The sequence below is a fragment of the Dipteris shenzhenensis genome, chromosome 3, assembly GCF_047967505.1.
Source record: "Dipteris shenzhenensis isolate YYH24624 ecotype China chromosome 3, Dip_SZ_1.0, whole genome shotgun sequence".
Taxonomy (NCBI): domain Eukaryota; kingdom Viridiplantae; phylum Streptophyta; class Polypodiopsida; order Gleicheniales; family Dipteridaceae; genus Dipteris; species Dipteris shenzhenensis.
In genome coordinates this window covers 49054136-49126224 of record NC_141598.1, presented here as the reverse complement: position 1 = coordinate 49126224, position 72089 = coordinate 49054136, and the positions used below count along the sequence as shown (strand labels likewise).

Below are 72089 nucleotides of genomic sequence, written 5' to 3'. Positions count from 1 at the left end.
TGGCAGACAATGTTCATGACCATCTGACAAAAGTTAAGGTGGTAAGGGACGAGCTCACAGCAGTTGGTCAGAAGGTAGACTCAAGTCATCTAGCATTGCTGACATTACACAAGCTGCCTCATAGTTTCAAGAGTTTGTGACTACGGTCACTGCAAGACCTCTCACCTTCGAGGAGCTTGGCCCTTTACTATTGTAGGAAGAGGCTCGGGAAAAGCTATTTACTCAATCGGACGAGAAGGCTCTCGTACCTAGGGACGAGCCCGACAAGGGTAAGTTCAAAGACTCCAAGAACAACAACAAGATTGAGGATGTAGAGAAAAAGAGGTAGATGAAGTGCTTCTACTGTGAGAAGCTTGGCCATTTTGCTAAAGAGTGTTGCAAGAAGAAGGACCTCAAGCGAAAGAAGGAGTCCAAGTTGAAGGAGGAGCCAAAGACTAAATTGGCAAACATCACAACCGGTGCTCTCTTCATCTTCACTGAGTACTGCTCTGCTTATGTAGTCAGTGAAGGAAAGGAAGGGTGGTACGTGGACAATGGAGCTCCAAAGCACATGTCCAACAAGGAGTGGTTCAAATCCATGGAAGGTATGCATCCTGATTCCAAGGTCACTGTGGTAGATACTTGGACATGCCTTGTGAAGGGTGTTGGTAGTATTCCATTCATCACGATTGTAGGAAATGAGGAATTGATTTTCAGTGTACTATTTGTACCGAACTTGTGCAAGAACCTTTTGTCAGTCAGTCAGATGGACAAGCACTATGTTGGACTTATTTGACAATGGCAAAGTCACTGTCACATCCAAGGCAAATGTAAAGGTGGTGGCTCAAGGAGTCAAGGAGCATGGATTATATCAACTCAACGCTCTGTTTTGCTGCACAGGGACCATGGCAGATCCAAATTGTGGCATGAGCGATTCAATAACGTCAATTATGGCACTCTCACCAACATGCAGAAGTCAAAGATGGTGGATGGAATTCCACTGATTGCAGGCAATGATCGTGTTTGCAGGGCTTGCTTGGACGGCAAGCAACATAGGGACACGTTCCCATAGGAGGCCTCATCACGGGCCAAGGAGCTGCTCGAGTTGGTTCATGCCGACATTTGTGGCCCAATGTCGACAAATTCATTCGCAGGTTTGCGGTATTCTCTTTTATCTGTGGATGATTTCAGTCGCATGACGTGGGTATTCTGCTTGGCCAAGAAGTCTCAGGCTTATGAGAAATTCAAAGACTAGAAGGCCCAAGTAGAGAAGGAGAGAGGGGAGGTAATCAAAGCCTTCCACACCAACAGAGGGGGAGAGTTCACTTCTACCGAGTTCAATGGATTTTGCAAGAAGCATGGGATCAAGAGACAGCTCACTATAGCTCACACATCTCAGTAGAAGGGAGTTGCCTGAGAGGAAGCACGGGACCATCACAGAGACAGGTTTGACCATGTTGTAAGGGAGGAATCTCTCGAAAGCTTACTAAAGTGAAGCCGTGAACATTGCCGTTCACATCCTCAATAGAACCAAAACTAAGGCTGTTGATGACAAGACTCCATATGAAGCTTACTATGGTAAGAAGCCCACGATATCTCATTTATGGGTTTTCGGTTCTAATGCATTTGTTCATGTGGATGAAGATGAGCAGATGAAGCTTGATTCCCATAGCTGAAGATGTATCTTTGTGGGATACAGTGAAGAATCCAAGGCCTATCTTCTTTTGATGCGGAAAAGAAAAAGATCCTTATCCGCAGGGACATGATCTTTGAGGAGTCAGAGCCACAGCCTACAAAAGAGGTTCTTGAACTTCCGTCATTACCCCCACCCAAGGTCACCATCCAAGAGGTGGAGACGAAAAGAATCCTGTTCCATATCTGGCTTCCAAGGTGACTCTAGCAAAGGCACCTCCATCAGAAAAGAAGCTAACTCAGTGGTATTTGAAGACTTTAGTAGACTCACGGGTCACGAACATTCCTGAGGCAGTTTCGGAGTGCGGCGGTCTCAATGCAACATCAAGGCTCCCTCTTTGAACTACGATATGGTGGCTCAACTTGAGAAGCTCCGTTCCTTTGAGGAATCAAAGGATATTCCAGAATGGAAGAAACCCATGTAGGGAGAGATAAAAGCCATTTTGAAAAATGACACTTGGGATTTAGGGCCCAAACCAACTAAGCGGAAGGTCATTGGAAGTAAATCGGTGTACAAGCTTAAGTTCAAGTCAGATGGGAGCTTGGACAAGTACAAAGCGAGATTGGTGGTGAAAGGCTATGCATAGAAGGACTTGACTTCAACGAGACCTTCACCCCCACAGGTAGGATGGTGACCATTCGGACAGTCATTGCCTTGGATGCTCATCACAGTTGACCTATTTTTTAGATGGACGTCAAGTCTGCATTTTTTATTGGAGCCTTCGAGGAGGAGGCATATGTGGCACAACCACCAGGATTTCAGATTCCAAGATCCCCATCAAAGTTTGCAAATTGAAGAAGGCCTTATATAGGTTGAAACAGGCCCCCAGAGCTTGGTACTAGCGGCGGATAGATATTTTCTTTCAAAAGATCGAGGGCTTCAACGGAGTCCATCAGAGGCAAATATTTATACCGACATAGAGGGGGATTCACGACTGGTATTGATTCTATATGTGGATGACCTCATTACAGGGGATCATACAAAGAAGATTGCTCCCGTTAAGAGACTTCTCATGGAGGAGTTCGAGATGACTGACTTAGGCATACTTCACTACTTTCTTGGGATTGAGGTGAAGTAGGGAAAGAGATGGTGTTTCTTTCACAAGAGAAATATTACATGGAACTTCTCAAATGCTTTTACATGGAAAATTACAGGGAATTTCTCAAACGCTTTTACATGGAAAATTGCAGCACAGCAGTGACTCCCATGGAAATTGGTATGAAGCTAAGTGTGCATGTACCATCTCAGCCGATTGATTCATCACTGTATCAACACATGGTGGGGAGTTTGCTTTACCTCACCAATACAAGACCAGATATCTCGTATGGATTGCTATGTTAGTTCTCTGCCACACCCAAGAAGGCCCATTGGGAGAGAGGTATGAGGGTGCTAAGGTACTTGAAGGGTACCTGCACCTACGACATCACTTATACAAGAGGCATTGAGTTGGGAGGATTCTACGATAGTGATTGGGCAGGTGATATTGATACCCAGATATCAACTTCTGGATACTGTTTCTTACTCTCATCAGGAGCTATGTCATGGCTGAGTAAGAAACAACCTACTGTCACCCTTTCATCTAGAGAGATGGAGTACAGGGCTGTTTGTACAGCGGCATGCGAAGCATTGTGGCTCAAGTGGATCTTGGAGGACATGAATGTGGCCCAAGAAGATGCGACGGTGGTTATGTGCGACAACCAGAGTTGCATAGCAATCACCAACAACCTGGTGCTTCATGTACGTATGAAGCACATCGAGGTTCACTACCACTTTGTTCGTGAACTCATCAACGAAGAAGTCATAGAGTTGATGTACTCCCCGACCAACGACAACATCTCAGATGTCTTCATGAAGGCACTTCCCAGGGAGCAGATGGAACACCTCATTCGACGCACGGGGATCGGTACATAGTTGTGTCATTGAGAGGCGGTGTTAGAAAGTCACTGCCCCACTTGTGAGCCCCCGATTTGAGAGGACAAGGGGGTAGAAGACTATGGGGGGTAGGGGAAGAAAAGGGCAGAGAACCTACCTGTCTTGGAACTTGCACAGTAGGAGTTGATGGGGTAGCATCCTAGGCATCTCTTCGAGCAATAAAAGGCGGGGCGTGTAGACTACATCAACAGCCCATGTGCTGGGCACATGGGCCTTTATATAGTCCTGGGCTAAGCTAGACAGAACAACCTACAAGAGGCCGACCAGCCTTGTCGGTGGTGGAGCCCAGCAAATCGGTGCTGCAATAGGGGGCCGGACCCCCTGCTGGTCGATTTTCAGAGCCTAGAAATGGGCCTATATCCCGCCCTCATTCCTCATCACTTGAATAGGCAAGCCGCAGGGACATGATTAGATTCAGATATTGGGGACAACATCTCTTGGCTATTTTGTACGTTCATCTCTTGAGCTTTTGGGCTACGATCAGGAGTGTGAGGTGTGTATCCTCCTCTATTTCCAACATGGACCATGTGGGGACAAGGACACATGTTATCCTTCCATGTTTTTGAATCCCTAAAAAAGGCAAACCATTCTGATTACTAGGGTCTAGAGGCCATGGACCAAGATGCGAGAAAAAGTGGATACTCCCATTCTAAATCCATCCTAGACCACATGGTCTAGGATGGGAGTAATGATGACAAAAAGATTCCCATCCTAAACCCATGCTAGCCCCATCCATGTGCTAAGGCCCTTAGTTATGGTTCCTCTTTTTTCAAAGAGAAAATCCACATCTTTTATTCATGAAATTAGTGCTGGTGGCTCTGTGTTGTTTGAAGGGTCTTCCATATTATTTACCACCTACTTGCTATTTTTTTGGGAGGATCTTGCATGAAATTAGTGCGATTCATGGCTATCAATAGCACCGCCTCATTTGCTTCTTGCACATCCACTTTTCTACCACACATCCTCGCTCTTCACAACTATGGATTCAACACAAATAGGAATTCAACATGAGGTGAACCTTGTTTCCAAAGTTATGAAATGATTGGTTTCATAGAAATGTTTATCCAAACAAAATGAAACTGCAAGAAACTAACAACGCAACCGATTGGGTCAGTTCTCCTTCTTCCTCACTTATATAAGGTCGACTTATATGTTTTTGGCCATTCATCTTTAGCGTAATTTGTTCATGCTTCTTGGCCAAGCGTCATCAAGGGCCAAGCATCATCAATGACTTCTTGACATGTAGTTCCAAGCTTGCCACTAGTCTTGCTCTTGCTACCATAATCACCTCCCACCCCCCTTGCCTGCCCAAATCTGATGTCGCTGGTCACCCACTGCAAGGCCTTCGGTAATCACATTGTGGGCGGGGGTGGTGATCAAGATCCATATTGCAGGATGGATAGGATGAGTTGAAGGGAGCATCTCAAGGCCACCTCTAAAAAGCCACTAGAGAAGAAGATCTCATAGAGGTTTACCTGGCCCTTGGTTGCTATCAGCAAATTAAAAAATGCAAGCTTTTGGAGGTTGCTCTCCATAGGAGTGGTAGTAGAAGCTTGAGTGGTAGTGCTACAAGTGGATGATGCACTCGTGCTAGATCCAGTAGGTCTAGCATCATCACCATTCACAATGTCCCATAAGCCCTTTCCAACCAAGATATTCTTGAGTGTAAATGACCACGAAGAATAGTTGGGTCCATCCAACTTATTTGCTTCAATTATGGTACGAAAATTCTCATTGAGAGACATGATTTCAAGCTCAAGAATAAAGGCAAGTGTCTTGCATAGGAAAAGACAACAAATGGACAATTAAAAGACCAATGGTTGGTATGAAATCACTACAATGGCATTCATTGATAGTGTGGATGCTCTGAAATAGCATTAAATTTGCCCCGAAAATTCCACTCAAACCTCAATTCCTTCCAGGATATAATATGCAATCAAACACTATGTTTCTGCCCCCAAAAAAGTTATCCTCAAGCACAATCAAACACTGGCTCAAATGCAATGTGATTCTGCCCCAAAAAATCAGCCTGTATCTCAGCCAAACAATGGCTCACAATGCAATAGGAAAACTCTTGCTCAATAGGCATCCAAAAGTGCATCAACTTATAGCCAACACTTGGCTTCAAATATGAACAACACTTGAGCAATGATTTGCACTCAATGTGTAGCCAAAAAACTATCCCAAATGCATTGATACTTGTGCAATGCAATCTACAAGGCACATGCGCAATGCTATCTGCAAGAACCAACTGGAAGAGGCTAAAAATGAGCTTAAGCAAGGGTCTCGAGCTAGAGCAAGAGCATAAGTCAAATCCTCAAGTCAAACCTAGAGCTAGAGATGCAAGTGGCGATCAAGAAAGGCAACGGGCAAGTGGGCAAGTCAAATGGACAGGGGGAGAGGTGAGGTGGAGAGGAGAATTGTACACAAATTAGTAAAAATCAGCAAAACGTAAATGATATTACTGGTATCTTTTGATCTGTTGCTCAAAACAAAATTTTGATAAATCAAATCTTTATTTACAATATTGACATTATTTAAGTACTTTTAAATACCTAGGGGGGTGCTCCAGTAGCCTAGATATATACACAAAGGTGGAGGCTGAAAACACTTTTCCTCTTCTTAGTTGTGAAAGCTAAAAGAAATCTCTCTTCATACAAAAAAATAGGTGAACCCTATATGTGGCTATCAAGGACTGCAGCACTCCCAAAAGAGAACACATATCCACTCGTAGATTGTCTATCAGAAATACTACCAGCCCAATCAGCATCAGTGTATCCATGCAATTGTATCTGAACCCTAGTCTCATAAAATAGTCCATACTACAATGTGGACTTCACATACCTCAGTATGCGTCTAGTAGCATCCAAATGCGGTTTCCTTGGAGCTTGCATAAACTGACTTACCAACCCAACTGTTGAGATATCGAGCTCCACTCATGATATGCCAAGGAGACCGTTGTGCATTTATGTCACCGACTTGTTAGCTACAGATGCAGTTGGTACCCCATAAATAATAGCTGGATGACAGCTATCCTTATGTACTCTAGAGTTCGTGGCTCAGTTAGTATGCCTCCTTAGTTATTTGAGTTTGGTTTGAGACCCACATATAGGGTTCTTTTATTTCTTTGTACTAGAGTTCTTTTGGCTTTCACAACTAAGAAGAGAAAAATAGTTTTCAGCCTCCACCTTTGTGTGTATTCCCCCATTGTGTATGTGAGAAAGCCACAAGTGAGACTCCTTCCTTCTCTCCCACTATCTTTATATGGTATTAGAGCTTGGTTCGTGGTAAGCAGCTCAAGAAAGCAAACCAAGTTCGTGGTGTCCTGGTAAGAGGACCAGTGTTGCTTTCCTTTTTCGAGTTTGGGAGCAAATCTCTGCAGGTAGCACACCCGGAAAGTGCAAGAGTGCATTGTCTCAGATTGAGATGCCCTTCGCGGTGTGGCGAGAGGGTAGTATATGCTAGGGGAGGCCATTTCGGGGCCCGTTTTGGAGGCAAAAGTTCCCTGCAATCACTGAGAAAAAGGCCCTATTTTTGCTGTACGACCACTACTCTACAGGTCGGTGAAAAGTCACCGTAGAAATTGCATCTTATGCCTATGCGAAGAGATATTGGGAGTTACAAATCATCCTTATTGATGATGAGTTGGGTATTCCTTCTGTTGTTACACTTGGAGTAAGGAAGACCAGAGATGTTTTGAGAGCTCCTGGAAGTGAGCCTATTTTGCGCAGGTCTACCAGAGCTAGGTATCCTATGGATAGGTTGAAATATGATGGCTTTACAGCCATTCACTATGCCTATATGGTCAAAGTGATACAGGAACCAGAACCCACTTCTTTTGAGCAAGCCATGGGAAAAGAAAAATGGGAGAAAGCCATGGATGAAGAAATGGATGCCTTGGAAGTAAATGCTACATGGGAATTGGTGCCTTTGCCTAAAGACAAGAATGCAATTCGCTGCAAGTGGGTTTATAAGGTGAAGCACAATGCAGATGGTTTTGTGAATAGATACAAGGCAAGATTAGTTGTCAAGGGGTATGCACAGACATATGGCATTGATTATGAATAAACATTCAGTCTAGTTGCAAGGATGGCAACTGTAAGAGTAGTCATTACTATGGCTGCATCAAAGGGATGGTCTTTACATTAGATGGATGTAAAGAATGCCTTCTTGCATGGTGATTTGCAAGAAGAGGTCTTTATGGAGCAGCCACCAGGTTATGTTCATGCTGGTCATCTTGAGTTTGTTTGCAGGTTGAAGAAAGCCTTGTATGGCTTGAAGCAAGCACCTAGAGCATGGTCTGACAAGATAGGACAGTATCTTGCCACTATTGGCTTTCAGATTTCCAAGGCAGATTTCTCACTTTATGTGAGAAAAATAGAGAAAGGTATTATGCTGCTTGTCATTTATGTTGATGATTTGATCATCACAGGCGATAGTGATGAAGATATCCTTCATGTGAAAATGCTATTGAAGTAGAAGTTTGAGATGAAGGATTTGGGAGAGCTGCGTTATTTCTTGGGCATTGAGGTGATTCGATCACCAAGTGGGATACGACTCTTACAGAGGTAGTATGGATTGGACATGCTGTCCAAATATGGGATGACAGGCTGTAAGCCTATTTCAGTTTCTTTGGAGCAGAATGTGAAGCTGAGCGTAGATGCAGGTGAGCTTCTGGAAGACCCTACTATGTATAGACGCATAGTAGGAAGTCTGATTTATATGACTATTACCAGGCCATATTTGAGCTATGCTGTTGGATTGGTAAGTCAGTTTATGCAGGCTCCAAGGAAACTACATTTGGATGCGGCTAGATGCATACTCAAGTATGTGAAGTCCACATTGTAGTATGGACTATTTTATGAGACTGGGGTTCAGATACAGTTGCATGGATACACTGATGCTGATTGGGCTGGTAGTATTTTTGATAGACGATTTACCAGTGGATATGTCTTCTCTTTTGGGAGTGCTGCAATCACTTGGAGCAGCAAGAAACAGCCTACAGTTGCCCTGTCGAGCACAGAGGCTAAGTACAGGGTTGTAGCAATGGCTGCATGTGAGGTAGCTTGGTTGCATAAGCTACTTTATGATATGCATCAGTCTATAGATGGGCCAGTTGTCATTTATTGTGACAACATGAGCAGTATACACTTGGCAAATAACCCAGTCTATCATGCTAGAACAAAACACATTGAGGTGCATTATCACTATGTGTGGGAGAAGGTTTTACTAGGTCTTATTGATCTAGTTTATGTCAGCACAGAGGATCAGGTAGCTGACATATTCACGAAGGCATTGGGTGTAGAGAAGCTGCACAAGTTTAGAAACCTGCTTCGTGTGCAGGAATTGGGATTGAGCTCGAGGGGGAGTGTTGAGATATCGAGCTCCACTCATGATATGCTAGGGTGACCGTTGTGCATTTATGTCACTGACTTGTTAGCTGCAGATGCGGTTGGTACACCGCCCATGAATAATAGTTGGATGATAGCTATCCTTATGTACTCTAGTTCGTGGCTCAGCTAGTATGCCACCTTAGTTAGCCGAGTGTGGTTTGAGACCCACATATAGGGTTCTTCTATTTCTTTGTACTAGAGTTCTTTTGGCTTTCATAACTAAGAAGAGAAAAACTATTTTCAGCCTCTACCTTTGTGTGTATTCGCCCATTGTGTATGTGAGAAAGCCATAAGTGAGACTCCTTCCTTCTCTCCCACTATCTTTACACCAACATCATAGCTCAAATCTGGCCTGGTAATAGTCATATAAATCAAACTTCCTACTATGCGTCTATACATAGTAGGGTCTTCTAGAAGCTCACCTGCATTTGCACTCAATATCACATTCTGCTCCAAAGGAACCGAAATAGGCTTACAGCCTATCATTCCATATTTGGATAGCATGTCCAATCCATACTACCTCTGCAAGAGCCATATCCCACTTGTGGATCTAATCACCTCAATGCCCAAGAAGTAACGCAGCTCTTCCAATTCCTTCATCTCAAACTTCTGCTTCAGTAACATTTTCACATAAAGGATATCTTCATCACTATCACCTGTGATGATCAAATCATCAACATAAATGACAAGCAGCATAATGCCTTTCTCTGTTTTTCTCACATAAAGTGAGAAATCTGCATTGGAAATTTGAAAGCCAATAGTGACAAGACACTATCCTATCTTGTCAGACCATGCTTTGGGTGCTTGCTTCAAGTCATACAAGGCTTTCTTCAACCTACAAACAAACTCAGGATGAGTAGCATGAACATAACCTGGTGGCTGCTCCATATAGACCTCTTCTTGTAAAGAAAGCATTCTTTACATCGATCTGATGTAAAGACCATCCGTTTGATGCAGCCATAGCAATGACTGCTCTTACGATTGCCATCCTTGCAACTGGACTGACTATTTCTTCATAATCAGTGCCATAGGTCTGTGCATACCCCTTGACAACTAACCTTGCCTTGTATCTATTCACAGAACCATCTGCATTGTGCTTCACCTTATAAACCCACTTGCAGTGAATTGCATTCTTGTCTTTAGGCAAAGGCACCAATTCCCATGTAGCATTTGCTTCCAAGGCATCCATTTCTTCATCCATGGCTTTCTCCCATTTTTCTTTTCCCATGGCTTGCTCAAAAGAAGTGGGTTCTGGTTCATGTATCACTTTGACCATATAGGCATAGTGAATGGCTATAAATCCATCATATTTTAGCCTATCCATAGGATATCTAACTCTGGTAGACCTGTGCAAAATAGGTTCATTACCAGGTGCTCTCAAAACATCCCTTGGCTTCCTTACTCCAGGTGTAACAATAGAAGGAATACCCAACTCATCATTACGGCTCTGTTCTGAGCCACTGGATTCACCATCCACATAAGAGTGACCTGCATTCACATCAACCATGGGCTAATCTACTTTCTCTTTTCCTTTTTGTGATACTTGCATACCACTATCTGAATTGCTTTGAGGAGATCCTCTTGATCTCAATCTGCTTGTCCATGGCGAAGTATGTGAACCACTACTAGAGGACACTATAGGTCCACTAATATTTTGTGATTGCTGCTGTGAATTCTGTGCAGCATTACCATTTTGTGCATCTACATCATCAATCACATGTACTGGTTTATACCAGCTACTCATCTCATTAAAAACACCATCTGTGCTCACTGTAAACTTATGAGTAGAAGGATTATAGCATCTATACCCTTTCTGCTGTAGAGAATAACCAATAAAGATGCACTTCTCAGCTTTTGGATCCAACTTGGATCTCAACTCATTTGGCACATGAGCATAGGCAATGCAACCAAAGACTTTCAAATGAGAAATATCTAGTTTCCTACCAGTATACCTCTCCTCTGGTGTCATGCCCTGTATTGCTGCAATGGGAGTCCTATTCATTATGTAGACTACTGTAGCAACTGCTGCAGCCCAATAATAATCTAGCAGGTCTTTTTCGTTGAGCCTGGCATGAGATACCTCTCCAATATGACTGTTTTTCCTTTCTGCAAGTCCATTTTGCTGTGGGGTATGACTGCATGAATATTGCTGCTTTATGCCATGCTCCTGTAGGAAACTTGCAAACTCATTTGATAGGTACTCTCCCCCTCCATCTGACCTTAAACATTTTATTTGCAGGCCTGTTTCTTTTTCAATCATAGCTTTAAACACTTCACTTTTCTTTTTCATAAAACACACCCAAAATTTTCTGCTGTAGTCATCAATAAAAGTGAGAAAATAATGACAGCCTCCAATAGATGCAACTTTAGTAGTCCACACATAAGATTGGATTAATTCCAATGGCCTCTTACTCTCTTGAACATGTCTAAGAAATGGTTTCCTTGCCTGTTTTCCAAATTGATAGGCTTCACATACCTTGTGCATTTCTGGAACCTTGAACTTAGGCAATCCTACAATAATATTTTGGGCCTGCATTAATTTAAGTCGCTGTACATTAACATGACCAATGTAATTATGCCAAATATCAATATTTGCAACTACACCGGTCCCATGTGCAAACATTGCTGCACTCAATTTAGGCATGTCCGCATCCAACATAAACATCCTGCCCTTCTTCTTCCCTTTTGCTATCAAGCGACCTTTATTTTTCATATCCTCAACAAAGCATCCATGAGGATTAAATCTGACGTGCAAGCCCTGCTGCACCATTTGACCGACAGAAACTATGTTCTTGGTGATATTCGAGACATGAAATACATTAGACATGTATTTGTTTTTCCCATCCTGCATAGACAAAGGAATTTTACCAATTTGCACAATAGGATGTGGAGTATCATCACCAGTCTCCACAAATCCTGGTCTTTCCATTTTCCTTGCATCCTGCATCCATTTTGCATGACCTGTCATGTGGTTTATTGCACCTGAGTCAACATATCAAACATCATTGCTTTCTTCTGCACTTGTCACAGAAGTGGTCATGTGCTGTAGCATAAATAGATGCTCATTTTTGTCATCACCCTGTGTATTAGAGGATGCATAATTGCCTTGTTGCAATTTTCCAGTGATGAGGGCAAATCTGCAAAACTGACAAAAGTGGTATTTGACCACACAGTCACTTCCTAGTGACGATTTTGCATCAATAGGCAATAAGAATGATTCTGTCAGTCCCAATATCTCTGTGCACAGGCATACGATGCAATTTTTGCGGCAACTTTTCACCGACCTGCAAAACAGTGGTCACCCAGCAAAAACAATGCACTTTTTTGAGTGCCTGTGGAAAACTTATGCCACCAAAAGGGGCCACACCGCGAAGGGCATCCCAATCTAAGACAATGCACTCTTGCACTTTTCGGCTGTACTACCTGCAGAGATTTGCTCCCAAACTCAAAAAAGGAAAGCAACAATGATCCTCTTACCAAGGCACTGCGAACTTGGTTTGCTTTCTTGAGCTCCTTACCACGAACTGAGCTTTGATACCATGTGAAGAGAGTGGGAGAGAAGTAAGGAGTCTCACTTGTAGGTTTCTCACATACACAATGGGGGAATATACACAAAGGTGGAGGCTGAAAACATTTTTCCTCTTCTTAGTTGTTAAAGCCAAAAGAACTCTCTTTTCGTACAAAAATAAAGGTGAACCCTATATGTGGGCCTCAAACCAAACACAGCTAACTAAGGTGGCATACTAACTGAGCCACTAAGTAGAGTACATAAAGATAGCTGTCATCCAGCTATTATTCATGGGCGGTGTACCAACCGCATCTGCAACTAACAAGTCGGTGACATAAATGCACAACGGTCACCCTGGCATATCATGAGTGGAGCTCAATATCTCAACAACATGTAGGAACAAGAGTGGAGAAGAGTTGTGAACACAAGACAACAAGAAGTGAACACATGTGAACTCCAAGTGAAATGTTCAAATGAAACAATACAAGTACTTGGTATATATAGTACCCAAGTATTGGTGAACCATATAGTTGACTTATAGCCTATAACACCATGCCAATGCCTTTTTATACACTAATAGGCATTAAGAGTTTGAGAAAGTTTACAGCACCCTAGATAGAAGCGACTACATGTGTAAAGATAAGTGTGAGGTCAAAATGTGAAATACTTTGGTAATATCAATACAACAAGGTGAGATCGAGAAAGATCACACTAACACGATTGAGTCTGAGAGAGCTTGCAGTCCGATCAAAAAATCAACATCAGAACCAGCTTATCTAAGAGATATTGTGATGTTGGATGCCCAAGCATTGTCTGTGAAGACACACATTAACTCCACTATCAAGTCTTGCAAGATTTCAAAGGCAGCTTGGGATAGAGTGAAAAGTATTTGGAATGTGAAGGATGAAACAAGATGCATTGCTTTGAATAATAATCTCAATAACTTGTCCATGCAAGAAGGTCAAACTATTTCAGCTCATATTGCAAAGATTATTGACATTCGGGATGAGCTCGCAGCTATTGATGAGGATATAGATGACTAGAAATTGGTCTCTATCACCCTCAATAGTCTGGCACCCTTGTATGATACATTTGTTACTTCCTTGACGATTATGCTCAAGGCTGCTCCACTTAGTTTTGAGGAGTTAGTTGGCTTGCTTTTATAGGAAGAAATGCGGACTTCCAATTCAGCTCATTCGAGTGAGCAAGCACTTGCCACTCATGGAAGGGTAAATTTTAGAGAAAGACCAGCCATGCTTATCAGCCTAAGAAGGAGGGGAATGCAAACACAAATGCAGGGAATGCATATAAAGGTGCAAAGGTGACGAAAGGCAAGTGCAATTATTGCAAGAAGCCTGGTCATCACATTATAGAGTGCCAGAAAAGGATTGCCAATGAGAAAAAGAGGCAATGCACAAGTAGTAATTATGTGACACCAGTTGAAAATGCCAATGCTTCACCATCTCATGCAAACTTTGCACAAGAGGGAAAGGATTATGTGTTTACTACGTTTTAGGACAGCTTTGGTGCCAAGGAGGATTTAGTTGCACATGATGCTTCTCTTGCTTCATCTAGGGATTCTTCATTTGCTGCCATAAATACTTGATATCTAGATAGTGGTGCATCAAAGCACATTACTCACAGGAAAGAGTGGTTTGAAGAAATCAAACTTGTTCATGGTAGATAGGTTACTTGTGCTAATGATTCAACTCAAAACATTACAAGAGTGGGTGATGTTCCCATCCTTCTGGATTTAGGAAATAAAACATATATCTGTGATTTCTGGTATGTTCCTAACTTAAGGAAAAATCTTGTTTCAGTTCTATCCATGGCTCATGATCAACACATGCTTGTGAAATTCCAGGATGATCAATGCAGGATCAAGGATCCAAAGAAAGGGTATGAGATTGTGGCTATAGGTTCTTATAAGACCAGCATGGGTCTTCACAAGGTGGATGCTCAGCCCTATAATCAGCATGCTATGGCTGTCTCTTCTACTACTCAAGGTGATTTATGGTATGCCAGGTTTGGTCATGCACATCATAGAGCTTTGGCATATTTGCATAATCATAATGTGGTTGAAGGATTGCCGAAATTACAGCAGCCTGCTCAAGAGGTGTGTGAAGCCTACCATTCCAAAAGGATGCTCAAGGTTTAGTAGAGCACAAAGGGTGTCACAAATTGTGCATAGTGATGTTTGTGGACCAATGACTGTCGCAACCCATAGAGGGTATCGGTATTTTCTCACATTCATTGATGATTAATCAAGGTTCACTTGGCTCTTTCTCATGAAAAGCAAATCTGAAGTGTTCAATAACTAGTGGACATGAGATGCGACATAGGGTCCGTTAGGACTCAATACTCACTACAAATGTCAAGGGTAGTGATTTATTATTGATTTCATGATGTTTATATTTTGAAATTTGAAGTCCAACAAATAAATAAGGCGATAGAATAACTTATCCTCATTGAAGTCTATACAATATTATCACATGGGTTACAATCATATGAATAAAGATGTTATTATCCTTCGCTCTTGCATCCATCTTGGATTCCTTACTCCATCGCATCAATAACATGCATTAAAAGAGAGAAATACTCTAAGAATTTAGATTAAAAAAAAGCAATTTTGAAGGAACGAGCAATTAAAAATGTTTATATGATAATATATAATATATAATTATCGTAATGAGCAGGGACGTGGTGCACTTCCTTACTCAAAGAGTTATAATCCGAAGGAATGGGCCCTTTCCTTGGTGCTGAGATAACGCCAAGAATATAAATGCAAAGAATATTAGCGCCTAGATAAATCTCGTACGAATAGATAAGATACTGGCATTTTACTTGAATGTCAATAGTTATAATCATAGTCAACCATTGGTAAAATCACTACGAGTAGTGCACTAGGTGAAATTCAAATTCTTGTCATCTTTTGGCAATTTCATGGTCACTCTATTTCTCTTATAGATCATAATTGCAATTTCATAGACTACCACACATGCCACCAACCGGTCGTAATGCTTGCAAACCACTAATCCAGTAGTCTGATTAGACAATAGGATACCATAAAATACAACTCAAGTTGTAGAATTTATTCATCCAACTCAGGTTGTTTGATTTCAAAGAGCAATTTGTAGTGGCTTTGTTCCAATATAGGATGTTGTAAAATACAGCTCAAGTGGTAGGATTTGTTCATCCAACTCAGGTTGTTTGATTGTTGCAAAGAGCAATTTCTAGTGGCTTTGATCCAACACTAATAGCAGGTGTTGCTCAGACTTCTTCTTCAACCTTTGGAGAGAACTCCTTCACGTCGTCAATTTAGAACATTCCTAATTTTAAACCATTTTTCTCCAAGACATTCTTTAATAACCCACTGCCCCACTTAGAAATCTTTAGAAATTAAGCACGTAGTTGTTTTAATAGTTGTATCAACCAGCTATACAAAACTCTTGAAAAAAGAGGAAGGAGTTGTTTGAAGAGAAAGAAATAGACATGTAGCACTGTAGCACCTTGGCAATGATAGCAAGTGATTATCCCAACTTTGTATCCCTCTTTTGTCCATTCTAGACCTTCCTAGAGGGTCATTGTTTGCTTGGGTGTAGCCATTTTTAGTGAGGTTTAGGGAATTTTCTATATATAAGTATCTTGCATCACCCATAACTTATGCATTGCTCAACAGAATTAGGCAAACTTTGTCTTCAAGTTGTTAATCACATTCCAAACTTGAACATGAGACCAAAAAGTTATGGAATAAGGATTTGAAATGAGATCGTTAAAGCATTACAAGTGCTATGTTGCATGTGAAGCATGCATCTTGAAGACTATAGCATATAACAATTTACTCAAAAACATCAAAATTTTGTTATGTACATACATGCCACCAAGTAATCATTCAAAAGTACACTACGTGACTTCTCCTCAACCAAGTAATCACCTTACAAGTACACTCCGTGAGCTTCTGTACATACATGCAACCAAGTAATCATTCAAAAGTACACTATGTGAGCTTCTCCTCAACCCAAGGACACACCTAAATGAGAACATTGGGTATGGATTAACAGGCCTCCAATGTTGTGCTGAAGTGATGCACACCTATTTGGGGACATACTCTTTAACTTTTTTTTGATTTGTTGAAAACCAAAACGGTTTTTTAACGATGCAAGAACATGAGAGACTAAAGATAGCAAAACTACAACTAAGACTCAGATAATTGGAAGATGGGGACAAGCCAACACCATTCATCTTTAACGAAGTCAAGGATAAAAGACAAAAGGAATGCCTGACAGTAATTTAGGACAAAGAAGGCAATTTGATTTCGAGGGAGAAAGAGACAACAAGTGCATTGGCCAAGCACTTAGCTTGCATAGTAGGATCAAAACCAATTCCCCCGAATAACTTCGAACAAAGAATGCACGCTTTCTTAGAGAATATGCCGCTGAAAGTGGAGCCACATGAGGAGATCCTTTTTCAAAGACCCTTTTCAGAAGATGAAGTCAAATTCATAGTAATGCAATTGCCCAAGATCAAAACCCCAGGCCCAGATGGGATTCTAGTAGAGTTTTATCAGTACCATTGGGAGCTTTGTAGGATGGAATTGGTTCAGTTGCTTCACTGGGTCTGTAGAAAGGAGGAGATGCCTTAGACTCTGAACACCGGGGTGATCAAGATGATCCCCAAGAGTCACAATAGACTGAGTTTAAATAAATGGAGACCGTTGACAATGCTCAATACTACATACAAAATAGTGGCCAACAAGCTCAAGGCTAACCGGATAAAAATCCTATTGGGAAGAATCATCTACATGAATCAGTATATGGATTCATAACTGGTAGAAACATCAAAGACATAGTGCTCAATGCTATGATAGCAATTGATTATGCCATAGTTCTAAACAAGAGCTTTGCAATGCTAAACATGGACTTAGAAAAGGCTTATGATTACATCTTGGGACTTCATCCTGCTCACTCTATGGGCAATGGGTTTCGGTGATAGATTCTGTCGGTTGACAAAAATGTTGCTTTCCAATGTGAGGGCAAAAATCTTGGTCAATGGGTACTACTATAAAAGCTTTGCCTTACAAAGATCCGTAAGGCAAGGATGCCCATTAGCACCTCTACTTTTTGCAGTGGTCACTCAACCGCTACTGAACCAAATCGACTACCATTTAAGCATAGGACAACTAAAGGGGTTCCATCTACCCGACATCACAAATTATTGCACACAGTTATTTGCAGACGACAATACAAGCTTCCTCAAAGGTACACAAGAAAATGTAAATAATTATATGTAAATTTTTAGTGAGTTTGTTGAATTATCAAGATCTAAGGTAAATAACTGAAGCCCTGTGGCTAGCATAGGCTGAGAAGCCAGAGTGGAATGAGAACTTGAATTTTAAGTGGATTCATAAAGGTCAGGTCATTAGATATTTAGGTTGCCCTGTTGGTGACACAATGAGCTTGAAGAGTAAGTTCGAGTGGGCCTTCCTAGAATAATTAGAGCTAAAATTTGGTAGTTGGATGGGGAAACCGATTTCCTTAACATGAAAGGTAACAATTGCTAAACATGTTGTTAACATCCACAGAATACAGTCGCCGAATGCAAGGTAATTAGTGATTAGAGGTGATTAGGCTTCATGATTTACTTTAACAAAAATAGCCATGGAAGGAGTACAGCACAAACTCAGGGAGTTTGAGCCTTAAATACCCCAAGGCCAAAGATTGCAGGCAACATGCACAGATGGAATGTTCCAGCTACTGAGCTATAGGTTCTAGCTGCCACATTGTATGTTCCAGCTGCAAGCTATGGACGATTAACTATCTCACAGAAGTTAAACCTCGCCACTCCAGGTTTTGAGCCTCATGCATGGGGTTTGAACCATAAATGGCTTAAGGCTTGAGGTGCTCAGGGAGTTCGACCCCCAAAATAGCCTGAGCCTTGGAGGCACAAGGCTAACACAAGTGCTATTTGGGAGCCGACTAGGAACACCTCCTAATGCCAGGCTTATGCAAGCGCTCTTATATGGTTAACACAAGTGCTATTTTTGCTAGTAGAGAGAGATGGAAAGAATAGCAATATGGCTTGGTACCCTACGGGCCCAAGAGCCTTTTATTGTAAAAGGGAGGGAGAGTGCTAAAAGGAAAAGGGTTGGCCCTCCCTTCAAAAGGTGACTTGTATAAAAGGCCAAAGGGTTGACTTTGGTCTCATTGTTGTTTGCAGAAGTTTGAATACAAGCTCCCTCTTCTCTTCCAAGAGAGTGTTTTGGGTGTTCCCTTGTTTCCATTGTAGTGCCCTTGTGTTTGCCACTCCATCCCCCTTCACTCTCCTCTTCCCTTATCCTTCTCTTCTCCCCTCTCCCCCTTCCCTCTTTCTCTTGTGGAAACATATTGCAACAATCGGGAGGTCGCTTGAGTGACACTTGTGGATGGCTCATGCCTTGCATTGCTCTCACAAGGAGTAGGTTGGAGTGGAGGCTCCATCGGAATCTCTTCAATATCCCCATGACACGTGAGTCACCGCCGAGACCCACACATTTTTGGCACTGCTGCTGGGGAATGAAGATTTGCTTTTGCATTGCACTTGTCTTCCTTCGTTATCTACCCATTGCACAAGGCTTCAATCTTAACTTGGAGCTTTGTTAGTGGAGTTGTAGGAGAGGAAAGGGTGAAGAAGTGAGAGATTTGGGCGGAAAAGTTAGGAAAGTTGACATTTTCTATTGGAAAGTCTTTTTTCCCCCAAAAGTGAGGGTTATATTATATTATCAGAAAAGTTATATACAACTATGCGTTATCACTAGAAAAGCTTTCTGTGATAGGCAGTAAGCATACTATCAATGCACAGAGGCGTGAGTACAAACAAGTAGTCCTCAGGGATATAACAGATCATGATCTGGTGTAGCAAGATGGAATCCTCATAAGATAAGCAACTATTTGAGTTCTTCTTTGACTTTGGCAGGAATTGACAGAGAGGAATTAGGAGCAATAAGAGTAGCCATAGGAGCTAGTAGAGGGGCAACAGGATTGTGCATTCTTTCCCTAAATTCTTCAGCAGCAGTGAGTGCTTCTCAGCGAACCTTGTTTGAAACACTAGAAGTATTTGCGTGCGAGGTTGGTCTCTTGAAGGGACGCACAGGAGGAGACATGATCTGATCCACTGACGCAGCAGTGATGTTTGTTCCAGTAGCAGAAGGGAGAGGTGACGTAGGAGGAGCTAAGGAGGAAGGGGGAGGAGTCGGCAAGATAGTGGGGGCTAGGGTGCCACTATTCTGCAGGAACTCTTCTTTTTTGGCTTCCACTAATTCAGCCAGTGCCTTGGCTTGGTCTAGCATCGTGAAGTCTTCATTTGCAAGTTTTTCTTCAACCTTGAGGCAGTCTTGGGCTTGAGTGTGCAGAAGCCCGAGTTTCTTGACATTAGGTCTTCGTTCATGTGGGAATACATAATCATTCAAAAACACTTTTAGTATCTAATAGAACATTATTAAATGGTTTATTGCATCTCTAAAACCAAATTGTTGAGGCTCTGATGACATTCCAAATTTTTGGAGCCCTGTTAGGAGAGTATCTGAGCAAAATGACCGAGTAGCTAAAAGGGAAGGGAGCTATGCGTCAGTGTATCGAATTCCATAGTTCCCTAGAATAGGAATAGTTGAGGAACAAGTGTGGGATGTCCTTTCTTGCTTTGTTGCATCATTTACACCAAACATTCCCATGACCGATCCTTTGGGCTCGAACTGCAGTCTAGATACCTTGGTGTAGGATGAGCCAGAGAAGACACGATTGCTTTTCAGAGATCTCATGGTCCCAGACTTTAGAGAATCTATGAGACCAAATGTTCTCATCATCTCTCTGGTACCATTTTTGTTAAGTTTGGGTATCATCTCCTCTTGTCCATCATTGATGATTGGTACCAGAGAAAGATTCCGTTTACCTGCCCATCTGAATTCTCTCATCATGAGAGGTAGTCAGACCACCTAGCCAGGGGAGGTTTTCTCTGGCCCAAAGAGCCTGCTGTTCCTTTATCAAGGGAAGGTCAAATCTAGTTCATTTGTGTGATCCTAGTAGGAAATTATCGTTGTGCTACTTACATTGAGCGCGGTCCCACAAATCTCCCCAGACATTGACCTCTATGTTGCTTAGTTTAAGGGGTGCTTTAAGTTGGTCATCTCGTAGTGGATGGGCGAAAAGTCATTTTGGATCATTTGAAGCTTGTTTTTTATGCTTTTTAGCATTTTGAGTTGATAGGAACTTAGTTTGTGAGATTGCTAAGGAGTGTGTGATGTCAAATACACAAAAAAACAACAAAAATGATGATTCTTGCTGAATTTTAAAGTTGTTTTGTCTGCTAGAACCCACCTCTCAAGAAATCTTGCATTTTGGCTTGCACAAATTGTTTTTCCTTCCAGTTTTTTTAATTGTATAGGTAGACTAAGTAGTGTAGCACCCCCCTAGCATAAAAAAACCAAAAAAGAAACTCAAAATCCCCGAAAAATTCCCAAAAACCAGTCGGTGACATAGTGTTCCACTATCCCCATGAGTTGGCACCATAGAGCTATTCCATTGAGACCGATGCGTTAGCAGTATCTCACTAGTCAAACAACATTGACCCAATGCATTAATCGTATCCTACTGACCTAACCTCTGACCATGGACTAACCCGTCACCTAGATTAAATGCGTGTTAGAGTTAATTATCTCGCCGACTTGACAGCCATTGACCCTTGGCCTTAGAGCTATCCCACCATCCATTGCTATCTCGTTATTTTGCCGACCGGCACAATAAATCACCCCCATGTTTGTGGTCATATTCGCATCCCACTGCCCATCGTGTTATGCCTATCATGCCACCATTTCTATAATTAATTATCCCACCGACCGTCGCTATTTTCTATCTCCATGCTCGTCGCCATAAATATACTACCGACATGCATGTTGATCACTATTCTACGGACCTCTTTATCCCACCGCCCGTTGTCTTAGCCTTATCCCTATGCCCATAGGGATACCACTTGCATCTTATCTCGCCAAACACATGGCAATATTTATTCCACTGATCAGCGTGATACGCCTATTCCATCGTGCATCGCTATAATTATTTTGCTGACCGTTGCTCTACTGGTATCATGCCATTTGGTGTGATACCCTATCCCTACGACCATCACCATAGAGCTATCCCTACGACCATTGGGATAACTCTAGGGTAGTGAAGGAAAGAAAAACCCCACAACTTGAAAGTGCGTAAGAATTCCTCCCTTAGGTCTATCCAATCTAAGTGTGCCTAGTTAGAGGTCTCCTACATGCACTTGAGGTCCGAGAGAATTTTGTCCAAGGATCCTGTGTAGGAAGATAGTGCTTTGAGCTATGCCCAACCCACCCTTTGCCCTAGCTGGGGATCTAGAAGCTCGATTCATAGCCCCCACTCGTTAATAGGCCCCCGACAGGAAGATCTATCTAGCTTTGATGAGACAGAGTTCTTGGATGAAGTAATTTGAGTGCGACAATGTTTGCACATGGGATCGGTGTAGTTGCAGATATTGATATCTGGCATAAACGCATTGGTCATGTTAATGTACAACGACTTAAATTAATGTAGGCCCAAAATATTGTTGCAGGATTGCCTAAGTTCAAGGTTGCAGAAATGCATAAGGTATGTGAAGCCAGTCAATTTGGAAAACAGGCAAGTAAACCATTTCCTAGACATGTTCAAGAGAGTAAGAGGCCATTGGAATTAATCCACTCTGATGTGTGGACTACTAAAGCTGCATCTATTGGAGGCTATCATTATTTTGTCACTTTTATTGATGACTATAGTAGAAAAGTTTGGGTGTATTTATGAAAAAGAAAAGTGAAGTGTTTGGGCATTTGAGAGCTTTTAAAGCTATGGTTGAGAAAGAAACAGTCCTGCAAATAAAATGCCTAAGGTCAAATAGAGGGGGAGAGTACCTCTCAAATGAGTTTGCAAGGTTCCTACAGGAGCATGGCATAAAGCAGCAATATTCATGCAGTCATACCCCACAGCAAAATGGACTTGCAGAAAGGAAAAACAGGCATATTGGAGAGGTATCTCGTGCCATGCTCAACAAAAAAGACATACCAGATTATTATTGGGCTGAAGCAATTGCTACAGCAGTCTACATAATGAACAGGACTCCCACTACAGCAATACATGGCATGATGCCAGAGGAGAGGTATACTGGTAGGAAACCATATATTTCTCATTTGAAACTTTTTGGTTGCATTGCCCATGTTCATGTGCCAGATGAGTTGAAATCCAAGTTGGATCCAAAGGCTGATAAGTGCATCTTTATTGGTTATCCTCTATAGCAAAAAGGGTATAGATGCTATAACCCTTCTACTCGTAAGTTTACAGTGAGTAGAAATGTTGTTTTTGATGAGATGAGTAGTTGGTATAAACCAATAAATGTGATTGATGATGTAGATGCACAAAATGGTAATGCTACAGAGAATTCACAGCAGCAATCACAAAATATTAGTGGACCTGTAGTGTCCTCTAGCAGTGGTTCACATACTTTGTGTTAAGGGCAAAAGCAGCAACAGCAAAGAGGAACTAGGGGGGGAGTCCTTAGATCATTATTCCTTAGATCATTATTATTAATACGTTGTATCTAGTTTATAGTGAGATATGAAAAGACGGAAGTTCTAGGACTAGGCGGAGAACTGAATAGGCACGGCAACCGTCACGGCAACCGTCACGGCAACCGTGAAGGAGTTATGTGTGCCGGTTAGATAAAAGAGAAGAGAGCGATCATTCAGGGGGCTCATTGATGAGGATCGGAGCAAGGATCAGTGCTATGTATCAGAGAGTACGGTGTTGTACTGCTCGGAGAAATGTAATACAGAGATTCTATTGCATCTACCTTAGGGATGGTCTTTACATCAGATGGATGTAAAGAATGCCTTCTTGCATGGTGATTTGCAAGAAGAGGTCTTTATGGAGCAACCAGTAGTTTATGTTCATGCTACTCATCCTGAGTTTGTTTGCAGGTTGAAGAAAGCCTTGTATGGCTTGAACCAAGCACCTAGAGCATGGTCTGACAAGATAGGACAGTATCTTGTCACTATTGGCTTTCAGATTTCCAAGGCAGATTTCTCACTCTATGTGAGAAAAACAGAGAAAGGGATTATGCTGCTGGTCATTTATGTTGATGATTTGATCATGACAGGTGATAGTGATGAAGATATCCTTCATGTGAAAATGCTATTGAGGCAGAAGTTTGAGATGAAGGATTTGGGAGAGCTGCGTTATTTCTTGGGCATTGAGGTGATTAGATCACCAAGTGGGATACAGCTCTTGCAGAGGCAGTATTGCAAAGGCAGTATGGATTGGACATGCTATCCAAATATGGGATGACAGGCTGTAAGCCTATTTCAGTTCCTTTGGAGCAGAATGTGAAGCTGAGCACAGATGCAGGTGAGCTTCTGGAAGACCCTACTATGTACAGACGCATAGTAGGAAGTTTAATTTACATGACTATTACCAAGCCAGATTTGAGCTATGCTGTTGGGTTGGTAAGTCAGTTTATGCAGGCTCCAAGGAAACTGCATTTGGATGCGGCTAGACGCATACTCAGGTATGTGAAGTCCACATTGTAGTATGGACTATTTTATGAGGCTGGGGTTCAGATAGAGTTGCATGGATACACTGATGCTGATTGGGCTGGTAGTATTTCTGATAGACGATCTACTAAACGATCTACCAGTGGATATATGTTCTCTTTTGGGAGTGTTGCAGTCACTTGGAGCAGCAAGAAACAGCCTACAGTTGCCTTGTCGAGCACAGAGACTGAGTACAGGGGTGCAGCAATGGCTGCATGTGAGGTAGCTTGGTTGCATAAGCTACTTTATGATATGCATCAGTCTACAGATGGGCCGATTGTCATTTATTGTGACAACATGAGCAGTATACATTTGGCAAAGAACCCAGTCTTTCATGCTAGAACAAAGCACATTGAGGTGCATTATCACTATGTGTGGGAGAAGGTTTTACTAGGGCTTATTGATCTAGTTTATGTCAGCACAAAGGATCAGGTAGCTGACATATTCACGAAAGCATTGGACGCAGAGAAGCTGCGCAAGTTCAGAGACCTGCTTGGTGTACGGCTCACTGCCAGGTGCTCTCAAAACATCCCTTGTCTTCCTTACTCCATGTGTAACAACAGAAGGATTATCCAACTCATCATCAAGGCTCTGTTCTAAGCCATTAGATTCAACATCCACGTAAGAGTGACCTGCATTCACATCAACCATGGGCTGATTTACTTTCTCTTTTCCCTTTCGTGATACTTGCATACCACTATCTGCATTGCTTTGAGGAGATTCTCCATATCTCAATCTGCCTTTCCATGGCAAAGTGTTAGCCCTCTCTACTCTGAAGACTAACTCGAAACGCACTACTGCGACAGATTTACATGCGTAATCGTACTTCAGAACTACGTATGAAAATTCATAGAGTAGAACAGTGATCGACAGAATCATTCATGATAAAACAATAAGGTAGATGCAATAGAATCTCTGTATTACATTTCTCCGAGCAGTACAACACCGTACTCTCTGATACATAGCACTGATCCTTGCTCCGATCCTCATCAATGAGCCCCCTGAATGATCGCTCTCTTCTCTTTTATCTAACCGGCACACATAACTGCTTCACGGTTGCCGTGACGGTTGCCGTGCCTATTCAGTTCTCCGCCTAGTCCTAGAACTTCTGTCTTTTCATATCTCACTATAAACTAGATACAACGTATTAATAATAATGATCTAAGGACTAATGATCTAAGGACTCCCCCCCTAGTTCCTCTTTGCTATTGCTGCTTTTGCCCTTAACACTTGGCACTCCCGGTGAATCGGATTCCGGATCCGCATCCGAACCCACCAGTTCTCCGCTACGGTTCATCCTCGACGTCGCCACCGTCATCGTTCGCCGCCGCCGCTGCTGTCGCTGCCGCCGCCGGAACTGCTGGAGCCGCCGGCGCCGGTACTTGTACTGCCGGAGCCGCTTTAGCCCAAATGCCATCACCAGGAAAACAAATGCTCCCCACTCCGTGATGAAGGCTGTTTTCTCTCGATCTTCTGGTGCCATCTGCACCTGGTTATACCCACTGAAGCCATCCAGAAAAGAATACATCTCGTGACCTGCCACTGTATCCAGCATAGTATCATTAAACAGCAAGGGAAACGGATCCGTGATTGTCGCCGCGTTAAGCTTTCTGTAGTCAACACAGACCCGCAACTTCAAATTTTTTTTCGGAACAATCACTATTGGCGAAAGCCACGTTGCACGGTCAACCGGATAGATAAACCCGACCTTTAGCAGCCTGTCCAGCTCCTCCTTCACCCTCTGGGCATAGTTTGGGTTCATTCTATACCGTTGTTGCCGAACCGGTATCGCATCCTTCTGCAGATTGATCCTGTGCTGATAAAATTTGGGATCGATGCCGAGCAAATCTGTGTAGTCCCAGGCGAACACGTCTTTGAAGGATTTCAGCAATGTCTCCAATTTTCCCCGAAATCCTTTATCGAGCTTCGCACTGACACGGACGTTCTTTGGCTCCTCCTCCGTCCCGAGGTTAAGATCCAGCAGCTCGTCTTCTTTGACCCTCCGCGAGCGACGGAGTTCCTGCTCGAAAACTCTTTCCGCCTCCGCCACTCCCGCTTCGTCTGGCATGTCTCCTGTGCCTTCCGGTAGACTCCCTTCGACTGGTTCTTTCGTGGAACTGGATGACTCCTGCGTAGCCGAGGGAATCTGATGCTGATATTGCTTTAAAACGGCAACCACATCGACCTCGAACAAGCTTACCAGCTCCGTATTCCTACTGAAGTAGTCATCCTCCTCTTCGACCCCCATTCCGTCCATCATATGGATACCTTCCGCCATCGTCGGTCGGAATGGTGTCCTCAGCCCTTGTTTGGTATGTACCGAGAGCTTCAGCTTCTTTTTTCCTTTCCGAATGGTGATGCGGTCGGATTGCCAGTCTTGTTTCACACGGGCCTGCCGCAACCACGGTCTTCCGAGCAATAACGGGTATGACCCGCTAATATCCTCCATCCGGAGAATCACCGCAGCGATTTCGAACTTCACGCCGCAAACCTCCATTTTCAATCCACGGAGCAATCCTAACGGCTGCACTCTCCGTTGGTCTGCCATCCGAACGGCGAAGGGTGCTGATTCCCATTTTGTGATACCCAATGGCACCAGCATTTGTTCGGACAGGATGTTGACCCCAGACCCTCCGTCCAGCAACACCCCTCCCACACGGCTGTTCTCCAGTGTTACGGAAATTACCGGGACCGCTTCGTCAAAAACAGGAGGCTGTACTTCCGCTTCAAGCTTTGCAGATCCGTCTGACGACACTTCCATTGTTACCGCTTCCATCTCCGACTCCATCGCCCTGACTGGTTCCGTCAATTGTTTGATGAGAGAACTCCGGAAATTGGGTACCAATGCTAACAATTGCTCCATTGTCATGTGTATTTGCTGTTTCCGCAAATCCTGCCATAAATCATATGGTTCAACACCCTCCTCGCCGGTCATCAGGGTGTCCTTCTGACTGGTAGGTAGACAAGTCGCTTCTGGCTGCTCTCCTTGCAGGCGCCTTGCCACCATCGTACCATTCTCCGTCACCGAGACTGCCTTTTCCGCGCTCGGCCTAGGTAACACCGTTGGGGTTTTCTGGACCCATTCACCGACCGTCGACCGCACCTTTTGTTGTGCCTGTCAGTCCACCACCGTAGGTCTCCCCTTCTCTTGCTGGGCCTTGTATTCCCGCACCTTTTCCTGGGATCGTGTGACCATGAGCACATCTCCGCTCGCACTTCCTCCCACTTTGCCTTCAACAGGGACACCCGCCGGTACTTCCGGTACTTCTTCGGACTTCGGACTAGGCTCCTTGCTATCCTGTTGCGGACTGGCATCATCGCATTCGATAATCAGAACCGCATTCACTGCTGGTGCGGACTTGCCTTCTCCGGATCCCCGGGTTGCTTCCCTTTCCGCCTTGTGGCGCTTAAATAATTCGCAATCTACCTTTCGATGTCCGGGTTGATTGCAATAAAAACATAGGAACGTCCGTTCCCCTGCTGGTTCATCTGCACCTATTCCAGCCGTTCTCGGCCGCCAAGGTCTTTTCGCGGGTGCGGCTGGTACCGCGGCTGGTGCTGCGGCTGGTGCCGCAACTACCGCCGCCACCGCTAGTGTCGGGGCTATTCGTGCGTTATAGCGGCAAATCTCCGTGGTATGCGTCGCTGTTTGGCAAATCGCACACCACCGCTCATTCAAACCGCATTCCTCTGCTAAGTGTCCTGCATTCCGGCACCGATTACACCAAGTATCCTTGCGAACTTTTGAAGAGGACCCTATTCCACTATCCCGGCTTTTGGCTCCGGCAGCAGATCCTTCCGGAAATGACTTCCCTGCCGTTTTTCCAGCCTTCCGCCTCATGGAACGTTTGTCCTCCTCCTCATCCGACTGATCCGACTCCTCCTCATTATCGGTATCGGAGTCTCCCTCAGCCTCCTCATACTTCACTTTTCCTTTCCTTCCCTTGGAAGTAAACAGAACTTGTTCCGCCCTCACCGCTGCTTGGACGACTTCTTCCAATGAAAGAGCTTCCAGATCCAACGATGCCAGGGACCTTTTCAATCCTTTATTCAGCCCCTCCATGAAGTAAGCATTTTGGATGGGGACTGCCGGGGTAGTTGCTGCATCGAGGCGGCGGATCAACGACCGAAACCTGGCCGCATATGCCTCCACTTCTTGGTTCTTCTGTTCCAGTTTCCCCAGTTTGGCCAGGACATGAACACGGGTCTTGTCCTCCCGAAACCGGAGCAAAAAGGCATCCCGCAGTAGATCAAACGTGGCGAAATGGGTAGCTCCATATTGCGCGATCCATACTGCCGCCTGCTTCTGCAGTGTCGGGATGAAAGTCGCCATCTTCATAAGATCTGTCGCCTGCACTGGTGGAGCCGTATTCACCATCCATGCCATCTCAAATGACAGTATATGTGCATCCGCATCCTCCTTATCCCGTCCCGAAAACTTGGGGTACTTCACCGTCATCCTGGGTACCAGTGGTGGAATAGCCGCGCTACTTACCGCCGGAACTCCACCCCCGCCTCCGCCTCCACCGCCTCCACCTCCCCTACCGGGATCTGGTGACGGACCTGGGGCTCCGCTTCCTGTAGGCACACCACCCCTCCGTCTCCTGGGACTCGGTGGTGGGGAATTCCGCAACGGTGACGCTTCGTCTTCCGGAGGAGTACTTGTTAAATCGAACGGGCTACTGCGTCCGGAGGATTCGCCTTCCTCCTGAATACCGGAAACGACTGGACCTTCCTCTCCTGGGATCAGCGGAGGTGTCTCAGAGCGGCTACTACTCTCACTATCCGTGAAGAAGCAGAAGAGAAGATCACGTTGAGCCACATATCTGTCATGCCGTTCCTCGCGGGTTGTACGTGCCGATACTGGAGTTGCAGGCTCCCGAGGCCGTGCCGGAGAGCGCGATGTTCCCCCTGGCTCACTCCCAGCATCATTCATGCGCTAGTCCACGCACCGAGGAATCAGAGTATTACAGATGGGGAGCATCCAACCTCTCCGGGGTATCCACCGCGACGAACATGGAAATCTTCCGTGGTCGCCAAAGTGTTAGCCCTCTCTACTCTGAAGACTAACTCGAAACGCACTACTGCGACAGATTTACATGCGTAATCGTACTTCAGAACTGCGTATGAAAATTCATAGAGTAGAACAGTGATCGACAGAATCATTCATGATAAAACAATTTGATGCAGCCATAGCAATGGCTGCTCTTACGGTTGCCATCCTTGCAACCGGGCTGAAAGTTTCTTCATAATCAATGCCATATGTCTGTGCATATCCCTTGACAACTAATCTTGCCTTGTATCTATTCATAGAACCATCTGCATTGTGCTTGATCTTATAAACCCACTTACAGCCAATTGCATTCTTGCCTTTAGGCAAAGGCACCAATTCCCATGTAGCATTAGCATCCAAGGCATCCATTTCTTCATCCATGGCTTTCTCCCATTTTTCTTTTCCCATGGCTTGCTCAAAAGAAGTGGGTTCTGGTTCCTGTATCACTTTGACCATATAGGCATAGTGAATGGCTATAAATCCATCATATTTCAGCCTATCCATAGGATACCTAACCCTGGTAGACCTACGCAAAATAGGCTTACTTCTAGGTGCTCTCAAAACATCCCTGGTCTTCCTTACTCCAGGTGTAACAATAGAGGGAATACCCAACTCATCATCAATGCTCTGTTCCGAGCCACTAGATTCACCATCCACACAAGAGTGACCTGCATTCACATCAAACATGGGCTGATCTACCTTCTCTTTTCCTTTTCGTGATACCTGCGTACCACTCTCTGCATTGCTTTGAGGAGATTCTCCTGATCTCAATCTGCCTGTCCATGGCGAAGTATGTGAACCACTGCTAGAGGACACTCCAGGTCCACTGATATTTTGTGATTGCTGCTGTGAATTCTGTGCAGCATTACCATTTTGTGCATTACATCAATCATCACATTTACTGGTTTATACCAGCTGCTCATCTCATAAAAAACAACATCTCTGCTCACTGTGAACTTTCTGTAGAAGGGTTATAGCATCTATACCCTTTTTGCTACAGAGAATAACCAATAAAGACGCACTTCTCAGCTTTTGGATCCAACTTGGACCTCAACTCATCTGGCACATGGACATAGGCAATGCAACCAAAAATTTTCAAATGAGAAATATCTGGTTTCCTACCAGTATACATCTCCTCTGGCGTCATGCCATGTATTGCTGCAGTGGGAGTCCTGTTCATTATATACACTGCTGTAGCAACTGCTTCAGCCCAATAATAATATGGTAGATCTTTTTCATTTAGCATAGCCTGAGATACCTCTCCAATATGCCTGTTTTTCCTTTCTGCAATTCCATTTTGCTGTGGGGTATGACTGCATGAATATTACTGCTTTATACCATGCTCCTGCAAGAACCTTGCAAACTCATTTGAGAGGTACTCTCCCCCTCCATCTGACCTTAGGCATTTTATTTGCAGGCCTGTTTCTTTTTCAACCATAGCTTTAAAAGCTTTGAAGTGTCCAAACACTTCACTTTTCTTTTTCATAAAATACATACACAATTTTCTGCTGAAGTCATCAATAAATGTGACAAAATAGTGATAGCCTCCAATAGATGCAGCTTTTGTAGTCCACACATCAGAGTGGATTAATTCCAATGGCTTTTTACTCTCTTGAACATGCCTAGGAAAAGGTTTCCTTGCCTGTTTCCCAAATTGACAGGCTTCACAAAGCTTGTGCATTTCTGCAACCTTGAATTTAGGCAATCCTGCAACAATATTTTGGGCTTGCATTGATTTAAGTCGCTGTATATTAACATGACCAATGCGTTTGTGCCAGATATCAATATCTGCAACTACACCAGCCCCATGTGCAAATATTGCTGCACTCAATTCAGGCATGTCTGCATCCAACGTAAACATCCTGCCCTTCTTCTTTCCTTTTGCTATCAAGCGACCGTTATTTTTCATATCCTCAACAAAGCATCCATGAGGATTAAATCTAACCTGCAAGCCCTGCTCAACCATTTGACCAACAGGAACCAGGTTCTTGGTGATGTTCGGGACATGAAATACATCAGATAAGTATTTCTTTTTTCCATCCTGCATAGACAAAGGCATTTTGCCAATCTGCACAATAGGATCATCACCAGTCTCCACAAATCCTGGTTTTTCTATTTTTCTTGCATCCTACATCCATTCAGCGTGACCTGTCATGTGGTTTGATGCACTCGAGTCAACATACCACACATCATTGCTTTCTTCTGCACTTGTTACAGAATTTGTCATATGCTGCACCATAAACAAATGCTCATTTCTATCATCACCCTGTCTACTAGAGGATGCATAATTGCCTTGCTGCAATTTTCCATTCATAATGTCATTCTGCTTTTTATAGCAGTCCTTAGCCATATGACCCATTTTGCCACAATAGTAGCATTCAATATTGCTGTTTGCATTTTGGCCTCTTTGCCATCCACCACGGCCTCTTTGGCTCCCCTTGCTTCTAGAGTTACCACGTCCTCCTGCATAGGACTGGTTTTCTTGCATTTGCTGCATATTCTGATTTCTACCACGGCCTGCAGAGCGGCCTCCTCTACCTCTGCCTCTACCTCTGCCAGCATTTGAGTAGAAGAAAGTTTCTTTTGAAGTTCCTGCTGAAGAAGATGCCCCCCCATTTCTTTGATCTTCGGAAATTAGAAGAGCAATCAACTCCTCAAAATCAGGAAATTTTTCACGAATGGCAATGGATGTCCAGAACTGTGCATAATCCTTTCCTAGACCATTCAAGGTCACAGAGACCAAATCGTCATCATCCACTGGCGACCCAATGGAAGCAAGTGCATCTGCAATTTTCTTCACTTTCATGTGGTAGTCATTTATGCTCAAATTTTCTCTCTGCACATTGTGCAACTCCTGTTTGAGTTGCATTTTCCTGGCTTGCGTATTTGTGCTGTACATTTTTGCCAAAGTATCCCATGCCTCCTTTGGCATATTTGCATCCTGAATATGCACAATCATGGAGTCCGAAATACTGATAGACAGCCAGTACATAACTTTCCTGGCTCTCTCATGCCATCCTTTAAATGCCTGCATTTCGTGTCGATTGGGAACATTAGGAAGAACAGGTTCTTCTTCATTTCCTGTAATGAATTCCCAATAGCCTTTTCCCATCAAGAAATTTGTCATTCTAAACTTCCATGCCTGGAAGTTGTTCTTGTCAAGCTTTTCAGTGACATTCTGTGAAAAAGAATCAGATGCCATTACAGAACATTGCAAAATATTCTGTCACTACAAAGAACACAGCTTTTGCCTCACACGGGCAGATCTGCAAAACTGACGAAAGTGGTATTTCACCACACAGTCACTTCCTAGTGACGATTTTGCATCAGCAGGCAACAGGCATGAATGTGCAACCCCCAATATCTCTGCACACAGGCATACGATGCAATTTCTGTGGCAACTTTCCACCGACTAGCCGCGCACAGCGAAAATAGGGCCTTTTTCTGAGTGCCTGCAAAGAACTTCCGCCTTCAAAACGGGCCCCGAAACGGCATCAATTCAGAAAAATAAACTCTTGCACACCGCGAAGGGCGTCTCAATCTGAGACAGTGCACTCTTGCACTTCTGGCTGTGCTACCTACAGAGATTTGCTCCCAACCTCGAAATAGGAAAGCAACACTGGTCCTGTTACTAGGACACCACGAACTTAGCTTGCTTTCTTGAGCTCCTTACCACGAACAAGGCTCTGATACCATGTGAAGATAGTGGGAGAGAGGGAAGGAGTCTCACTTGCGACTTTCTCACATGCACAATAGGGGGAATACACACAAAGGTGGAGGCTGAAAACAGTTTTCCTCTTCTTAGTTGTGAAAGCCAAAAGAACTCTAGTACAAAGAAATAGAAGAACTCTATATGTGGGTCTCAAACCAAACTCAACTAACTAAGGTGGCATACTAACTGAGCCACAAACTAGAGTAGATAAGGATAGCTATCATCTAGCTATTATTCGTGGGCGGTGTACCAACCGCATCTCCAGCTAACAAGTCGGTGACATAAATCCACAACAGTCACCCTGGCATATCGCGACTAGAGCTCGATATCCCAACAAGCAACACCCCAAGCAGAGCCACAACAGCTCAGATGGTCTACTAGGGAAAACAGACCTCCATCCAGATTGACATATGGTTAGAAAGGCAAAGCAATTCAGGTGGAAACCACCAATTATGCTCTTATGACTACCATCATGGCTACAGAAGAGCCAGTGTATTTTGAAGATGTAGTAGACAAACGGGAATGGCAAACTACTATGAATGAAGAAATGGATGCTTTGTATAAGAATAATACTTGGGAATTATGCGACCTTCCACCAAGAAAGAAGGCTATAGTAAACAAATGGGTATACAAAGTGAAGTGCAATCCAGATGGCAGTATTCAGAGATACAAAGCCAGACTAGTTGCAAAAGGTTTTGCACAACAATATGGTTAGGATTATGATGAGACTTATGCTCCAGTAGCAAAGATGGATTGCATACGGTTCTTGATATCACTAGTAGCAACACTCAGAAGATGGAATGTGTATCAGCTCGATGTTAAGAATGCATTTCTCAATAAAGATATATTATAATGTGAAAGATTGATCACATATAACTGCATACCTACTAAGGAATATTTATCTAATGATGTAGAAAATGTTATTTTTTAAATCTATCAACTTTGCATTTAAATAAAATTGTCTCAAAACTTAGTGTATGCCTTGCCATGCTTTTGTTTAAATATTATATTTTGATATCATAAATATTTTATTTCAAATTATGAAAAAAAAATGAAATTCATTTGCATTGATAATTAATCCAAGACACTTGTAAAATTTAGTATAAATCATTTTTCAGATTGAGAGAGAGAACATTCCAATATGGATGTGACTACAATGTCCATTTTTCATATTGAGAGATATTTCCTACCATGCTCGAGCACTGGATTTGAAACCATCAACCTCGAGAAACGCCCATTTCAAATTTGTGATTTCCTACCATGATGGAGTGGACCTCTGCCATTCGATACCTTCTTGCTGCGACAAGTGGTCTTTGGAAACGGTCAGTCTCCAAGCGCTTCCTGGCACTTCTCCTGCCACTTCTGCTATCTCCCTCCACTTCTTCTCTTGGTGGCACTTCTACTATCTTTGAGTAAACTACCACTGGCATCCGTTTCTGTGTTTCCACCTACCTTAGGAACTATATGTCATTGGAGTCTTCATTGAAGGCATACGTCTCCGCCTTCATTGGAGCATGGAGATATGGAGGAGAGGTGAATAGCAAGGCCAAAGAGGGAGGTAACAAGAGCTACGGATAGCAAGGCCAGAGAGGCAGGTAAGAACCAAGGTCCCGAGCTCCTGGAGGACCTGCGCTAGCGCAAGCCCTCACGGAGCTTGGAGGCCTCCCATTTTTTTGGTTCATTGTGAAGCATGAAATCCGTTCATCTCTAAGGTTCATGGTTCGTTCATGATTGGTTCATCTCCAAGGTTCATGGTTCATTCACGATTCTTTCATCTCCAAGGTTCATAATTCGTTCATGAGGATCTGTTTGCTAGCTCCCAAATTCACAATCACGACTAGTCCCATGGAAGACAGACTTGTAGATTTTCGCTTCACGTAAGAAACAATCACGTAGGAAATGATCATGTAGGGCTCCTCCCACAATCACGTAGGGCTTCTCATAGGAAAAGTTCACGTAGGGCTCCTCCCACAAGGAGAACGAAATGGAGATCCAAGCTCTATTGAAGCAAAAAAAGGGAGGCCTCCAAGCTCCGTGAGGGCCTGCACTGGTGCACGTCCTCCATGAGCTCATGGCCTTGCTTCTTACCTTTGTAGCGTTGTTACCATTATGGATTCACCTCTCCACATATCTCTACATATCTCCACGCTTCACATAGCAAACGGTCAGTCTCCAAGCGTCGCTCTGCTACAGCCGTTCATCATAGATGTAGTTAACAGTTTGATGTAATTAATGCCGGAAAATCGAAAGAACAGAACTATTGTTTTCCGAGGGCAACGTGTAGTCGGATGATATCCCAACCACCATGGACAAATTAACGCCAATCAAGCACACGCAAATGAGAGGCCTGTTCAACAAGAAAGTATTCGAGAAATAATTTGCAAGGGTCAAAAATAGTAAAGGGCACAACACTCACCAATTCCTTCCGAGGATTTCTTCAGCCTTGTACCCAGTGATGAACTCGAACACAGTATTGATGTAAATGATGGGTAGGTCTGGCTGCAATGCATCGGTTACAATTAGACAACACGGACTAGAGTGTAACAACATCTCTAAATGCCTGCTTGGCTGCCCCGTCTCACTGCTCACCAAAGAAGAGGTCAGTAAACTATTTCCCTCGTCAAACTCCTCGAACTCCTCCATAGCTCCAATTCCCAACCCTGAGTTGTCGGTGTCGCTTTCCCTGAGCCTATCATCTGCTCTGAGAGCCATTTCTGCTTCCGCTTACTCTCACAATAGCACTGATAAAACCCTCGCAAAGTGCCCCTGACTCACAAAATCCCACAAAATGAGAGAATACTGCCAGAGAAACAGCACAGCGGCTCCCACAATTCGACAATACAGGTGGCTACGAAATGCGGGGTAGGGGAATTAACTAGACTAGAGAGAATAGAGAATGTGAAGAGCAAGCATTGGGAAAAATCTCCCGATAGGTTGGAGACCATAGATCAACGCCAGAAAATCGGAAGTACCTGCGCTTGCCTTAATCGATCGTCAGAAAACCCGCATGCCTAACTTGCCACCTCCCAGCGTTAATCGATCCTTCACCGTCTCCTTCACCTTTTCTTCCTAGCTGCTGCTCCATCTCTCCTCCCTTCCGATCTCACCTCCCCTCTCTCGTATCCTCCTCCCTTTCTCCACCTCCGGTCGCCCGCCTCCTCCTCCCGCTGCTGCAGTCACCTTCGCCATCCCCCCTTATTCATTCATTGTTCATTGTTCTCCAGCCGCCTCCCGTGGCTTCGCTCGCTCACGCTCCCCTCATCGTCGGCAACGTCGATGTGCAGCGAACGTGCCTCTTGCAACAGTAACCACCCCATGCTTTATGAGCCAATAATCGAAAGAAGAGACATCGCTCCAGCTTGTTTCGCTCCAGAGAGAAGAGCCAGACCTTAGCTTGCACGTAGAGACCACCTTCTCCGATTTTTGGATTCGTAGAGCTTCTCGGAATAACGCTGGTAAGCAGCACCTTGGCACTCTTTAGCACTCTTGCAGCTTCTATCTCCCCCTATTCTGCTGGCGGAAGAGGGGGAGATAGACGTTAAGAGGACTCTTCATTTCGTCTGGCGCTACAGCTTACAGTCCCGCGGGACATCGATATATATGCATCGTTATATATTTTGCTGTCCATTACATTTATATGCATCGTAATAGTTTTTGCAAAAAAGAGATGACGATGCGGCCGTAGAATGGTAGGAAGAAATAGCTTCTATCTCCCCTATTCCGCCAGCGAAATAGGGGGAGATAGACATTAAGAGGACTCTTCATCTCAACTTTTGCATCAAAAGAGGATAATACATTGGAGTGATGACAGTGTGATTGTATCTGTATGAGTCGCAGTTGGTGGTGCTATTGGTCTTAGAGATTACTTGGAAGCAGGGTCCATTGTCTTTCTATTCACACTTGCAGACTGGTTTGAGTCACGATCCAGTGACAAGGTGATTTCAAAGCCTGGACGTACTCATTCTCTTCCTGCTTATATATATATCTTGAATATGTCTTTCCGTCAACAAGGGTATTTCAAAGTCTTCAAGTACTTATTTCTTTGTCTTTATCTTCAAAGATGACATTATGCTACATGTATGGGTACGCTCGATCGGCCATATCGTCTATCGCAAGTTTAGCCCTGCAAAGTGATGTTCTTGTGAGTCTCTCTCCCCCCTATTCCGCCAACGGAATAGGGGATTTGCATTAGGGCCACTTACCTCCTTCAAGGACGTTGAAGGTCAATTGGTGCATTCGCATTGGAAGAACCATGGTGGATGTTGTTTGGGCCTTAGTTTGTTGTTTGCGTTGGAGCCTTGGATTTTGTTTGGGCTTGTTGAAGCCACTAGAGGCTTTTATGGATGCGCCTTTCTTGAAGATTTAGTAGCTCTAGCATGCTTTTCATAGGGAATCTGGTCTTGAAGGTATGCAGCACTGGAGAGGAGATAGAGAGTCTGCCATTGAAGGTATGCAACACTGGAAGAGGAGATAGAGAGTATTCCATTTTGGGTTGAAAAAGCTTTTCACTGAATCTATCCCCCTTATTAAGAAACCTCTTAATGTCATTCTCACCCTATTCCGTCGGCAGAATTGGGGATTGTATAGTTTTTGGAATGCACTTGATAGGAATCGTATAGTCTTTTTAATGAAAGGAATACATCTTTTGATGAAATGAATTTAAAAGAATGGAGACTGTTAGGTTCCTTTTTGCCATTAGTATCCTTGCATCTCAAGCATCCAAGCATCTAGAAGATCACTTGGAAGCTACGTCAAAGCTTCAAGTTGATGTATTAGGGGATTGCCGTGATATTGAAAAATAAAGATCACTTGCATCTCCAAAAATATTGAAGGATACTTCAAGCTCATTGCATCTCAAGCATCCAAGAATATTGAAGATCACATGGAAGCTTCAAGATTATGGCCTCCCTATCATATTCTGCTGCAAAATAGGGGGAGAGGCAACACTATATCACTTGGAGGAGTCCTACATCACATCTGGCTAGTGCATCTGATAATGTCCAACCGGGCTTCAAGTTGATGGCTTCCTTTCCCTATTCCACCAGCAGAAGAGGGGAGAGGCAACCTCGAGGCAACACCATTTTAGTGTTCTTTCTTCCTTCACAACACTTTCTTATGAATGTGCCCTCTCTACTATGCAAACACTATGCATCCTTGATGCCCTCCCTACCCCATTTCGCTAGCAGAATAGGGGGAAAGACTTCATTATGATATGAGAGAGACCTTGTATCTCTAACATCCAAGCATGTTGAAGATCACTTGGATGGTCATTCTTGGTGTATCAGCCACATGGATATGTGCAAGTATATTCTTTTGTAGACATTTGCACCTAGATGTAGACTATTGTAACTTCCCATTGCTTCAAATGCTCCAACTGTAAACTCTTTACTTTCATAATTCTCTAGTTGCTATGTCAATAGTTAATCCTTACTTTACTCCAATCAATATATACAAGTTGTCATTTTGGATATTAGAGATTTGAATTTGTGGGGGGAATGGGACAGAGGTCCTAGCTCCTACTCAAAGTACAATAAAAAATGAATGATGGCTGAGATGGGGCTGAGATCTAATATCCAATTTTCTTTTGTGTATGCTAGAAGCCGTGACTAGGTCATGAAAGAGAAAATCTCCTATAGGTGGATAGGCTAGTGGTAAGAAGAAAAAGACTGCAAAAAAAAAAGAGCAAGCACCAACAACACCATCCCCCACATCTGCTGACACACAAGCCAAATCTCCAAATGTAGAGGAGGTTGAAGAGAGATCGGTGGAGAAAGAGTCTGCTAGCAAGAAGGACAGTGGAAAGGCTAAGGGTGATACATAAGGTGATGAATTTGTCCCTGAATCAATGGATAGTAATGTTAGAAGTGATTTTCTTGAGTCCATAACTGTCAATAGAGGAATGGTACCTCCCCGTATCCCTTTGTGCAGATTACTTATCAACCCTAAGGTGAGACAACTTAGGAATGATCTCTCCATTCTCAAGAGAGCATTTGAGATGGAGGGATATGTCCCCACAAAGGGGTCCTTTATTATTTTAGTTGGGATGTCTGATGGGACAACCAAAGAGGTGGATGATGAGATAAGAGCTTCATGGTATAAGCATTGGCATGCTATGAATGATGAGTTTGAGCATGAGCTTCAACAAACTCCTGCATGGAAATTCCTATCCTGCAAGATGTTATATGTGTGGGAGGGAAACCATCGAACTGCCTCATGGATGGAGAGCATTGGGGAGGTCTTTGTTAATAACAAGGCAAGGCATATCAGGATTCATGCACGTATTATAGCTCCAGAGCCTGACAATAAGTTGAGGTTGATTGCAGCTTTAGAAAGGTTTAACTTGTGAGTATCATCTTTCTTTCTTCCACTAGTTGTTTCAAGAACATATTTCTAATTTCAACTAAGTTAATGCTAAAACAAATTCCATTGTCCAGATTGAATGAGGAGGCAATTGTCAGAACACATCTTAAAGATTACTTGTATCATACAAGTACACTTGTTAGTTGTGATGCACAAGTATTTCTAGAGGATTTCAAGGAAGAAGAAAAGAAAAATATTGAGGTTGTACGGCAAAAGGAGATTGGTCAAGCAAGAAGGGTTTGGTATCCCCTCACATAGGCTATTCTTGGTCGCATGGTTTACGCTGTGAGTTCTTAAACTTTCTACCTCATGCTTTCTTTCCTTCTGCTTTTGTATATAGTTTGAATTATAGCTTTGCTGCATACTTGCTTTTGTAGGGCAAGTGGAAATCTGATTTTGAAGCAGCTTGTAAGAAGCCACCTCCTAGAATGAATAAAGATGAAAGAGTTGTTAAAATAGTTGGGATTAAAAGAACAGTCACTCAAACATACAGGAGAAAGGTGCACAGGGTGAGTTTGTGCATTTCCCTTTGTCTAGTATTGATATGCATTGCTTTCAAATGTCATGCTGAATTTCTTTTGTGTGGTTTTCACAAATTTTGTCAATAATAAATCCTACACATGGCAAAGATTGGTTTCACAAATTATGGTCCTTGCCATATGAAGACACAACCGCTAAAATTACACTAGACAAGTTGTATCAAGTGGCCATTGCTTCTTGCAGCAAGGCTAGGAAACTTTCATTATTATCTTTACTTGGGTCTGATTTGAATTTGAAGAATAGTTATGGAATGCCAACAAGTGACCATGCCTTCATTGGGTGGCTTGCAAAGGAAGTTTTTATGGACCAGGTTCTTGAAGAGTGTCATAGGTTGTTGTCACAGGTTCAGGCTTCCTTTGTTGGTGTTTCTCCTTTGGAGTTGCTAGAGCATCCTACACTATGCGAATATTTTGAGGATATTGTGGCAAGACATCGGAGTGATTTGTATGAGCCTTTTGCATCCTTCATGTCTGTGGCTACCATGCCTGCAAAATAGGTTGACCTTGTGAATGCAAGCAGAAGAGTTGTTTTTAGGTAAGCATTCATCTTTCATTGCCTAATTCTTGAATTTCTATTTCATATTATTCTATGCTTTCAATTGCTTGGGTTTTGAGTAGGTTTATTCTTCATTTGCTAGAAACAAAAAAGATACAGACCATTCCATCTATTTGCAAGGCATGGACAGTGCTCAATCCTCCTACCTATTACATGTACATACATAAAGTCTTTCGTGAGGACATAACTGCAAAAGGAACTATAAGGTTTTCAGAGTGGGAGAGAAAGCATTGTCCATGTTGGATAGAGATGAGTAGTGGAAAGTGTGTGGAGGAGGAGGCATTAATGCTAGAGAGGTATACTTTTCATGTTTGTTATTTATGTGCCTCTTGTTCTTAACTAGTTTTTTGTGATTGACTTGCTCCATGGGTTTCTTGATAAGGCATTCAAAAGGTCAATGTAAATCTGATTCTGGAAGGTCAATGTAAATCTGATTCTGGATCCTCTGGAGACATGACCGAGGAGCAACGTAAAAATCTTGAGGAGCAACAAAAGATGTTGGTGGATAAACAAAAGGAAAATATAGGGAATCCTGATCTTGCAAAACTAGGGAGAAGGAAGAATACCGACTTGGATGGAGATGGTAAGCTGAAATATCTTTGTTGAAGTTTTCCAACTTCTTTTAGTCTAGTATTGTCATTTGATATGCATTATGTTTGTAGATACTCTGGAAGTTCATGACTCTGGGATAGTGAGAAAGCCTTTCTCCATTGAATTTATTTGGGTTCCATTGTCTTTTTTGCCACGTTGGAAACATCCCCTCATACCTAGGAGTTGGGTAAAGGTATGGGAGATTGACTATATCAAATTGGGCAAAGAGATAGTGCAATCATAGCTTGCAAATGGATATCAAGAATTATCCGATTTTTTTGCACTTCTACACCAACAAGGGAAGAAACGAAACTCTAAACAATGCACATGGAGTGTGGATTGTTGCATTGTGGATCTTCCCACAGGGTATGCTACAGGTGGTGAAGGAGAGGTTCCACCTTGGAATGTTATCTCAAAAGATCATATCTCCTCTTCCTTGGCCATTGCTGTAGCTGTGATGGATGACAATGGGTGGACTTTGGTTTTCTGTTCTCCATCTACTCTGCCTACTGTGGAGCACTATGCAATAAGATTAAAAATGGAGGTGGCTTGCAAGTAAATTTATTTGTGTTGAACACTTCATGAAGTCTTGCGGGTTATAGGTTAGGGTCTGATTCTAGTACATATTGTTTTGTTTCAAGCAGATGGATAGTACAAAGCATGGAACCTCAAGGCATTTCAGACACACTTGGGATTGGTGTGAAGGTGAGTCTTCAGATGTATGTTTGCTTCTACTTCTGTATCATAAATCACATAGAAATTGACTCATGCTTTTTTGAATAGTCTTATGTTTTCCATGCTATGGCTATGAGGAGGATAGGACAAAGACCCACATTTAACATGCAATCAACAAAGGGTGTGGCCTCCATGATGAGGATGAGTTTAGATGGTAACTTGCTTCCACATTACTTGCCTTCATTCCATCGTTCCAAAAGAGTTGGCAAGGGAGGTGCATGGCATGGATCTCTTGAGAAGAGTCATGCATTCATACTTATGTTCTTGAAGATGTTGTGTCCTCCAAATGGTTCCATTCTTGAGATGGAGCAGGGACAGGACCAGGATTGAGGGCTGCACTCCACTCTGGTCGCCCTTGCTTGGAAATAGACAATGACCCAGAGATATGTATTGGACTACTTCCAGGAGTGGTGGATGCTATTTATGCAGGTGTGGGATTGTCTACACAGCAGCATATGCTCATGGACATCGATGCTGAGGAGGAAGAAATCAATGTTACGGTACCATTGGACTAGTGAGTAAAAAATGTTGTTCTTTAGTTTGAATTAATACCTTTCATTTATGCATGTAAGGGAGTTTTAGAGTTTCATTTTGAAGTGAATTGCCAACTTACGTAGAGAGTATGGTCATGCATATGGAAAGGAACGACAAATCATATAAATATGAGTTGAGGGAGAAGAGGAGATGACATACTTTATTTGTGGATGATTCCGCCGATGAGAATTAGTTTATGGTTCTACTTTATGGTCTACTAGACATTGGTGCTATCTCACATACACAATATTTATTTTTGGCTATCTGAAATTTTGTGACATTATGTGTATGAGACAATAGTTTGGAAAACTTTTTTTGGGTGCACTCTAGTTTATTAATGCGCAAGTAAAATCTACATTGGAGGTACAGATTGTTTTTGCTTTTGGAAACAATCTTGAGCTTCTATTTTGTTGGTTGGCATTATTTAATGTAAGATTCTATGATGTGCATTCCTTTTTCTTCATACGTCGTCACTCTTACTTGTTATATTACCTGCATCTGGTAAACTTGTTGCATGTGGTTTGTAAAATATCACTTGGCAGCTTACATATAGATGAGCAAGCTGAAGTGGACACGTAGATTTATTGGTCGGATTGGTTCATTGAAATTCAAATTTTAAATTACGCTTGTGGGTTATAATTTTTAGTGTGGAATCTTGGATTCATGATCTGGATTTAATGTTTTTTCAATTAGGAATATACTGGGCAAAACTTCCACGTTTGGTAAAAGTTTTGTGCGATATGTTCAAACCTTGTTCATGGATGGAATCACATACATGAGTGGCCAACTTAGTTGAAGAGTCTACTTTGGGTCTGAGGAGAAGGCACCACTAAAACATGATATTAGTTGACATACTAGTGCATCATCAGTAAACCAATGATATTTGAATGATTCATGGATATTTATATTACTGGTCCTTGTTGCACACACTAACCTTGCGTCATTATATTATACAGGATGAGGAGAGCAGCAAGGGAGCACGTGCACCACCACCACAGTTCGAGCAAGATGACCTTAAGGATGATCCTCTAGAGGAAGACGAGAATATGGCAGACATGATGGATTCTTTTTGTGGAGGCACCATAGGAGATGGGGGTGAGATGTCTGAGCATGAGACCGTGATGCGAGATTTGGCATCAACAGTGTTGTATGATGGTGCGAGGATGTCAAAACTACGAGCTTGCCTCTCAATCTTGAGTTTGCAAGCAAAGTATGGATGGTCACACACAAGTATCTCAACCTTGATGAGGTTTGGAGCCTGGATCTTAGTATCTCATTCCTAATTGTTTTAATTAATTAGTATCTCATTCACAAAGTCTCTTGGATATGCAAATCGTAATAGGTTCCTGCAGAAGATGTTGCATGTCCCAAATACCATGCCCAATTCCAGAGACGAAGCAAAGAAGATGTTGATGATGGTTGGGATGGATTATGACATCATTCACGCTTGTCCTAATGATTGTATTTTGTTTCATCACACGAGTATGGTGATTTTGTTAATTGCCTGGGTTCTGGAGCACAGTGCTACGGATAGGAGTACTTGCTGGGGGAGGCGACCCCAGTGAAGTTCTTGAGACATTTTTCCATGATCCCCAAAATATAGCACATGTTCAGATGAAAGTCCAGAGAAAGTCCATTGTGCAACAATTGATGATGTGGCATGCTACACACCGGTCCATCGATGACACTTTAAGGATCCTAGTAGATTATGTTGCTTAGAAGCACATAGACAACATGTGGCTAGACTTTGCGAGGGAGCCATGCAATTTAGATCTCGGGCTCGCAATGCATGGTGTGAACCCATTCAGGTTAATCTCCACATCTTGGTCAACATGCCCATAGTCTTGGTGAACTACAATATCCTGCCATGGCTAATAATAAAGAAGGGACACCTCATGCTTGCCCTACTTGTGTTGGGGAAGTACAAGTCCAAAAATAAGGATGTGTACATGGCTCCCTTGATCAAGGAGCTGCAAACCCTATGGAGGGGCATACATGTCTAACAAATTTCTAGAGCCCCAAGGTGGGCCACAGACATGTGCATCAGAGGAATTTTGATATGGACCATGCATGGCTATCCAAGATTTGGGGAGTGCATAGGTATGTGCTTTTGCATGCTTGTTGATACCTTTATGATTTTATTGTGTTGTGATCTATGCATGTCTAATGACCTCTGTGTCCATGCATATATGTAGGACTTAAAACACAAGGGTACCATACTTGTCCTATTTGTGGCCCTAGCATGAATGCACGACACTCCAAACATGTGAGGAAGATGGTTTATGAAGGTCATGCTCAATATCTTCTACTTGATCATCCTTCACGTGAAGGTCAACTTGATCCACCACCAGTTTGTAGGAAGGAAAGTAACTGGATTTGGGATTGGAGAGCTAATAGTGAGGAGCCTCCTCCTGGTATGGACCAGCTGTCTATCTTTCACGACCTACCATAATGGGGCAAGTTATGAATCAATCATCTCTTTAATCCCATGCATATCTTTAAGAATGTGGGGGCTTCTATTTGGGCACACTTGGTTAGTGACAAAGACACAAGGGGAGTGCGAAAAGACTTGCACAAAATGGGTAGGATGCCTCACTTGTGGCCCCAAGAGCATGTACGTAGAACTCAAGAGCATGGTTCTACAACTTAGGAGGGTGGTTCAAAAACCCAAGAGCATCCTCCATGAATTGTTCTCCCAAAGGCACCATGGATCCTTTCCAAGGTAGAGGAGGCAACGGTTAAGGTAGATATTTCATCTTTTCGGATACCCATGGGACTGATAGTGGACGCGAGAGAGGGAGAGCTCAGAGAGGAGTGCACATAATATAGATACCTGTACACTAAGTGTATTGACAATGAACATGAAGATATACATGTGAACCTCTTATGGTTAGGGTTAGGGTTTGCCCCTATGCCCTATGTGGATAGTGCAATTTACACTATCTTTAAGACCCCCTCTTAAATTGCACTAGCTAAGTAGAGGGTGCATGAGCATCCAAAACTTTAAAGAAAACTGAAAGAAATCAGAGCAGTATGTGCATATGTGGGCACAGTGACTACGTAGTGGAAGCATGTACAATGAGTGCAACTTATGATCCTGTACATAATGTGGATTTCCCCTTCTTAAGTTATGGGTCATCCTTCGCCTTTGGGAATGAAACCCAGAAGATAGGCCGAAAGGAAGAGGAAGGAAATATGCAGTAAGTCAAGTCCACCTAGATCAAAGACTGGTCTATCAAAAGATGACTTCATGGATGAGTGCATGTATGGCTGCATGATTGAACATGTCATGAGTCGCCATGGACTGTGCAACTGCTCTGAAGAAGAGGCATCTGGATGTCAGGCTAGTCGATGTATGGTGATGTAATACAGTAGGTTGTGACATATGAGAGTGTGACCAACCCAAAAGAACTAGTAGCAATAGCGGAGGTACATATGCTGCAGTAGAATAATCTCCATCGAATGATGCGGGATCGAAGACCACATAATCGATGTGGACAGAGTGATCCAGGCCTGGGTTGAAAATATGGGGCCGAAGGTGTAGGTATGATATGCTACTTTGCTGAATAAGAGGCCCATACAAATGACAAGGTATGGCAACCTATCAAACCTGTATGCTCAACTGTCATGAGCTGAAGGTCATCTGTTGTGTGTGCATGGCTAAACATCCATCGGCATGGGATATAGCATGTGTCATAGGCTCATCAAGAAGGAGCTGGCAGTATAAAGGCCTAGAAGCTTGAAATACATCTATGAAAACATAAGAAGTCCCTGAGGCATACACGGTGCCGAATGCTGATGAAGGGACCAATCTGAAGCCATGGATCCAACCACTAATCTGCATCAAGTATGGAATGTATACGACAACCATAAGTGCATACTGAAACACCGAGTCTCCCCAGGTTGCGCTATGGGTGAACCTGATGATGTCTACTACATTGGGTCAGGACCAAACTGATGCATAGGTATTCTCGTGCTGAGGTATGATCTGCTGATCGGAGATGGTGATGACTGGATCCAAGGGTGGTGCAATGCAGCATAACTGAGCCGATGCTGGAATGTCCTGTGGATTGAACAGTTGATCTATATTGCTCATGGAAACTGTGTCCAAGGAGATGATGTGCCCCGTATCAGAGGTGAAGGCATCAGTGTTGGTTGCTGGAATGGAATCATCTGAAGAGCTGGATGCGCTATGGCATAAATCTCTGCATGCGGTAGAAGATCTCGTACTAAGGACTTTCCTGTTGTAAGACTGCATGATCAATGGTGAACTCCTGCTGAGTATCTCCATCTGTGGCAAAGGATGGAGTCGGATCCATGCATGAAGGTGATGGATGTGCATCACAAGAATCAGTTTGAGTTGATGTCAATGGGATTGCCTCATACTGAGGGCTCATCGTCAAATTTGCCTCATGCTAAGGGCTGACCGAGAAGTGTGCCTCATGTTGAGAGCTTACCGACAAGTGTGCATGATTAGAAATTGTCGGCTGAACAATGCTAACATCTAAAGCATCTGTATTTGATCTTTCAAGGCCAATGAGGCTCGAGTCGGCATCATATGTCGGCATCATACACTGGAACATACCCTATGGCAATGAATGGTCGAAGTAGGTTCTCTTTCCACTCATGGATCTCATCCAGAGTCATGACTGCTGTATCATCAACTACGTGAAACAGATAACTCCATGATGGAGGCAGTCTGGTGCTCTGTGCAAGAGGCTTACCCGTGTATCAATGAGAGTGTCTGTACCCATGAGAACACTCTCTGTGAGCTACCACTGGGGAACTTACGCTAAAAGGTCAAAACCAAGTCATGTGAGAACTATGTATGCCAAGGATCAAGCCTGTAGTAAAATGATGACAAGTGCATGTTGGGATAGCCAAGAGGCTATAGAAGCCTGATGTGTATGTGTGCAGGAACCAATGCCAAAAAATAGTCAATGAAAATGACTGTACATGGGTGGCATATGTGCATGCAAGAAGAATGCACAATCTTGAATCCGAGGAAGATCACTCTACCAAGTGTCACACTGAGGTGCTGAAGTGCCAAATGCCAAGAGAACTGAACTGGTGTCAATGTGTGAATGTGTATACCGATGGTAGGTCCGATGGGACTAACGCCGGTGGGAACTAATCAGGTAATGTGGCAATGGTTAACTTGGCTTGGTGGAGTTGGATCTCCTCTAGGGCGGTGCTAGTCTACAACTAGACTACAAGTCTAATCACAAAATGCAGCAAATGAATTTTATATGTATTCATTTAATGTGCTGGGTGCTGCAACGGATCAGGAGGTGGTTCTGATGATGAGGTTTTGATGATGCTGTCCTGTGGAAATGTTAGATGGAAGATATAAGATGCTCAATGTGTAGAGCGCAAGCTGGCGAGCACTTTTTCTTTTTAGATCACCTCCAAATTCCCCTTGGATCAAAAGTTATGGCTCCCGAAAGGATGGCCAAATTTTGATCCAAGGAGGGGGTCCAAATTGATGATGTGGTTGTGGAGGTCACATACAGTGTGCTTGTGTGGCACTGTGCTTAGAAGGCACATGGTGACATGGCATGATGACAAGACACTACATGCCACATGCAAAATACAAAGTGTGCCTGTGAGGCACTGTGCTGAGGTGGCACTACTGACCGGGCAGCTGAGGTGTTCCCTACTAATGTGGCAGGCTGACATGTCACTGCTGACGTGGTAGATGATGATGTGGCTTGTGGATGAAAGTCTGCTGACATGGACAAACCATAGGTCAACTGATGTGGCATATAGTGCTGATGTGGCAGTATATTAACCAACCCTTTTAACACATGGTTAATTGAACCGTTTTTGTCAACACTGCATTCCTTGTGTACACTCTAGTCAACTCTGAATGCATCTGCACGATCTTTGCCTTGGTCTGGTCATCTGGTTGTTGCCTACATGACCTGCCAGTGTTAGCTCTAGCCCATCTGCCGAATTCTACCACGTTACTGAAAACCCTAATAAATACCATCACTCAGAGTAAAAACCCCCTTCCTCTAGCCCTTGATGGGCAGGAAAGTGCTCCGGTCGCACTTTCCCGGTCGGGAAGCCGCTGAAAAAGCGGCTGGTGACGTTCCATCTGCTTGTCGCATTCCCACAGCTTCCCTCCAAGGAAAGTGCTGACAGAGCAATGTCCTCCAACCTTAAAGCTGATAGCTATCGAGTGCTGGATTGCAAGACTCCCATTCTTGAATATACTTTGCCGTGTGGGGAAAGCTCCATAACTATAATCTATCAATAAAGCTGAGCTATAGACTGTTACATCGCCCACCACTCATTGCTGATACTTCCCCATGTACAGATAGCTACAAAACCATAATCTATCGCAAAAGCTGGAGAAACAATTGGTTCTCGCATCTCACCACGCATGCGGATCCATTCCTTATACTTGGCAAGAAAAATATGAAAACCGGAAGTCAATAAAGTTTCATCTCAGTCCTCAAACTCTGACATATTCCAAGCTCGCTTCACAGTGTGGATGATCTCTCACAGTACGCGAATAATTTTTGAGCATGAAACCACTGCAAGTCGATTTGTTTTCCTGATGCCACTGAAACCCATGTCCCTTGTATATATATTTCTAGCCTCTAGGGTGTATAATTGTTGCGATAGGCAGTACGCAGACGGACGTCAGTGCGTCGACGCACTTTTTGCGCATCAATTTTGTCGCATTACCTAGTACGCCTGGAATTCAGCTTGCCCATTTGAATCTATGGGCGCGGCGCGCCCCATGATGCCGTGTTACATCTCTTGGAAACCGGTTGGCAGGATGAAGAAGAAACTGCAGTCTGCAATGTATGAATAGGTTGCCGGACATCGTCAGTTTTAAGTATAGACGGAAGTTAGAAGGGTGTTGCCGGGTGCGAGACACGGAGACAAATATGTGTAGGCCTGTAGGGGGATGGGCGGTGGACGTGAGACGAAGATAACTACAAGCTTGGACTAAACAATAATTACTTGCTTGGAGGTCGGAACACTTATGTCCCGCACCATCAGGATGACGACTTCCATTTGATGATAGAGTTTGTGAAAGGTGATTCGAAGATGTTAAAGAAGGAGATGCAATCCGAGCATCACGTACTGAAACGTTGCATCTAGTACACGGGATCCTTGGTGCAAGTGGATTTGGTCTTCCCTAAGCAGAGGCCAGCCACCATCGTTTTCTCCGATGGATAGCTGTCAAGCTGTGTGTCGTATTCCTCGGTTCTGATAATTTTACTTGCATACCGTATACGTTTCATTGGCTTCATGTTGGAAATTAGAACTGATTTGGACTTCTTGAAAAGGACATCGACCTTTAGTTCAAATCTCAGCTACAGGAAGCTGCTAGCACTGAATATCACGTAAACTTACTGTTCCGCGAGAGACTCCGATATAAGGATCTGCTTTTTGCTCATCATTCGAAGGAAATATAGATTGTGGAATACAGTCGTCAAAGCTATTCTGGAGATATCAAAGCTTTGCCAGTAATTTGTACAGGTTGCATCACTAATAGGAGTCATGGAGGTACGCCGTTCTTCTGATTTCAGGCTCATATTATGTACTTTCTGCAGTAAGTTTAGAGGAAGAAGTAGAGCACTTCTGTAATGCACCCCTGGTCTCCCTCCAACCGAGAAAGCTGCTTACTATCATCGTTATGATAATTGTCAAAAGCACTTGGCCCTTCTCACCAGGTTGTAGAACTTCGCGTGCGGTTGGATTGTAACGGGTGCGAGCGTAAAGTGCGCAACGCCCTCTCCAAAGTGAAAGGTATAATGATTAATGAGCTATGTTTACAGACGTTCTTAAAATTCTAATGAGTAAGATGTACTTATAATTTGCATGAAACGAATTTTTGCGACGGTGAGACTCTAATCTAGTGTAGTGGAAGCAGGTGTGGAGTCAGTGGATGTCAATCTGAAGCAAGGCAAGGTGACCGTAACTGGATTCGTTGATAGGAAGAAAGTATTAAAGGCTGTGAGACGTACTGGCAAGAGCGCTGAGCTGATCATGCCAGCGTCCATATCCGGCTATAACCCATACTTGAAGGAGTCCGAAAAATTTGCCAAGACTTACAATTACAAGAAACATGGCTACAACGTCATGGAGGGCTACACGAACCCAGCATCAATCATTCCCAAAACTGGCCTAGCCGTGATGTTCAGCGATGACAACCCGAATTCCTGCTCCATAATGTGAATCAGGACAGCTTCTATCATTAAATAGTACTGTGTTCTTGAGCGATTGTCTCTAAAGATGGAACGAGATTATATGCCGCTGCCGCCCTAAATCGTCCACGATATCTTATCGGACATCTTGCATGCGATGATTCTGTCATCGGCTGTTTACACTGACTGCCGTCAGCTCCCCACTAGGATCATACCGTACACGTATGTAGTTCTAAACAGTTACAATCTGTAATTATTTGTGAATCGCTCACTTTTCCTCTCAATTTTATGTAAAGCAGTTCGTTTGAATTTTACCTTTCAATCCGACACAAGATGCTAGCGATGATTCTATTGCGCTACCCACTTCATTAATCCTGCAGCTAGACTGGATTTTATCTACGAAGACGTTCTATCCAAATTTAACTTCCGCCCTTGAGTCGCACCCAAAGGCAGCTTGTGCGTGGCCAGAGAAATTGCCAGAGATAGCCCTTGGTGATTATTCATTAGTTTGCATCGACATACCTGACAGCTTCACGTCTGATTGCTTGACGTGTGCTTGGGCGCGGCCTGAGCAGGGGGTGGTGTCAAGGGTCAAATCAGATTGCTAGGAATTACTCCACGGCCCTTTCGTAGTCATGCCCATTGCCCACCGCCCCGTTTGAACCTGCCTGTAGGAGCTACAAAATGCCCTTCAAATTTCAAGGGAAACATTAAAAAGATATGACGGCAAAAACATTATAGCCCTACTGTTAATGAAGTTTTTAAAATAAAAGGAAGAGTACATGGATAGCAAAAGACTAACCTGAATAAATATGTGAAGTCATCGAAAACACTCACTACCTCCCTAGTTAGTTAGCAGGGCCAAAAAAAAAGGGCTTCAAGAATAAAGATGGTACCACAAGAGCTACCTTCCCCTATAGCCTCATGGATAGCAAAAGACTAACCTAAATAAATATGTGAAGTCATCGAAAACACTCTGTACCTCCTTAAGAAAGTCAACTTGACCAAGTGCAAATGAAAAACAAAAGACTTTTGGACTAAAAAACCAAACACTACTCCCTAGTTCGTTAGCAGGGCCAAAAAAAAGGGCTTCAAGAATAAAGATGGTACCACAAGAGCTACCTTCCCCTATAGCCTAGAGCCACTCAAAGGGGTCTTTAACATGTGGGGTTAAAGGCCCTTGTGCCTGACGAACCCCGGTTATGTACAAAACTACACACATACTCATATATATATATATGAAAGACATAGAAGACAAAGGTAACTTTGCAGCCACCACATCCGGGTCTATATGACAGACATAGAAGACAAAGGTAACTTTGCACCCACCACATCCAAGTCTCTCTCTCTCTCTCTCTCTCTCTCTCTCTCTCTCTGTGGTAACATTGTCTCTCTCGTTCTCACAACAAGACAAAGCGCCCACAGACGCGCACACAGACGCATTTACTGAACTTACAAAAAAACTTACGGGCGCGTTTATTTGTGTGTCTATTTGCATGTCTAGAGACCCGCATCTAACAGCGCGTCTATATAGCAGACAGACGCGCGTATAGATGCGCATTTAGATGCCTAAATAGATGCTCTGCTAAAAAATTTAAAAAACAGATAGACGCATCGTTAAACACGTGTATAGACACATTTATAAACGGTCTTATAGATGCTTTTATAGATGCGCAAATAGACGCTCCCCGAACAGATAGACACGTATATAGACGCATTTATAGATGCACCGATAGACGAGCTACATAATATATTTTTTTTAATTTACAGAATGCTGTGTATGTTGTGTATGCTATATAGTTACAAGAATCACATTTCCACATTATGTAATTCAATTCTTATAGCCAACTGCATTTTAATTACAATTCCAAATAAAACATTACAACTCCAAAATGCAATAAAATTGAAAGCTCAAAAAGTGCTTGTATGTACATATAGCATGAAGCTAAGCCACGTCATGTGGCTTCAAGTACAAAAAATAAGAGGAGTGTATATACAAGAGGCAAGAAGCCAAGCCAATGGCCTTAAGTATAGAAAAGAGTAGCTAGCACTACTTCTACGACTAATCTATGTTCTCCACATCCTCGCTTCCTTCCACGCTCCCTTCTGCGCTCCCTTCTCTACCTCCTTCCTCGTCTTCTTGTGCAGGGACCTGTAAACAAGGGACAACATATATCAATGTATGAAAAATCAAATCTTTACTTATAATATTGACATTATTTAATTACTTTCAAATACCTCGGGGGCCGCTCCAATAGCCCGGATATACTACTCCTCAGTAATCAACCTGTCATGATAGAAGTGCTTCCATGTATCTCCTCTGCGATGGTAGCGATGGTAGGCTGTCTCGACAGGAGTAGGGTATCTGCCCACGATCTCAAGCTACAAGACGACACAATTTGCGGAGGGGTTAGTACAAAGAAACAACCTCCTAATAAACTACATAAGCAAGATAATTTGAGATCGATACTTACAAATTGGGCCTCCCATGATTCAACACCCCCTGCTCCAAAATGCACACTTCCATATTGCTCCATCTGGATCCTTCATGCCTCCACATGCTGCAGACTGGGGTCCTCCCTCGCCGACTTCATTGCTTTCTTCCACTCATGCTTGTGAGCGGTGTGGGGGTTGACCTCCCTCGAGTCTGCCAAGCTCCGCTAGTGCCTGCCTCTTAAGCGAAGATCTCTTATTGCCAAGTATCGTAACAATCTTTGACTTGGCCCATTTATCTATGAACTGACGATTAGGGGGGTTAGGATACCTAGAGCGAACAACAGCGAGGGTCTCATCAGCCAACCTCTTTGGATGGTCTTTGTAGTGGATAAAGCAATCTCTATAATTGTTAGCAATTACAGAGCGCATGAAGGCCATGATGTCCTTTCCCCGTGCATCCATCAAGATGCCTCCTGTCTAAGTGATGTCATAGAAGATCGTACCATCACCCGGAGGCACATCCAAATCATCTGAATCATCATCGTCCCCACCACCACCCCTCCCAAAGCACTGTGCCATGCATCCCCTACCACTCTCCCTGCTACTATGCCTACTACCGTGTCATGTCGAGCTAGTATGCTAGCCACTCGTAGGTGGAGACTACACGAGACTACGTGGACCACTTGTAGCTGGAGAACCGAGTCTCGACTGCACAGGAGTATGTCGATGGCTCTGCGAGACAGAAGGACCTCCTGACGGCATGGGGGAAGGGGCATAAGACGACATGGGGAAAGGGGCATAAGACGGCATGGGGGAAGGGACATAAGATGGCATGGGAGAAGGGCCTTGGCTGTGTAGCCGGCTGGGCTATGCTGACTCTGCTGGGGTAATCTCAGCTGGTGTGGGGTGGTTTGGAGTCTATAGTGCCGACTCCTGGGGGGTGTTTAGAGTACCCGTCATATACCCGTATAACTCCGCATGACTGGGAGGTGCCCTAAAAGGTTATATAAGTCCCTCAAAATAGACTCCCAGAGATCAGGTGAGCCCGAAGAGCTTCTTGGCCACATGATGAACTAGAAAAAAGAAAAAAAGACGATTACTGATGAGCTGAGAAGAAAGGGGAGGGGAAGAAAAGATTACTGTCGGAGCACGTCTATAGAGGCGTCTATTTTCCCATATAACAGTGCATCTATAGACACGGATGTCTATGTCTACAAACAGTCTAGATGCACCTGTAGACGCAGTTTTAGACGCACTCTGAGATGCATCTATAGATGCGCTCCGACAGACGGACTATTATAAAAAGTAGAAAAGGACATGCGCTCGACACAAAAACGTAACACTGATACCGAATTCATTCGTTTCTTGGATACGACAAAGGACAAATCTAAAGAGAGCAACTTCCAAAAAAGATCAACCGTAATATCCAAGGTATGGAAGCTTCTTCTCCTTCTTCAAAGTTGCTTCTCTTCCTTGTTCACCCTCTTCTCCTGTAAGCTTGGAAGTAAGTGTGGGTGCCTTCCTCTTAAGTGTAAGCTTGGAAGTAAGTGTGGGTGCCTTCCTCTTATGCATCGAAACTGTAGATCTGTTAATAGCAAAGCAAGCCAACCGCACGAAGTATAAGTAATGTGAAGAAAAGCAAAGCGAGCACGCTAAAAGTATATTTGAAAACTGCGTCTATAAGTGCATTTAATAGCGCATCTAAATAGGCGTGTAATTACGTGTCTACATACATAGAGTAGATGCGGTTTTAGATGCGTCTTAGAACAGACAGACACATTTTTAGACGTGTCTTTAGACGCACTACAGAGTTTTAAAATTAAATATTTGAAGAAAAGCAAATTTTTTTGGGTTGTTTGTTTGTAGGATGTCTTCATCTTCAACAAGTAGCTCTAGTGAGGATGAATCCCTCCGTATCCACCATCGCGAAATGTGGTTGGAGTAAGAAATCAAATGTATGTGTGATCGACGTCGAGGAAACATGTATCCTACACACAGGATTACACTCAATCACATCTCAAAGTATGCAGAATGGGATGCGACCATAAACATGGTAAGTGTTAAAGAGTTAAGGTTGATTGAGATACCTATGGGTGTTCATATGTTAGAGTTATGATCCCGTTTTAATTTGATACATGATGCAGTGCCACACCCGCATATGTTGCCCTATGCTCGTTGTGAGGAGGCAAAGCATCGGCGATATGAGGTGGAATCTTCAGGAGGGACTGTTACGGATGCATGGAGTGATGGTGATAGTAGCCCTCCGCCATTACCTCATGAAGCCGTGGAGGAGGAGGTGTTTGATGATATGGTGCGGGATTTATATGTCCATCAATCCGAAGGGAGGGATGATAGCATGGAGCAGGACGATGTTTTTACCACAGTATCAACTCCACTGTTTGAGGGGTGTACTTTCTCTGTTCTACGTGCCTCCCTTGAGTTACTAAACTTGCAAACCATCTATGGATGAAGCAATGCAAGTTTGAATGCATTACTCAAGTAAGCTTTAAAGTCTATTTTGCAAACATGGTGAATTATGCTAGTGGGTCAATTACTCGAATGCTTTTCCTCATTTATGGTCTTCACGTGCAGGCTATTGTGTAAAATGCTTCCAAGGGAAAATAAATTACCGACCTCAAGAGATATGGCAAGGCAACATGTGACCTCTCTTGGAGGATTAGATTACAAGCGCATCCATGCATGCGTCAACGATTGCGTTTTGTTTTGTGAACTACATAAGGATGCAAGAGAGTGCCCTACTTGTGGAGAGGCAAGATATAGAGCAGATCTCAAAACTTTGGACGTGCCTCATAAGGTTCTGCGACATTTTCCCATAATCCCTCGCATCCAACATATGTTAATGTGCAAATCCATTGCAGAGCTCATGTCATGGCATTCCTCCCATCGATCAAGCAATGGCAAGTGGAGAACTCCCGCAAACTCTCCTGCGTGGAAGCATATTGAAGACACATGGCCAAGCTTCAAGGAAGAACCTAGGAGCTTGAGACTTGGATTGGGTATGGACGGTGTGAACCCATTTGGTCTCAAAAGCACCTCTTATAGTGTATGGCTAGTGATATTGGTGAATTATAATCTTCCACCCTCTATGGCTATTAAGAAAGGACATGTTATGCTATCCCTTCTAATTCCAGGGAAACATAAAGTCAAAAATACTGATGTTTATTTGGAGCCTTTGATTGACGAGCTAGAGATACTTTGGAGAGGTATCGAGGTGCATGATGTGAGCAGGCCTTCCTCGTCATGAGACTTCAACTACAAAGTAGTCTTGATGTGGATGATGCATGACTTCCCAGGCTATGGTGAGTGTTCAGGTAAGCATTGCACTTCTAATTATGAATAGGCAAAGGATGTGGCACCCTAAACCCACCTTCAACTCTTAATTGCATCTATTATTTAGGTGTCACTACATCGGGTTACCATGCATGTCCTCTTTGTGGCCCTTTGCTAGTTGCCTCATAGGCAGACGCATTGAATAAGGTCATCTATGAGAATCACCATCGATTTCTCCCACCTGATCATCCTAGATATGTTGCCCCTTGGAATGAAGTCCTTCCACAATCACTCACTGTGGGAGATTGGATGAGAATTTGGGACAGTTCCACGACTCCTCCACCACTTGGCATGAGCCGGTAAGGGTTTGTAACTATTGTGTGCTATATTGGCTAGAAATAAAGATTGCCCGCTAACACCAGCTTTTGTTTAGATACTCCATCTTTTATCGTTTACCATATTGGTCCCACCTCAAGATCAATCACCTGCTTGATCCCATGCATATCTTCAAGAATGTGGCATCTACCATTTGGGAGCATTTGAATGGGACACGAGATTCTATAGGCATAAGGAAGGATCTACGTACCACAGGGAGGATGCGTGAAGCTTGGCCACAAGAGAGACCAAATAGGCGTGTTTTTTTACCTCGTACACCGTGGAGGTTATCAAAGCTAGAGATGGTGGCGGTGAAGCACGCTATTACTACAATTCGTGCTCCCACTGGATGCATGAGGTGTTTGAAGGGAGCCTTTACAAAGAGCAAGAAAAGAGGTGTAGAGCAATTATATGGCTTGAAATCTCATGATTGGCACAAGATGCTCCGATAAGTATTTTATGTGCATAATATCTTTTTCCTTTCAAATTTATGAGTGAATAATTATAAGCAACTAATCAATCACCTCCTCGTGGGTTTAGTTCATAATACCTACTAGCATTTCTCGTAGTGCATCAAAGGATGTGAAAGATTGTATTTACAAGATGGACGAGCTTGTGAGGTACTTTACATGGTACAAAATATGATGCGTATCAATGCTCCATGCAAGGTGTTCATATTGCTAATATGGTGTACTTTTTCATTTCTAGGTATGTGAGCTCAAAGGAAATAGATCCCACCATGCTTAAGAATGCTCGAGTTATGTCAGTGGAGGTGGTTTGTTTAGTGGAGGAGACATTTCCATGTTCTATTCTCACAAGCCAACTACATCTTATAGTGCATTTGGTGGATGAGATTGCTATATGTGGTACTATACATGCACGATGGTTGTTCTTCCTCGAGCGCTTCATGAAGACCTTGAAGGGCTTCGTGAGACAAAATGCAGGACCCGAAGCTAGCATGGCCGAGGGTTGGTTGATACAAGAGTCACTTGTATATATTTCTGAGTTTCTTGTTGATGTGGATAGCTCTCTCCCATGACTATGGAGAGATGATGAAGACCTAAGGATGACCTCTATTGTGCCTCAAGGGAAAGGATGCAACAAAGTAATAGACATGGAGTTGCATAATAGTATCAATCTCTATTGCGTCCTTAATAGTGAAGTGATGAAAAGATGGGTGACAAGGTACGAGGATGCAAAGGCAAGAAGACAAGAAGAAAGGGCCCTCTTTTGTACACACCATGGATTTCGTGTGCCATACCCTTAGTATCTAAGAGCACTTCCAAAGGATATTCATGTGGATTGGCTACTTGATGAAATGGAGAAAGCAGAGAAAGACGAGAGGATGCATATCACAATGGAAGAATGGGAGTGTGCTAGGGGATGCATGAGCAAGGTCGGTATATAGAATGTTATGCATAAGTTAGGAGCTTTCAATAATTTAGATTGCTTATTTAATTGATTTTTTCTTGGTGTAGTGCACTATGTTCAATGCTATATGGTGTGAGGGCAAGCATTTTTTAGCACAACAGATTGATGATAAGAGAAACACACAAGATTGTGGCATCATTGCTAGCTTTGAGGGAGCCAATGGAGCCATGGATGATTACTGTGGCATAATCCAAGATATTATTAAGCTTGACTTTTGACGCTTCTTTATGTATGTTTTGGATGTAAAGTGGTTTAAGGACATGGTGGAAAGAGGCCCTAATCCAACAATCAAATGCCATGCAAGTGGCTTTGTAACTATTGACTCCAAAAAGTTTTGGCAAAGTAGGAAGGACACACTAGTACTATCACAACAATGTGAACAGGTACTATGCACACATATAAAAATACTCGCTTTTAAATATTTGATACCTTCAATGCAAGGAAACTAACATGATTGTATTTGTGTTTGAATTAGGTTGTCTATCAGCCAATGGTGGATGATAACAAATGGTGGCATGTCATACCTATTATGCCACGTTCCAAAGTGATGTATAGTACATTTACTAATATGGAGCATATGGAGGATGATCATGGCCATGGACGTGATGATGACCGTGATACAAGAGAGGAGGATGATCATGAGATAGGAGATATAGATATTGTGGCCATTACCCGTGAGGACGAGCCTACCATTGGTGATGCTGATTTCGATGAGCACATGAGTAGCACAAGTAGTAGTGGGTTGAATGTATTTGTAGATCTAAACACTTGTTTGGATTTTGAAGTATATAGTTTGGCAAGGTTGATCTCATTGAGGATGAGATTGAACCGTAGCCCATCATTGATATTGGCAAAACTATTTTACATATTGTCTCATTCTCCTCCTCACTTAATTCTTATATATGTGGGCTTGCAACAAAGCATTGATGTTTTTGTTAAAATAATGTGCTTTGGTAATCATGGGTAATGTTTGGAAAGCAGTGATGTATACCAAAATCTCACTTTCTGTATTCTCTGTTTTGCGTCTAAATATGCATCTAATTTTCAATGTAGATGCGCTAATACACGCGCAAATAGACGCATTGATAAACGCAGTGTTAGACGTGCCTATATTTTCTTAGTGTAGATGCGCAAATAGACATGTCAATACATGTGCAAATAAATGAGCTCTTAGACATGCTATTAGATGCGTCCGTAATTTCTCTATTCAAGCAACGCCTATAGATGCGCCCACTATTTTGCACATCTATCAAGCGTAGTTGCTTTGTGTTGTTGTGTCTCTGTTGCATAGCCTTCCCTGCAACTAGTATCATAGCTTTGGGGTTCTCTGTCTCCGTCCTGAGCATGGCGAAGAGATCACATGAGCTTTCCAATCAGGCAGTTGTGAGGTAACGAGCTAGGAGTAGCTTTTTAAGCGATGCTGATATCTAGGGTTTGAGGCAAAATTTTGACCTGAAGTCTTCACAAATGTTGTAGAGGACTTCAAGAGCTACATTTTTGCATCGATCTAAGCTCTCTATCAAAAGATATAGCTTCTACAAAAATAGTTGTTAGAGAGGAGAAACACCTACGCCTTTTTCTCTAAGTGTTGGATCCGGAGATTGAAATCACCATTTGCAATAACATCAATCCCATTGCATCCGGGATGGTCTAGTCAAACCTCTACTTGCAAAGTTGCTCGCCATTCGGAGTTGGATTGATAGAGTGCTAAATCTTTTTGTCAATGGCCATTTCCTTCTCTGCTTTGCCATTTCCACCATGTATTAGATATCCCACTACAAGCATCCATTTGCCATTCCATCTATTCCATTGGATCTGGGACGATCCAAAACCTTTAGTTACAAATATCCTTCTGATTCTGTGAAGGTTTGAAGGCGTGATGAATCTCTATGTTGTCACGTTTCTCTGCTATAGGAAATTTCTTCAAAGTTCCAAGACCTTCCAGACGGATGCCACGTGACAGATAAGGGTGACCCCCTTAAGTCAATTTTCCTAAGGTTCATTTTTCAAAGTCAAATGCATTATGGTTGCTACAAAAGAGAGAAATGTAAAGTTTGCGCAACTGATTTTGGATTTGAATTGATGCCCATGTTTTGAGGCATGGGTCATTGTTTGCTTGGGTGTAGCCATTTTTGGTGAGGTTTAAGGAACTTTTTGTATATACCTCTTCCATCTTTCTCTCTTTCCCCCCTCGCTTCCTCTCTATTTTCCTCTTCTATTTCTCTCTTTTCCTCTAACAATGTAACATCTATTTCAGGTACGTAACATTGGTACCCATTTTAAGCTTCCCTAAAAAATTTATTAAAATTATAACTTTTAAAAAACTAGCTATATTTTGCATAGTCAAAAACTAAAAACTTACAAAATTCATACATTTTTCAAACATCATGCCTATAAATTAAAAAGAGCCTCCATTATATTGCAAAATATCTTTTGATTTTCTATATCCTCAAAGTCTTAAAGATTTTTCCTTCCCGTGCTCTTTGTATTTTTATAAAAAAAATAACGTTTATTACCTTAACTTGTTGTACCTAATAGCATGTTCTACTCATTATTGTCCAAATGAGACTTTTCACCCACTTTTTAAATCACATAAAGAAAGAATGGAAAACTTTTATTCGAGTGAGCCAAAACGTTTAAATTATTTGAGGAAAAAAAACTCAATTTTTTGTAGATTCATATTTTGGTACTTTTGACATTTTAATGATCTCGGAAGGCCCCAAAACCATGAAAATGACTACAAACATGGATACCTTCCGACAATTTTTTAAAAATCCCAGATGGGAAAGCATGCACTTGGCTCTCGGTCGATGATATTATTGACCTGGCATGCATTTGGTCGATGATATAATCAACCAAATGCATGCCATGTTGATGATATCATCAGCCTAGCACGTGGGTGCATACTTTTCTCTCTAGGCTTTTTCAAAAAATGATTAGAAGGTACCCATGTTTGCAATCGTTTTTAGGGTTTTGGGGCCTTCCAAGCTCATTTCTGATGTCTAAAGTACCAAAATATGTATCTATAAAATGTTTAAACTTTTTTCCAAATAATTTAGAGCTTTCAAAGGTTTTGGCTCACCTGGTCAATGGTATCATTGACCAAGCATATAGCTTGGTTGCATAAAGCAAGAAAGGTAGAGCTTGGTAGATGATATCATTGACTGAGCAATTGGGTTATATATTTTGGTATGTGCATTTCAATTGAGACAAGCAGCGCAATTGCCTAAGGTGACACAATATATAACATTATCCCGAAAAATTCCAAAGACATTGAGTGGATACAGTGCACAAGTTAAAGCCAAGACATGCCATGCAAGAAAGAGGGTGGCATCTCAACTTGGCTAGGTTGACTTAGAGAATGTTCTAGTGGATAGTTTGGAGGAGGACGGCTCTTATAACTTTCACCCCACAAAGCTTTAGCTCTAATGCATTTGAAGGTATAGGATTCGAGGACAAGAACTATTCTTTGTAGAATCAATGGCATGTATATTTTTGAAGCAATGTAATTTCAAGCATGTTAGACTTTTGAAATATGTCATGCCAGGGCCCCTTTATTTGCATTGGATGCATAGGACGTCCATATTGTAATGGTTTTGAGACATTATTGTATTTTATGTGGACTTTTTATTCTAAGTAATGGTTTTCATGCCTATTTTTTGAAATACCATTGTCAAATTTTTTTCAAAAAAAGATGGTTTTTATGTCTTTTGTCAAAAGACATTGTGCAAAATGGCCATCATTTAAAAAAATATATAAATTTCACATGAAAAGAAGGGAATCTTTGAAAGATTCCCCTAGAGTTCTCATTTTGAGGTTATACTTCTCGAATTAGATGTTACAATGTTCTCTCTCTTTCTCTCTTCTACTCTCTCTTTTTTCTCTCCCTCATTCTCTCTTTTCTCCTCTCTTTTCCCCTCTCTTTTACCCCTTCCCTTGTCTCTTTTTCGCCACCCTTCTCTCTGGTTTTACACTTCCCTTCCTCTCTCTTTAATTTATCCTCTCTCCCTCTCTATTTTCTCTCTCTTTTTCTCTCTTTTTCTTAGACTCCTTTATTTCTCCCTTTTCCTCTCTCCTTTTGCCCTCTCTTCCTCTCTCTTTTTCTCTTCTATTTCTCACTTTTCCCCTCTCTTTCTCTCTTCTCCTCTCCCTTATTTCCACGGATGATTTTTTCAACTTAGTTTTTTAAAGAAGCTTAACTTTTATATTGGTGTTGAAAGTTACAACTTTTACTTCAAAATTCAAAAGCAAATATATAAAGGTGTATTGCACCCTATCAATATTGTGAAACTAAAAAAATGGGCTTGATAAACTTTTGCCAAGATTTTATATTAATATATAAGCATAGCTTCGATAAAAACATCCATGCTTGTTTCTCTTCTCCTCATTTCCCCCTTCTCTTCCTCTCTTTTTCCCTCCCTTCCTCTCATGTTTCCCCTAATCCTTCCCATCTCATTTCCCCTCTTTTCCCCCCGTCTCTTCTCGTCCCTTCCTCTCTTTTTTCCCTCCATTTCTCTCTCATCTTACCTTTCCCTTCCTCTCTTTGTCTCCTCTCACTTCTTTCTCTCTTTCCTTTCCTCTCCTCTCCACTTTTTTTCCTTTCCTCTCTGCATTTCTATATTATTTTACATTATTTTTTGCATTTTCACATTCTTTTTTGCATTTTTGCATTCTTTTCCATTATATTCTGCATTTTTGCTTTCTTTTCGACATTTTCACATTCTTCTCCTTCCCTTTTAATATCTTTTCTTCTCCTCTCCACTCTTCTTTCCCGCATTCATTTCTTCTCCTCTCCTCTTTTCTCTTCCTCTCCTCACTTCTTTTCCTCTCTCTTTTTAATTTTCCTCTCCTTTGTTCTTCCCTTTCCTCTCTTCTTATTTTTGCATTAGTATTTTTCATTTGCACAATTTTATTTATTCAATTATCTTTTTTTGTTTGTGCTTATATTTTCCCTACTGAAGTAATAGAGCATGGAATCACATCACTCATATTTCGTTTCATAAGAGGCCGCCCATTTGAGGGAAGGCCATGGATAGATGAGTCCATAGGACGTTGTCTCGCAGATGAATCCAATTAGGATGGATAGATATCTGTTTCTTATCCAGTCTCAAATCGCCTCATCTCATGCCTCTCTTCCTGCATCTGCTCTCCCTAGTGTAGGGCCATCAGCTATGCCTACCTGAGAAGGGTCTCCTACGATAATTAGTGAGGCATCATTGCCTAGGGGTTGACAGTGTGGCTCTAAAAGAGTAAAAAGAGTGGTTGTTGTGGTTTTGGTGCAAGTGCAGATATAGATGAGACACAACTTGCCACGAGCCCCTTGTCACCCCTATCACACGAAGCACTCTACCACCCCTACCTCCACCCCTCGCTCTAGGAAGAGTGGTTGTTTTGGTTTAGATGCAAGTGTAGATATAGATGAATCTACACATTCCTACCTCCCTCCCCATGATGAGACACAACTTATTAGGGGCTCCTTGCCCACCCGCTTGACCATACTTGGCTCCACCCTAGTTTGATCTGCCACACCTTGTCCACCATCGCCACCCCATCTAGTAGCTCAAGCTTTAGGCAAGGAGAGTTTATCATGCCCAAGGGCCTTCACTATAATATCAATAGCACGCATGAGATTATTGAGGATGAGAAGGGGCTTCAAGTTGACTCTTATATGAGACGCCTCCTAAGCATATATTTTTCCAAAGGTATATCCATAGACTGGTGCTCTCAAGACCTTACAATGAAGAATTCCCTCATAATGCAGCTCAAGGAGAAATATCCAAACCCCTCGGAATATAATTTTGATGATGACTACATGTGCATGCACATTGGCCTTGTACTCAGACACGATAGGTCAAAGATGAGAGATGGGATTAGGGAGGCTAATCCTATGCTCGTGTGGGCAAACAAAAGAGGATTGGAAGGTCATGAAAAGAGAGATAAGAAAAATGCAGAGAAGTGGGAGAATCAAAGAAGGGCAGCGAGGAGACATCTCGATGCTATAGGTGCTTCACACCTTGAGAGTGGCAAAAGGCTAGGCAATGAGGCATGGGTGGTACGTCTATTTCTCTTATAATTTATTGTTCTATTCATTTAATCACCCCTATATTGGCACTTCATCTAACTCTCTTAATTTGGGTCCACAAGAATCTATTATCCCATTTTAAAATGACCCTAGAATGATTAGAAAACGTTCAAAACGTTTTAATACCACATTTTAAAATGAACGTTTTAATACACCACAAGACGTTGATTGTCTTAAAAGAACCAAATAGTTTTTAGATGTAATGCTAGCTACTTTGGGAAGTAGTTGTTGTGTCTTGCAGCATGTTTCTCTTGTCAAATGTGACTGAATAAGTGACCTTGGCCGATGCTCAGCCGATGTCCTATAGATAAGGAGTATAGACACACATGGGGAGTAGAACCAAATCCATTCTTCATAAAGCTAGAGCATCGAGGACACCCCATCAATTGGGTTGTAATGGCTACTCGTCATGTAAGTCTACTCCAATCGTCCTTGTTCTCAAGCATGTTTGAGTGTACCTTTGATCTTATGTCAATTAAGCTGTAATCTCATTTTTAAATTGTCATTCTTAGGGTGGAAGTTTCAACCCAACCAGAGCCCCAGGCAGCAATGTAGAAGAGGAGGAGCTTGCTACAAGGGGGGATGTGGGTGAGAGAGATGCCAAGGGATCAAGCAGAGGCAAGGATGTGGGCCAAAAAATTCAGGGTAAGGACGAGTCTAGTGGTCTGGAGGATGAGGAGGAGCAGTAGCACGTTGAGGTATGTTCGGGTTGCAAGGCATTTGCAGAGCAGGGACAGGTTGTAACTACTTAATCTTCCAAGATTTGATTGGCGAGAGGTGTGAAAATTCAAAATTAGTGGAAGTTGCAAAATTTTCGGTCGTCAGTTTTTCCCCCTCTGGTGATACATGACAGCAGAATTGGATATCCCAAACAAGTGCAATGTGGCCTAAAATGCTTCAAAACATAAATAGGTGAAAGGATACGCTATCAGTTTTGATGTTGTGTCTTATGAAATGCAATGATCTTTGGGGAGGAGAGAGGTCTCTTTTATAGAGCAATTCTCACCCTCCTTCACCTTGTTACATTTTTAGCCAGTAGATTCCTTCAACCCGTGGTGACATAAGTGTTGAGATATCGAGCTCCACTCGTGATATGCCAGGGTGACCGTTGTGCATTTATGTCACCTACTTGTTAGCTGTAGATGCAGTTGGTACATCACCCATGAATAATAGCTGGATTACAGCTATCCTTATGTACTCTAGTTCGTGGCTCACTTAGTATGCCAACTTAGTTAGCTGAGTTTGGTTTGAGACCCACATATAGGGTTCTCCTATTTCTTTGTACCAGAGTTCTTTTGGCTTTCATAACTAAGAAGAGGAAAACTATTTTCAGCCTCCACCTTTGTGTGTATTCCCCCGTTGTGTATGTGAGAAAGCCGCAAGTGAGACTCCTTCCTTCTCTCCCACTATCTTCACATGGTATCAGAGCCTGGTTTGTGGTAAGGAGCTCAAGAAAGCAAACCAAGTTTGCGGTGTCCTGGTAAGAGGACTAGTGTTGCTTTCCTTTTTCAAGTTTGGGAGCAAATCTCTGCAGGTAGCATAGCTAGAAAGTGCAAGAGTGCATTGTCTCAGATTGAGACACCCTTCATGGTGTGACTTTATTTTTCTGATTCGAGGCCGTTTCGGGGCCCGTTTTGGTGGTAGAAGATGTTGAGATATCAAGCTCTACCCCCGATATATCTCCTGGATGACTATCATTTATGTCACCGCCTATGTTAGTTGTACTCGTGGTGTAGTTAGACTACCACGTATGTTTTTGGTTTGGGTTCACATATGAACCACGTATTCTAGGGTTTGACATATAGGGTATTTTCCCTCTTCTATTGTATCGTTGTTGTGTGCAAAAGTGAAGAAAGGCTTCACCCTCCAACCTTGTGTCCTCTCTCTTTTGTGTGTTGTGAAGAAAGCTGAACTTGAGTCTCCTATCTCTCTCCCTTATTCTTTACATGGTATCAGAGCCTTGTTCATGGTAAGGAGCTCAAGAAAGCAAGCCAAGTTTGTGGTGTCCTGGTAAGAGGACCAGTGTTGCTTTCCTATTTCGAGTTTGGGAGCAAATCTCTGCAGGTAGCACAGCCAGAAGTGCAGGAGTGCACTGTTTTAGATTGAGAGGCCCTTCACGGTGTGGCGAGAGCGCAGTATATGCTGCGGGGCCCGTTTTGAAGGCGCAAGTTTCGGGGCCCGTTTTGAAGGTGCAAGTTCTTCGCAGGCACTCAGAAAAAGGCCCTGTTTTTCGTTGTGCGACCACTGCGCGGCTAGTCGGTGGAAAGGTGCCACAGAAATTGCATCGTATGCCTGTGTGCAGAGATATTGGGAGTTGCAGATTCATGCCTGTTGCCTGTTGATGCAAAATCGTCACTAGGAAGTGACTGTGTGGTGAAATACCACTTTCGTCAGTGTTGCAGATCTGCCCCTGTGAGGCTTTTTGCAGAATTTTTGCTATTTGCCCTTGTGAGGCATTTGCTGTGTTTACAGGTGTAAAATGTCTGAGAATCTGTCTACCATTGTCAGTGAGAAGCTTGACAAGAACAACTTCCAAGCATGGAAGTTCAGGATGACAAACTTCCTTATGGGAAAGGGAGTTTGGGATTACATCAGTGGTGAAACTGCAGAACCAGTTTTGGGTACTGCTCCCACTCCTGCTGAATTGAAGGCCTTTAAAGAATGGCATGAAAAAGCCAGAATGTATTGGCTGTCTGTTAGCATTTCAGATTCTATGATTGTGCATATACAGGATGTAGAGACGCCTAAGGAGGCATGGGATACATTGGTGAAGCTGTATAGCACAAATACCAAAGCACGAAAGATGCAGCTAAAGCAGGAGTTGCACAATGTGCAAAGGAAAAATCTGAATATAAATGAGTATTCCTTGAAGGTGAAAGGCCTTGTAGATTCTCTTGCCTCCATTGGAGCACCTGTTGATGATGAGGACTTAGTGTCTGTGACCTTGAATGGTCTTGGGAAAGATTATGCACAGTTTCGGACATCCATTGGAGTCTGTGAAACATTTCCTGATTTTTAGGAACTTATTGCTCTCTTGCTGAGTGAAGAGCAAAGGAATGGTGGTTCAGCCACCTCAACTTCTCAAGAGACTGCTTTCTACTCGAATACAGGTAGAGGCAGGGGTAGAGGAAGAGGCCGTTTTGGTGGCCGTGCAGGAAATCAGAACCAACAGCAACAACAGGAAAACCAGTCCTATGGAGGAGGACGTGGTAGTTCTAGAGGCAGGGGGAGCCAAAGAGGCCGTGGTTCATGGCAAAGGAACCAGCAAGTAAATAGCAGCACAGAATGCTATTATTGTGGAAAGCCTGGACACAAGGAGAATACATGCTATAAAAAACAGAATGACATCAAAAGTGGGAAGTTGCAGCAAAGCAACTATGCATCATCAAGTGGGCATGGTGACGACAGAAATGAGCACCTTTTTGTGATGCAGCATATGGTTAACTCCATGTCAGGAGATGCTGCAGCTTGCAATGATGTTTGATATGTTGATTCAGGTGCCTCTAACCACATGACCAGTCATGGTGAGTGGTTTCATGATGTTAGAAATTTGGATAAGCCAGGTTATGTTGAAACAGGTGATGATACTGCGCACCCAATTACGCAGGTTGGTAAAGTGCCATTGGCTATGCAGGATGGCAAAACAAAGTACTTGGCAGATGTACTTCATGTACCAAAAATCACTAAGAACCTGGTTTCAGTTGGCCAGATGGTTGAGCAAGGTCTGCAGGTTAGATTTAATCCTGATGGATGCTTTGTTGAGGACTTGAAAAATAAGTGCCGCTTGGTTGCGAAAGGCAACAAAAATGGCAGAATGTTCACCTTGGATGTTGATATGCCTGAGGTGAAAGCTGCTATGTTTGCGCATGGGAGAGGTGTCATTGCAGACATTGAAATATGGCACAAGCGCATTGGGCATGTGAATATACAAAGGCTGAAATCTATGCAAACGAAAAACATTGTTGCAGGTTTGCCTAAATTCAGAGTTGAGGGAATGCAAAAGGTATGTGAAGCATGCCAAATGGGTAAGCAAGCCAGACATGCATTTCCCAAAAATGCTAAGGTGAGCAGAAGACCTTTGGAAGTGATCCATTTAGATGTTTGGACAACCAAAGCTGCTTCTATTGGTGGATGCCATTATTATGTGACGTTTATTGATGACTACACTAGGAAGGTGTGGATTTATTTTATGAAGCACAAAAGTGAAGTGTTCAGCCATTTCAAGGCTTTTAAGGCCATGGTTGAAAAAGAAAAAGGTGTGCATATTAAAGTGCTAAGATCTGATGGAGGGGGAAAGTACTTTTCAGAAGAATTTTGTGAATATCTGAAAGAACAGGGAATTCAAAGGAAGTACTCATGCAGGTCTACCCCTCAGCAGAATGGGGTTGCAGAAAGGAAGAACAGGCATATTGCAGAAGTAGGACGGGCGATCCTAAATGAGAAAAACATGCCTGATTATTTTTGGGCTGAAGCAGTAGCAACTGCTGTTTATATTATGAACAGAACCCCCACTGCAGCTGTCCATGGCATGACACCTGAAGAAATGTATACAGGCCAAAAACCAGATATTTCTCACTTGAAGGTATTTGGTTGCATAGCTTATGTTCATGTTCCTGATGAGAAGAGAACAAAGCTGGATCCAAAGGCAGAAAAATGCATCTTTATTGGATATGCTCTGCACCAGAAAGGGTATCGCTGTTATAACCCTTCCACCCGCAAAATGCAAGTGAGCAGAGATGTTGTTTTTGATGAAATGAGCAGCTGGTATGCACCAACTGTTATGGTAGGAGATGCAGATGCAGAAATGGGAATGCTGCAATAAATGCAGAGCAGCAATCTCAAGCCTTGAGTGGACCCAGAGAGTCCTCTACTAGTGGATCTAATGCATGGACAGGGAGATTGAGATCTAGTGAATCGTCACATGGCAGTCCTGATAGTGTTGTGCAGGTATCACATAAGGGAAAAGAAAAAGTGGACCATGCTCCAGTGTTTGATGTGTCTGCTGGTAGCTCTCATGTTGATGGAGAGTCAAGTGGCTCTGAAATGAGCCTTGATGAGGAACTTGGGATTTCCTCTGTTGTTACACCTGGTGCAAGGAAAAGCAGGCATGATTTAAAGACTCCTGCAACTGATCCAGTTATACGGAGGTCCACTCGTATTAAGTATCCAGTTGATAGGCTGAGATATGATGGGTATACAGCACATCACTATGCTTATATGGTCAAGGTTCTAGAGGAGCCAGAGCCCACATGTTTTGAGGATGCAGCAGGGCATAAAAATTGGGAAGCAGCTATGGATGAAGAGATGGCTGCCTTGGATGCAAACCACACTTGGGATTTGATGCCTTTGCCTCATGATAAGAAGGCTATTGGCTGCAAGTGGGTTTACAAAGTAAAGCACAATGCTGATGGGTCTGTTAGCAGGTACAAGGCAAGATTGGTTGCCAAAGGTTTTGCGCAGACATATGGAATTGACTATGAGGAAACTTTCAGCCCAGTTGCAAGGATGGCAACCGTGAGAGCAGTAATTGCTATGGCTGCTGCAAAGGGATGGTCTTTGCATCAGATGGATGTGAAAAATGCCTTCTTGCATGGTGATTTGCAGGAAGAGGTTTATATGATGCAGCCAGAAGGTTATGAGGATAATTCACACCCCGATTTTGTATGCAGGTTGCGCAAAGCCTTGTATGGCTTAAAACAGGCGCCGAGGGCATGGTCAGACAAGATAGGGCAATATCTTGTCACTATTGGATTTCAGATTTCCAATTCAGATTTTTCACTTTATGTGAAAAGGACAAACAGAGGGATTGTGCTTATAGTCATCTATGTTGATGACTTGATTATTACAGGTGATAGTGATGCAGACATTAATGAAGTGAAGCTGCTATTGAAGCAGAAATTTGAGATGAAGGATTTGGGAGAGCTGCGTTACTTCTTGGGCATTGAGGTTATTAGATCCCCGAGTGGGATATGGCTGTTGCAAAGGCAATACGGTTTGGACATGCTGTCCAAATATGGGATGACAGGCTGTAAGCCTTCTCTGTTCCATTGGAGCAGAATGTGAAGCTCAATGCACAGGTGAGCTTCTTGAAGATATTACTATGTACAGGCACATAGTAGGTAGCTTGATTTACATGACTATAACCAGACCAGATTTGAGCTATGCTGTGGGGCTGGTGAGTCAGTTTATGCAGGCACCGAGGAAGCCACATTTGGATGTGGCTAGGCGCATACTGCGGTATGTGAAGTCCACATTGCATTATGGACTGTTTTATGAAGCTGGGTGTGCATTACAGGTACATGGATACACAGATGCTGATTGGGCTGATAGTGTCTCAGACAGGAGATCTACTAGTGGTTTTATGTTTTCCCTTGGGAGTGGCGCCATCAGTTGGAGTAGCAAGAAGCAGCCAACAGTTGCCTTGTCGAGCACAGAGGCTGAGTACAGGGGTGCAGCAATGGCTGCATGTGAGGTAGCTTGGTTACGGAAGCTACTTGCAGATATGGGACAGTCAATTCATGCAGCAGTTGTCATTCATTGTGACAACATTAGCAGCATCATGCTTGCTAATAACCCAGTTTATCATGCTAGAACGAAGCACATTGAGGTGCATTATCACTTTGTGAGAGAGAAGGTTCTAGCTGATGAGATTGATCTTGTCTATGTCAGCACTGAGGAGCAAGTGGCTGATATTTTTACGAAGGCATTGGGTACCGAGAAGCTTTGCAGATTTAGGAGCTTGCTTGGTGTACGTGAGATGGATTTGAGCTTGAGGGGGAGTGTTGAGATATCAAGCTCTACCCCCGATATATCTCCTGGATGACTATTACTTGTTGATGCAAAATCGTCACTAGGAAGTGACTGTGTGGTCAAATACCACCTTCGTCAGTTTTGCAGATTTGCTTGTGTGAGGCAGAAGCTGTGTTTTTTGCAGTGACCTAATATTTTGTAGTGTTTTATAATGGCATCTGATTCTCTTTCATAGATTGTCACTGAAAAACTTGACAAGAACAACTTCCAAGCATGGAAGTTTAGAATGAAGAATTTCCTTATGGGAAAAGGCTATTGGGAGTTCATTACAGGAAATGAAGAAGAACCAATTCTTCCTAATGTTCCCAATCAACAAGAAATGCAGGCATTTAAAGGATGGCATGAGAGAGCCAGAAAAGTTATGTACTGGCTGTCTATCAGTATTTCAGATTCTATGATTGTGCATATTCAAGATGCAAGTATGCCAAAGGAGGCATGGGATACTTTGGCAAAAATGTACAGCACAAATACGCAAGCCAGGAAAATGCAGCTCAAGTAGGAGTTGCACAATGTGCAGAGAGAAAATATGCACATCAATAACTACCACATGAAGGTGAAGAAAATTGCAGATGCACTTGCTTCCATTGGGTCGCCAGTGGAAGATGATGATCTAGTTTCTGTGAGCTTGAATGGTCTAGGAAAGGATTATACACAGTTTTGGACATCCATTGCCGTCCGTGAAAAATTTCCTGATTTTGAGGAGTTGTTTGCTCTTCTAATTTCTGAAGAGCAGAGGAATGGTGGTGCATCTTCTTCAGGAGGAACTTAAAAAGAAAATTGTCTTCTACTCAAATGCTGGAAGAGGTAGAGGCAGAGGTAGAGGAGGCCGATCTGGAGGCCGTGGTAGAAATCAGAATATGCAGCAAACTCAAGAAAGCCAGTCCTTTGGAGGAGGACGTGGTAACTCTAGAGGCAAGGGGAGCCAAAGAGGTCGTGGTGGATGGTAGAGAGACCAAAATGCAAACAACAATGTTGAATGCTACTATTGTGGTAAAATAGGTCATATGGCTAAAGACTACTACAAAAAGCAAAATGACATTATGAATGGAAAATTGCATCAAGGCAATTATGCATCCTCTAGTAGACAGGGTGATGACAGAAATGAGCATTTATTTATGGTGCAACACATGACCAATTTTGTGACAAGTGCAGAAGAAAGTAATGATGTGTGGTATGTTGACTCAAGTGCGTCAAACCACATGACAGGTCCTACAGAATGGATGCAAAATGCAAGGAAAATGGAAAGACCAGGATTTGTGGAGACTGGTGATGATACTGCACATCCTATTGTGCAGATTGTTAA

The 72089-nt window shown here is 42.9% G+C and overlaps 1 protein-coding gene across 1 annotated transcript; it reads left to right on the top strand.

The window, feature by feature from the left end:
* The first annotated feature begins 49663 nt into the window (after positions 1–49663).
* LOC147903934 (heavy metal-associated isoprenylated plant protein 44-like) lies at positions 49664–50392 on the top strand. Its single transcript, XM_087372951.1, has 3 exons — positions 49664–49720; positions 49888–49963; positions 50088–50392. Exons 1-3 carry the CDS (start codon positions 49715–49717, stop codon positions 50390–50392), a joined length of 387 nt encoding a protein of 128 aa, XP_087229077.1. The 5' UTR covers positions 49664–49714.
* Positions 50393–72089: the final 21697 nt, after the last annotated feature.

Bases quoted from the DNA above. Each gene is read 5' to 3' on its own strand.
- LOC147903934 (XM_087372951.1), top strand. The intron at 49,964-50,087 runs GTATAATGATTA...TAGTGGAAGCAG, and splicing joins CGCCCTCTCCAAAGTGAAAG to GTGTGGAGTCAGTGGATGTC.